Source organism: Neltuma alba, unplaced genomic scaffold (assembly GCF_004799145.2).
Source record: "Neltuma alba isolate B1F8T4 unplaced genomic scaffold, ASM479914v2 tig00000874_pilon, whole genome shotgun sequence".
Taxonomy (NCBI): Eukaryota; Viridiplantae; Streptophyta; class Magnoliopsida; order Fabales; family Fabaceae; genus Neltuma; species Neltuma alba.
Genome location: NW_021632234.1, coordinates 47,334 through 119,422, shown reverse-complemented (window position 1 = coordinate 119,422; position 72,089 = coordinate 47,334). Strand labels below are relative to the sequence as shown.

Sequence of the window (72,089 nt, the reverse complement as noted above, 5' to 3'; positions counted from 1 at the left end):
TGCTTTTATTAAGTCACGGTAGATCATGTATTCTGTCATTTAAATTAAACTGGTTTCTTGTAAGTCTACAACTGGACAAGTCCGGTTTTCCTCTTGTCATGGAAATGTTTGAATGGATTAGGTGATGATGGTTGTTGCAAGATAACAAATATGTCAGCTGATAAACAAGGTCCATCTAAACCTGTGAGGAGGGGGTTGCTTTTGTTTAGAACCGAGTTCATCAAGAAGTGTAAGAAGAAATTCAAGAATGTGACCCAATGTACTAAAGCGGTGACGAAGGCAAGGAAAGAACTACCTAAATTAGAGAGACAGAGATATAATGATGAGGTGAAGAAAACAAGGTCACCGAAGGCAACAATGAGCAACTAGCAGCTTACTTTTCATTACTGTAGTGCACAAGGACAGTTCATTTCCTTGGCAAAGTATGTTAAGGAGACCAGGGATTTGAAGAATGAGGTTCAAGCAATAGGGTTGTCAAGGTTGCTAGAGTTGAAACTTCATAGACTCCCCCGAGACATTTGTGCTGCTATGATACATTCATATGATCCACCAACGCAGCAATTTCTCATTAGGGGGATCTCTAGAAAACTGGAAGTAGTAGACATGCAAATGCTCCTGGACATACCCCATGCTGGGAGAAGAGAGGTAACATCTGAAGTTAGTGAGCACGATCCTGCATTTATAAGCCTTAGGCTTAATTATTACCAGAAGTCTTATACGGATATTTTGAAGGTGATAACATCTAGACAGAAGAAGTGCGATAAATTTAAAATGTTGTTTATACTCCACACACTAGGAACTCTGTTATGTCCCACTTCTGGTGGAAGAGTAAGTGAGCGACTGATAAAGGTGGTAGCTGCAACAAAGGATTCATTTGTGGAATATGAATAGGCTACGTTCATGATGCAAGAGTTGTCAAAGGAGATGGAAGATTATTTGAGGGTTGTGAGGAAGAAGGATGGCAGCTGCAATGTTGGTGGATGCATATACCTGTTACTGGTATGCATTTTTTTTATTGGTTATTGTTTTGCCATTGTAATAGTTTTAATGTCATTTAATTGGTGATACAGCTATACTTGCTTGAATATTTTTCCTATAACTGAAAGTGCAAAGCATGACCACACTGAGGCCATATTATTATGGACGTATAAGAGGGTCAATGAAATGAGTAATAAAGAAAGAAAGAGCCTCATCAGACTTCTCTATTTAGAAAGGCATACTAGAATGCCTGATAGTAAGGGAGGAAGCAAATCTGTACCTTATCTAGACCCGGTAAAGGCAACCTTGTTAAATAATGATTTTGTTTACATTATTTAGTAATATGTCATGTTTACAAATTTCTGTAACCTTCTCAAATATTTTTCCAATCACAATAAGTACTGAATATTTTTGTGGTTTCCTATAGGAGTTAAAGGATTTGCATGAGAGGTCAGTGGGGATGATTAGAGAAAATAGCAACAAACTTGTGGCTATTGTTGATAATGAGCTGATAAAGGTACAGTTGAGAAGGGGGTACAGGTCTAAATCTGATAATATAAGCCATGTATTGCCCCAAGAGGAAGAACAACTTGAAATGAAGCTAATGGAGAAGATGATGGTGAGAAGGAGAAGGATGGTGATGGAGAAGATGATGGCAAGAAGGACAAGGATGGTGATAAACAAGATGATGGTGAGAAGGATAAGGATGGTGATGGAGAAAATGAAGATTCTGAACATGATAGTGACGAGGAAGAAGGTGAAGAGAAAGGTATTGAACAACTATCATTGTAATTATCTCCCATCACCATGATTGACCCAAATGTTGAAGGAGGAGCATTAGATCAAGAGGAACTATTGGACAAGGCAGAACAAGTAAGGAGATCGAAAAAGCCTATGAAACCCGCCCCAAAACTACAATCTCCTCGGGTTGTGCCTAAGGTTATGAAGAGAACAAATTGGAAAATGGATGATAAGGAAAAAATTTTCATGATTGTCTCGAAAATGTGTAGTTCAGCTAATGGTGACAAGTAAGCCTTTTATTGCTATTAAATAAATATGAATGAAATTTTTTCTGGCCTGTCTAATCAAAATGAGTACTTGATCTGCAAGAGGTTGGTTGAGTTGTATGACTTCCATATAACTCATGATGATTTAAGGTCATTAGGTGGAATGCATAGAGTTAGTAACCATGTAATAAAATCTCCACCTAATTACCTATTGTTTACAACAGGTGCTGTGCAAGCTGAAACTTACTAATTTTTCATGTGTTAAACAGGTCATGTCAATGGTGTGCCGCATGCTGATAAGAGAAATAAAAGAGGGGGGTGGATAAGTTAGACGACACATATTTGATGCCTACTTTATGGTAAGGTTGCTATAACATTACTTTATTTTAGTGATAGTTTATGTCAATATGCTTATAGTGTCATATATTGTAGGGGTCTGGTTTTGGTGCTCATCAGTTGATGAGCAATCTAGACCGTCTAAAGTGCTGGGTGCTCATCAATCAAAATTGATGAGCACCCAAACTCATTCCTATTTTGTAGTCCAAACTTTGTAGTCCAAGGTGGAGTGTTGCAGTGAACAAGAAGGAACTACAGGAGCAAGATGTTAGTTACAACATTGGGGATTGTGACTTCATTTTGGGACCAGCACTTGTAGACCAACACTGGTTCTGCTTTGTGCTAAGGTTATGAACTTCTACGTGCTGGATTCACTGAACCTATATGTTAGCGAGCAGCCAAAGAAAAAGAACAAGTAGAAGGGAATGATTGCTAATAATATGGAAAAGTTCCACAACATTTATGTATGTACCAATTATTGTTTATAATTAATCTGGGAAATTTTTATTTCATTGCTTGCTATTGTTTTATCCAGCAAGACCAGTTTCATGATATTATAGAATTGGTTCAGCCAAAGTTGATTGGAAAGAAGCCAAAGGCTGATATCATTTATCCTGATGTTGCAAAACAAAACAACATGTGATTATGATTAACTTTTTTCTTCTTTAAATGAATTGGCTGGCTGGATGTTCTTGAGGAAAATTGTTAACACTTTATGACATACTGTGTGCAACAAAGACTGTGGAGTCTATGTTATGCTATGGTTAAAATCGTGGCATCTACAGGCAATGCTTAATTATACTCTTATACATTTTATGTAATTAATGATTGTTCATTGTGATTGATTATTGCCCTATGTGACGAGGAATTCAATGTTTGCACAGGATCAAGTGGCTCAATTTAGACATGATCTAATGTGATAGATGGTTAATCATCCTAACAATGCATGTCGTCATCCTACCTTAATGCTATTGGAGGAACAAGAGGATATTAGAAAAAGCAAACGACGGTGATCAACTCAGTATGAGTGTCAAGAATTAGTATTTACATGTGCATAGGACAAGTTGGAAAGGTTTCATGAATAGTAACCATGTAATTTCATGGGGGATGATTGTATCGGTAATGTACATGTTCAAATTCCAGGTGATTACCAATTTATGACTTGTTATTAAGTTGAATATCTGTATCTATTTAAAGGATTACTATAACATTTTAAGAATTACCTACATTCGTTTAGGCAAATAACTAGTCACTGATTCGTAGTTAGTGGTAGGCAATGAATAATCATATTCATTCACTACATCGATTTAAGGAATCACTATAATGGTTTAGGTGTTACTTAGATTCATATAGAAAATAACTACTCACTATATCTACGTAGTCAAGAATGCCCCATGAGAAGTTTTATTGTGAATCAGGACAATTAATCATATTATTAACTACAACTAATCAACAATTCACGAGAACTGTCTAAGCGTTACCTAGATTCTTTTAGAGATTAATTACCCACTATTTCACACGGCAGGAATATCCCATGAGAAGTTTCATTGTGAATCAGTACAAGTAATCATGTTATTAACTACAACTAATCACCAGGTCACTAGAACTATGTAAGCGTTACCTAGATTCGTTTAGAGAATAACTATCCACTTATTGTTAGGCAGGCATGAGAAGCTGCCTTGTCATTCACTACAACTATTGTAATCACTAAAACAGTTTTGGTGTTACCCAGATTCGTGTATAGAATAACTATTCTTGACAGTAACAGAAATGCAGCAAATATATTTACTACAACTGTTGAAGGAATCACAATAAGCATTTAAGTGTTACCCATGCACGTTTGTCATGCACCAATAACTAGTCACAATATCATAATTGCATATAGGAAAAATAACATGACATCAAATGCATCACAACTGCAACAATTGAATAGAGAATAACAACATCACTTTAGTCATTAATCAATAATCAGCAAGTGGACAAGTGGATAATAAGATGATGCTTTCACTTGATGTTTCATTATCAATGACATCACACACCTAACCGTCTATAGTATTTACAATGATATAACAATAACAGTTTAGGTATTGACCAAGAAAAAACATGTCTAACAACATAACGCTAACATGGCCACTAACCAAAAACCGACATGGCCAATACACTAAACTATTTACATATCTTCAATCAAAAGTGCATATAATCCAATATCTATTATCAATCACCATACAGTGCTAACAAAAAATGATGCATCACATGGTGTACATCCCAAATCAACTTGGATTTGGATTTTTACACGTCCTTCTTGTGTGTCCAACTTGATGACATTGAGTATAGCGGTATATCTTTTTGTCTTGGTATTGTGACTCATGCCTTGTAATCTTAGGCCTTCCAGGAGCCCGAGTTGTGATTGGGGGTTGCAGTAAAATTTGTTTAGATATATTCTCCATCCTATAGTCATTTACATTTGGCATGTCAATTGTGACCACCGGAATCATGCACCTGCCATAAATCTTCTGCTAACATGAAAATTTGTACCATCCCTTAATATAATCATAAATATCACCATAGACAGCTTTCACCGCTGCATAAGCATGCCTATATGGAATCCCTGTCATTTGCCACTTTGCATAACTACAATGGTACAAGCTAAGACTCACTCAGTAGTGTCCACTTGAGGTTTGGACATTGACATTTCCCATACCATAATCTGTTGTAATGAACTGCTTACTAACCTTCACATTTTCCTTTAGTTTGGTCTCTATCTTTGGCCTTGTGCAACTCTTCCATTTTATCATTACCACACTTGATGCTTGCATCTTTTTCGCAACTTTCTCACAATGATCACGAATCATTTGGGCTACATTGTGCTTTTTCTCCTTGACCATCCAAGCATTGAATGATTCAGCAATATTGGTGGTTATATTGTCCCATTGTTTATATGGAAACTTGCTCACAATCCACTTATCTACATCCCCATGATTGTTAAGCCAGTCAAATAATTCTAGAGAGAACTCCCTTATTTCTGCTATTGCCTTGTTAAAGTCATCGTTAACCTTAGCCCATGCAATTTTATTAAGAAGCATTAGTGCATCCTCTTTTGAGCGTGTTCTGCTCCTTTTACCTTTGTTCAATTTGATTCACTCTATACTAAAATTCTCCTTAACATGCCTATAACAATATGCATGCCTGCTAGAATCGAACACTGACTGCATAGCTCCTATTATGGCATTTTAATGGTCTGACACAATAGTTAATTGCTTTAAGCCAACTATCTTTTTAATCATAGACATAAACCAAGTCTAGTCATCAATTGTCTCTCCTTTTACAATAGCTATTGCAAAAGACAACAACTCATTATTGCATCGTATGCTGAAGCTGCGAGGAGTGTTCCCTTATATGGTCCAGATAAATGAGTTCCGTCAACATACAGAATGGGTCTTGCACCAGCCAATAAACCATCTATACAACACCTATATGCGATGAACACACGCTCAAATCTGTATTTAGGACCAGCTACCCATTCAGCTACTGTTTTGTCATCAGTTTCCTTCAGCCTTTAGCATATCCATGGTATTATATATGATTGTTCAGGTCTACCATGTATGTCTTCCTTTGCCTTCTCCTTCACCCTATATGCCTATTTATATGTAATATTCAGATCATATTCTATTTGCAATTTTGTCCTTATTTCACTTGGCCACTTTTTAGCATGGTTCCTTACCTCATCGATTATCATACATGATGTCATATTAGATCTTGTACACTATCTAACTTGCAAATTATCTTGGGCACTATGCACATGCTCATTAATGAATATGGTGACATGAAGATATGGACCATTCTTCCCCAATGCACTTGCACGTATTTTCCACAGATAACCTTCCACTCTGCAAATAACGGACATCCTCTCTTTGCTGTTCCTAAAAAATTTAAGCTTAAAGTTATGTGCGATGCTAAACTTGTACAAATACTCCCTAAATAAACCAGCATGTAGAATTTTCTGCCCTATGCCTGTAAAAAGTTCCAACCATTTACTATAGTTCATCTCAGTAATTTGTGGTTCCCTCCATTAGAGCTTGGGCCTTCATGTAGGCCATCACTGCCTACATATGAGCCACTTGGGACTTGATAAGGAATGTATTCAGTAGTATTTTCATGACCCACGTGCTCATAATCATTTCCAAAACTAATAAAAGATACAACCATTTCCTATTGTGACAATCCCAATAATCTTTCATTTTCAGATATGCATGCACGATAACTACAATTGTTAGCATATTGACAACATCTGTTCCTACATTAACTACATTAGCACAGCAAATAGCAACTTCCACCAGAAAATTTTTTTTTACTTATATTTGTGCATCAGTCATCTCATGCGATTCTGTCTCAATTCTGCATGCACGATCACTACATTTGTTAGCATATTAACAACATCTATTCCTACATTAACTACATTAGCATAGCAAATATCAACTTCCACGAGGAAATTTTTTTTTTTAACTTAACTTTCTGTATCATTCATCTCAAGTGGTTTTGTCTCAATTTTGCATGCACAATAATTACAATTGCTAGCATATTAACAACATCTGTTCCTATATTAACTTCATTAGCACAACAAATAGCAACTTCCACTAGGAAAATTTTTTTTACTTACATTTGTGCATCAGTCATCTCATGTGGTTCAGTCTCAATTCTATATGCACGATAACTACAATTGTTAGCATATTAACAACATCTGTTCCTACGTTAACTATATTAGCACAACAAATAGCAACTTCCACCAGGAAAATTTTTTTACTTACATTTGTGCATCAGTCATCTCATGTGGTTCAGTCTCAATTCTGCATGCACGATAACTACAATTGTTAGCATATTAACAATATCCGTTCCTACATTAACTACATTAGCATAGCAAATAACAACTTCTACTAGGAAAATTTTTTTTTTACTTACATTTGTGCATCATTCATCTCATGTGCTTCAGTCTCAATTCTGCATGCACGATAACTACAATTGATAGCATATTAACAATATACGTTCCCATATTAACTTCATTAGAACTACAAATAACAATTGTTAGAAATTTATAACTTACATTTCTTGATCATTGATTTTATGTCGTTCAATCACATTGCCTTTCAATGATACATACACATGCGCAATGATGTCATTATGGCCAAAAATATTTCTAACTCAGCCATCATCAACAAGATCAATTAATGTCCTCTCATCATACTTGACAGTATACTTCATGTCCCAACTACTACCATCATAACCACTATTTCTGATGTAGTTGCCCTTAAATCTTCAAGTGTCATTCCATCTTTTATCATTTCTACATGTACTCTACCTCCATGATATCTAACTTGACCTTCAAGACTAATAACAAATTCTCCATCTATATGAAAATAACAAAATAATTCCTTCCTAAAAGTAGAGCCAATATTACAATTCATTGTGCATGCTAAGCTAAAATAAATGAATAATCATTATGTTAGTTCACCAATAATGATATTTTGTCACTTCTTTAAATAAAGATAAATAACAAAACCTCTTCATCCATTAACAACTTTAGTTTAGGGTTTCATACTTTAACATTAGCTATTAACTATAATATCCACCCTATCATTACTGTCATGCATCAAGCTTCAATGTCATACAATAAGCCAATGTCTTATTCAACTTTCATTGTAAACCCCACCAAAAAGCAACAAACCCCTATGGATAAATGTTTCAGTTCATGCAAATAAAAGTAAGAACTTACTAACGAAATGCCGCAAGTATGCATGCTTCAACCTTCCTACGTAACCCATTTTACTATATAAGCTTCGTCAGAAAAAAATGTTGATAAATCCATATTGATAAATGATCATGGTAGGGGATGAAAAGAGGAAGATTGTGGTGTACAAAATTACTTCACTTGATTTCTTCAACCTCATTCCAATTTCAAGACCAAGGACGTGTACCCAACCATATCCACAATCACAATCTATCAAAATAAAGAACAAAACCATCGTGATCAAACCCTAGGATGAAGAGACAAAGATTGTGGTGTGAGAAATTACTAACCTTGCTTCAACCACCTTCCAAGGTCCCACTACTCAACGTTCTCTCTACCTTTCTTCAATATGATTCTACAGAGCCATAAGTAAGTCATCTGATTTTCATTGCTTTCTTTTTGCTTTTACATTTCAGAAGGTCAAATTTGTCCATTCCTCTTCATTTTGCAAATGACAGATTGGGTCATTGACCCTCTCTATCATTTACATAATTCTAGGACCCAATCTAAAATTGTGTATATTCGAAGGGCTTTATCTGGAATTTTCCCAAAACAAAATGCCATCTTTTTTCTTTCTTTCATCTAAACTAATATCGTTTGCTGTCATTCTCTTCTGCCTCTCCCTCTTTAAGTCTTTTTCTTTCCTCCTTCTCCTCTTCCTTCTTTTTCTCCCCCAATCCACATGATTTTGTAAGCTTAGAAACAAGAGACAAACACTCAAGCTTCTTGAGTCCATCTTCCTTGGTAGCAATATGAGGATGTTGTCTTGTGTATCCTAAATTTCCAGAAGATTCGATAAGAAGTAAATGGAAGAAGAAAGAGGCTTATAGCCACAACATCAGCATCAAGTTGGCGAAGTAATGATGACAGGTGGCAGTAAACAGGTCATCTGTCAAGCATAGTAGATCATGGCTTCAAATCAGATTGAATGGATGTCTCTCAAATCATGCATGGTGTGTTTTGGCTGGCTTGGTTAAAAATGCTTTAGAGATTATTCAAGGTGCCTTGTTGAATGGGTGTAAACTTTAGAAAAACTTAGAAATTTCTCATATTGCAGTACAAAATCTAACAAAATTGGAGCCAAATAACAATGGGTAGTACATTCTCCTTGTTAACATGTATGCTGAAGCTATTTAGTGGAGTAAGGTTGCAAAAATTCAAAGTAACATGAAGGAGCTAGGTATTTAAAAGAGATGTCTAGGGGCTAGCTGGGTTGCAATCAAAAGGAAAATTCATGACTGAATAGCTTTTGTTATTTCATCAAATGACAAGAATCAAGAATGACAAACATCACCGAATATTGGAAAAAATGGTTGCTGTCAAACATATACTGGTTTTTTGTTATTTGTGATAACATTGTTGTTATTTCCCATGCAAGTGTTATAACTACATACTATATGCATATGATGTCAATTTCTGCAATAAATAAACTTAATGTTAATGGTTTTTGAAGAATTGTTACTTCACCATCATCAATTATTATTTTCAAACATAAACTTGTTATTTCCAATAACGAACTTATTATTTCCTATACAAAACTTATAAATTAGTCATACTCGTTATTCCTAACAAGTTACCAAACTTATTATTTATAATTATAAACTTATCAATTCATCTTATTCAACTTGTTATTCCCAACTATTTTTAACAAACTTGTTATATCAATTTGTCATACTCAACTTGTTAATCCCCACAACTTACCAAGCTTGTTATTTTTAATTATAAACTTGTTATTTCCTATACAAAACTTGTCAATTTGTCATACTAAATTTGTTATTCTCAACTACTTAACAAAATTGTTATACTAATTATAAACTTGTTATTTTCTATACAAACCTTGTCAATTCATTATATTCAACTTGTTAATCCCAACAATTTACCAAACTTGTTATTTTTAATTATAAATTTTTTATTTGACTTACCACTCTTGTCATTTCGTAGTGAAATGTGGGAATAATAACAATTTTTCATAAACTTAATTTTATGAGAAATCCAATCATAGAATTATTATTTCGCTACCATTATTGTCATTTGGCTTACCATTCTTGTTACGTGAAAGTGAAATGTGGGAATAATTGCAACTTTTTATAAAATTTAATTTCATGAAAAACCCAATCACAAAATTGTTATTTCGATTACTACTATTATCATTTGGCTTATCACTCTTGTCATTTGACGGTGAAATATAGGAATAATTGCAACTTTTCATAAAACTTAATTTCATAAGAAACCTAATCACAAAATTATTATTTTGCTTACCACTCTTGTCATTTGGCTTACCACCGTTATCATTTGAAAATGAAATATAAAAATAATGATAACTTTTTGTGAAACTTAATTTTATTAGAAGCCCAACCACATGCTTGTTATTTCATTTACCAAACTTATTATTTAGCTTACTACTCTTGTCGTTTGGCTTACCACTCTTGTCATTTGGTAATGAAATATGACAATAATGATAACTTTTCATGAAAATTTCAACACTTGTCATTTCCCATACTAGATTTATCATTTTATTAACCAACTTAAAAAGAAACCCTTAAAACTATAATCACAAGAAAATAAATTAAATATCATAATCTTCTCTTTTGTACAGTTTTTGAGACAAACTACACTTATGCAACTTGGACTCCGGCTTGTTTTGCTGAATTATGGAGATATTGTAACTTGTTTTTATCCAAATGTACAGTATTGTCCCAATTTTATGAGGCATCCACTCTTGTAAAGTTGCTATAGGTCGTCACCCCGTTTACGCATTTTCATAGCTTCAATACTTTCAGCCACACTATCAATTTGATTCACCTGATCAAGGAATGGAAATAAAGTCTTCAAAATTCATATAGAATCTCAAAACAAGTGCAAAATTAGCAAGGAAACACTACAATAAACTGTAACATTAATTACAAGGTGACCCAAATTCTCCAGCAAAACGTCAAAAACACAAGGCAAAAAGCTAATTTAACCTGAATAAAAAGCTGACATGCAATGTATATATACCCCACCAATTTACCATTAATTATCATAAATTTGTTTTTCTTTATTATAATCTTGTCAAATCTTTATACTCAACTTGTTATTTCCAATTATATACATGTTATTTCTTATTTTAAATTTGTCAAATCCTCCAACTCAACTTGTTATTCCCAACTACTTCACAAATTTGTTATTTTCAATTATATACTTGTTATTTTTTAATTATAAACTTGTTAAATCCTCAAACTCAACTTATTATTTCCAATTACTTCACAAACTTATTATTCCTAATTTTATACTTGTTATTTTCTATTATAAACTTGTTAAATCGTCAAACTTAACTTGTTATTCCCAACTACTTCACAAACTTTCAATTTCAAATTATATTATTTCCTATTAGAAGCTTGTCAATTTTCTATACTCAGCTTATTATTCTCAACTTTTAATTTCCTTTTAGCCATAGAATTGTAGAGCACCAATTCTTTCCCATATTATAATCCAATGATACCAAAACTACCCAAAATTCTATAATAAATAAATCTCAACATCACGCAACCGAGACATCAAGCATAATCAGTTCTTCCTCCAGCTTTGTAACATACTCTTATTATCAAACCTCTGATTTATTTCACTATTATTAACAATCATCAACTTATCATGAGTATGTGTCAAAATAATTACTTCTTGAGCAGGAACCACATATTTTGAGTATTTTGAATAAAGAGTACATAAAATTATAGCTCCAGAATTCAAATTTCAAGACTAAAGAATCCAAGTAAATTATTAAAAAAAAAAAGCAGAAAATAAAATAGCATTCTGCACCCACCTTATCTTTGAACCCCAAGTCATCCATATTACCAGATTTCATGTCTAGTTCGTTTAACATTGATAATGGACCAGGGACATCATCATCATCAACATCAATTCGACATCTCAATCTTCTATCAACGGGGAGATGCTGTTCTGTGGGAACCAGCCGTTGGCGGACCTTCAACATCTACTTTGAAATCTAAATTATAATCTGATATAATTTTCATTGGATCTGCTTCGGCACATGAAAATTTGAGGTCAGGCTTCAATGCTTCATCGGTAGGGGAGGGGAAGAGAACTTCTGGATTAGATCGCAGTGAGAGACAGAAAGAGATAGGGTGATGGAAGAAAGAGAAAAAAGTCATTTTGGTGTTTTTCCCAACATTTTATAATTACAATTTAGGACTTGGTCTCTTCAAATAATTTTGTTTATTTAAATACTCATTTTGTTATTTTATATTTTCAAGGATCTTTTTTAGTGATTTTTTGAATTCCATAAGATATGAAAGATCACATCATAAAATGAAAATCAACTCTTTTCTATCCTCCCTTCTTTTCTCTTTAATGTTCCTATGGAGATGTGATAGGAGACACAGCATCATATATGCAATGTATACAATATTTGTCTTACAAATACACCTGATGAAAAAGAAATACTCATCGAAAGGGCAAAAACTAATAATAATAAATCAAAAATCAAAATCTACCATATATTTTTTAAAATCATTTTTAGTGTTTTTGACGTTTTGCTCTAAAAGTTAGTTGGGCTAAAAGCCCATCCAAGCAACCTATACGTTTTAACTAGCAAAAGCTCTTTTTCTTTTTTTTTGGTTAGTGATGTTTGGCACACTATTTTTGCAATCTGGCTTTTGAGATGAAGCTAATAGATGTTGCTTTTCACAGTGGGAAGAATACCAGTGTTGTGAGGAAAGTTACAGTATTTTGAGTTTTTCCAATGTTATGTATTCATTTTAGAGCAGCAACTTTATTTAAATACGTTGATATGAAATTTTTATTCATTTTTTAGATGTTTATATGAACTAATTTAGAGGATATATTTATCCACATAATATATATAATTAATTATTTTGGTATTTTTTCAATTTCTTCCTAATAATAATATTTAGAGGATATGTTTAATTTTAATATTTTAATACTTTTATTTTTAATATATAAAAATCAGATAATGTGATGTGATTTGTATTTGGATTAGCTTTTGTAATAAAAAAAAAAGTTTGACAAAATGAAAATTGTTTGGATGGTTAATTAAAAAAAAAATAAGTTTAGATGTGAGCACCTCAGATAAATAATTCGTAAGTTACATCATTATATGCATGAGAGTTCATTGAGCAATCCCAAGAAAACTTCCATTGTTTTGTACGAAGATCTAGAAGAGATACAGGAAATGTGTTCCATATAATTTTTTCAATCATATATTATCACCACCTAATAACATAACAATCTACAAATGTTCCATTAAAATTTCAGTTGATAGCTAAAATTGCCTTATCATAGAAGATTTTGAAGTGGCAAAACAATCGGGACAAATTCAACACACTCGACAATTCTGAGAGAAATATTTGACTTTCACCAAAAATCAAATTATACCGGGTAGAATGTCTAGTAGCTCATTGGCTCATTACTTAACATGGTTAAATGAGACATAATTGTTGAAAAAGTAAGTAGATCTTGTTTACTTGGAAGATTGTTTACATGCTAATTTATATGCTTTCAACCGTTAAAAACTAACCTAAAAGATACAACGGCAAAATAAAAACATTAATCACTATCATTAATACCATATGGAAGTAACGACTAATGAACATTCATACACAACCACACAAGATTCAGTTTAACTCAGTGATGCCCCTTTACTCATTTAGTGAGTCAACCAACTTACTAGAAGAATATGCCAGTCACAAAGATTGAGTTATAAAGCAAATAATGACTTCCCCGTCATCATCTCTAACCCTTGTCACAACTAGGCCTGAAAAGATATCAACTCACCATCGCTACATGTCATGGTACTCCCCCTAAATCCGCGTACAACCTAAATCTGAGCATTACAAATTATCTCCTTTTGTTTTTGGGCAACTGTTACATCACATGATATCACCAGTATCAAAGAATTAACAAAATGTAATGAAGATGTCGCTGATTTTGCATCTGGCCAGAAGCAAGCTACATTTAAATATGGTACATAAAAAAGAAAAAAGCAATTATGCAATATGCTGCCTAAATTCCCAAAATGATTGGCCAGTACATGACGAAGGCATCCCAAACTCCAATAGGCCCTTTATCCATTTAACTCTATTTACAAGCTCCTCCAAGTCCAGTATTGCACCTTCTATGCTATGTAAAAACATTGAATCTAGACAAATACTTTTATCCTTTCTTAACTTTTTTGGGGGTTGTTCATTAAACAACCCGTCATTAATTTCTTTCTTGGGCATATTTTCAGCTGACTCAGCCCTAATATAAGTACTTGGAGCATTATCTGAATAATTCGTTTCTCTAGTGCTAGGATCACCTGCTTCTATGTCCATGCCGGTTCTAGCAGCATTATTCACTGTGATGCGTCCCTCCGGAGCGTCTAAGAAAGGCACAGTAATTGGAGAAGAATGTGAAGAGCTACATTGTGAGGATGTACTTACGGAAGTTTGAACAGCTGCTTTTCCATCTGCAGCATAAGAAAACGTGCTCGTAAACAATATGAAACTGAGATAGTATTTCTAGGATGATCATACGAATATACCAACGAAAAGCAAGAAACAAGATATGGTTCCAAAGGAAATATCAGACATTCTTCAACGTAGTTTCCAGAAAGAAAAAGCAATAATATAATAATAATAATGACAAAAACACTGTTGGGCCTGCCAAGTCTCGGGTGGAATACATAAGAAGAGGGCTAAGAAAGGAGAAATAAGCCAAACAAGTTCAGGTCCACGTGATGGGAATATACATGAAGGTAGAGGACAGAATGGGGAAACAGGCTGCCTCTAGCAGTAGGGTAATGGACGTGCAAATAGAGGGAAAAAAGGCAACGGGAGGGGAGGAGAGTAGTACCTTGAGAATAGAGGACCTGATCTCTTTGAAAACCAGGCTGTGAGCCATTGTTTATGTTTTCCTTGCTGTTTCATTAATGTTTCTGTTAAATATCTAGAACCTTAAGAGCTATGATTGTAATTCACTCCACTTATTCATCGCAATAAAGTGAATCGTACAACATCCATCCTACGGATTTCATTATTGTAATTCACTCCACTTTTTCACCGTAATTTTGGTTTTAAAGCAAGTGAAGTTGAGTTTTTGGAAGTAAACCAGCCATCTGCTATCCTATGGATACCACAAATGCCTTTTTAAATGGAGAGCCAAAATAAAAAAGGGTCTATACGACTCTCTCTAGGGTTTGAAAAGGCCACAAATAAGGATTATTAGATTATATGATGATTGCGAAAGCTGAGAGTAAGAAATGCATCCTTATTGCGTATGTTGATGACATAATTCTCACAGATCATATTGAGAAGTAGAAAGATTAAAGATTACTCTTGGAAAAGAATTTGAAGTCAATTATCTCAAGAACCTGAAAAACTTTATCGGAATGGAAGTTGCTAGTTCAAAATGAGGAATCTATGCATCCTAGAGGAAGTATATACTTGATCATCTAAGGAAAACGAGCATGCTGGTTTGTAGACTTGAGGAAACTCCAATTGTGGTCCCAAAACAAAAACAAAAACAAAAAAGCAAAACAAAAAGGAACTTGAAACTCTATGATGCGGCTGAAGAATAAGAAAAAGAAGACAATGAGAAAGAAGCTACTCATAAAGAAAGATATAAAGGCTTGGTGGGAAGCTGATTTGTTTCTCACATACAAGATAGGTGCTCTAAAATAATAGAGAAAATACAGCAAGGGAAAAAGAGAATCTAATAAAGAAAAGGGAGAAAGGATCACACTCACTCTTCCTTACTAGCCAAATACCTAAGGACGATTGATTGGACAAAATTTGCTTAGTGTTTTGCCTTGCATTTTGAGTGCATTAACTACTTTCTTGAACATTATTTCACATCTTATAGCTGTTGATTGACTTAGAGCAATTGTATGATTTCAAAGCTAAGTTTGTTTTGCATGTTTTTGTGATTGCTCTTAGGTAATTTGGATTGCTTAAACCTTTTGATGCTGCACAGCATTGTTTTTACTTTGTAGTTATCTTGGAATATGAAGAAAAGACGTGCAAGGACTCAAACAAGGAGTAAGAAGACTTGAAGATTCAAGTTGGCCTTCTCTGCAATCTTCATCGTGGCAAACGTGCTTAAATGAAGAAGTCTTCTCTATGATCTTCGCAGCAGCAAAAGTACATGTTCACGTTGCAAACCTATCATATCAACAACTTATCAATCCGAATCTGGAGCAGCTTTAATGGATCACCCACTCAACAGCCCAACTCGTTTAGGACCTAGGTAGACATTTTAATCAAACCCTAGCCTCTTATTTTGCTAATTCCTTCACTGTATCTCCATTTTTTATCTCCTATTCGGCTTCCATCTCTCATCTTTGTCCCTTACCTTCACGCTTCCACTTCTTCCACCTCATCTACCATAGTTGTGGACATGAGCTACTATGTGGAGCCTCTTCTATGGCTGAGTGGCTGAGTTCATCTCTTGAGGATGGATGGTGGCTAAGCTATGGATTTTTCATTAGGGGAGTATTTAGTTCCATTTTATGTTTGTTCTCTGTTGTGTATTTGGATTTACCTAGATATATATGTGTCTATTTATGTAATGTTGAAATTGAGCTATGGACTCCATTTGTCTTGGGCTAAATTTTCTGTGTAATTGGATTGAGATTATTGTAGTTAAGTACTTTGATATATTAATGCATATTTTAGTTGGGTTAATTTGTGCTAAGTTAGTTAGCATGATAATGTGGATTATGGATTGATTCCATGAATTGTGCTTGTTTGAGATGTGTGTTGATGATTGTTTTATTAATTAAGGTGGTTAAAAGATGACATAGCACAATAGTGTTAGGTGCATTCCCTTAATCAAGCCTTAATTAAAAGAAAAGTGCATACTCAACCCCTAATGAAAGGAATCAAAATTTGCCACCTAACCAAACCTCAAGAGATCCATTTTTTCGCATTTCATTCACTATCATCCATCCATTCGATTTTTATACCACAAAGACCAAAACACACCTTCATTTTACCCTTGTCAATTTGCATTTCCATTGCTTAGTTAACTTAGTGATGGAATACAAAAATGACACATTTTTTGAAGAAACCTATATGAAGAAATTACTTTGCTTTTTGTGTTTAATTATTTTGTAAGTTTCTTTCTAGTTTAGGAGGAAAATAAATTTGATTTTGCTTCTATTGATGCTACTTGGGCCTTGGGTCTTCCTCATTTAGCAATATTTAATCAAATTTAATTTCCTATCAATCTCCTAGAATCATAGTAGATCTAATTTTGTTTTTGAATTTTGAATTTGCTGATTTTCTTGATTCTCCTATGATTATGTAATTATGGACTGATCCTAAAATCTTCTAATAACCTAGGACTATTCCTATAAGTATTGTACTCTGTCATTCGAATAATGCAATTGATTCACAAGAACCACGAATAGGGTTAGGGGTAATTTGGGAATACGAATAGTAATCCTATAAATGGGAGCTTTGATGGGTGAAATTGGTGTTAAGTGAATTTCATATTTCACTATTTAGCCTATACCCTCTATTCTCTCTCTGTTAACAAAGGTATCAGAGCCTCTATCTGGTCAATAGCAATATCACCAAACATTCGATCTAAAGATGCACCGCCTTGATCATGATCATATCCTTCTTGATTTGGTGACTGATCACCTAGATCAGAAATCTAAAGGATCTTTTAGAGCTCAAGCTTACGGCATCTCAGCTTGAAGATTATTTACGAGAGATGATTTCTAAGCTTTCTGATATGAATCCTTTAGTACCTACTTCTTGAGAAGGGGAATTTACATCTATGCTACTCATCAAACCGAAAGAGAAAAATAACGATGAAGTTGGAGACGAGCTGGCTTTGCAATAAATTGATTCAAATGAAAACATACTAGATGAAGACGTAGATGTCGCTCTTGATAAGCAAGACCAATAGGACACTGACGCAAAATTGATGGATGGTGACAAAGATGAAGACAAGAAATGGGACAAAATTAGAGGGAAATCTAAGACCTAGGGACTGGATGACTCACCAAGTAAGGGATATGATCTTATCGAAAATGTTGCTAGGGTCATCAACACTGAGTTTGCATCAAAAAAATCAAGATCTCTAAGCCATAAAGGTAACCACCACTATGGCTTCCTCTATATTCATCATCGACGATCCTTATCAGCACACCTACTGCTACATCTTCGACTAAATCATGCTCTGCACAAGAATGCGCGTCCATCATTCTCTGCTCACAATGCATCACACACGTCTTCTCCATTTACTATTCAGATTGTTGATTTTAGGGCATCTCAGTCTTCCTTTATTTTGGGCCCTAAGTCTAACTTACTTCCACAATCACTTGGGGACAAACCCAAGTTGCAAGCCAATGGCCCTCCTATGTTCATTGCGAACGCGTATCTGTTTGTATGGTCAACTATTGTCTACAAGCTAACTCAACTTAGCTTCACTAATCTTGTTCTATGCTTCAGGAGCAAGCTTGAGCCCACTTGCCAGTACGAACTTGAAGTTTTCTTGGCCATAAAGCAGCCTCAATTGCCTATTGTTATTGAAGCTAAAGTTGGCAGCATTCATGTCAACAGCTCTTTCTTGCTAATTTCATCACCATCAATCTTCAAATCCAAACAAATGTGATTAATTCTTCTTCTCCCAAGGGTGTGCAAAAGCTATTGTTTCTCGGGTCGTCTTGCATTTATGCCAAATTCCACACACCGCACATCCACCAACGAAGCATTAATTTCAATGAAGAAGAAGACACAGGAAACGCACAAGGGCCTAGACCCAATGTATGCTTCCACATTGGTTTGTGCCCCTCTAGTTTCTTCAAAGGGTGTTCTTCCTTCTCTCCTTGGTCATCATTTTCACTGAAGCAAGGATGGAGATGCTGCAAAGGACAGAGATGCGTGGTTCCTTTATCACCACAAGGATATTTTATCCTACCCATGCAAATTCCACTACCGCATTTATTGGAGCTGCTTGTACTGTTTAAAAAATGGGAAAATTCTGACAATGATATTGGCCAAGGGTGACCCCCAAACAAATCGAGTTGGGGAAACTCTGTTTTTAGGTTAGGTGAAGCTCTTAGAAAAGACGAGTCAGGTGAAGCTTTACAAGTGTTCATGGGTTTTAGAATTTTGCTGCTATGAGTACTGACTGTCACAGCCGCAATAGAGGAACAACACTATTGGAACTGTGGCATCATGTGAGGAGGGAGAGAATTCATAGAAAAGGTTCTAAAGACATGGAAGAGTGTGGTTCGAATTCCATGCGGTGTGAACTTTGAAGTTTCCGTTTATGTCCTATACATTGACGGAAATGTTTCTATATTTGGTCAGTGTGTGTCTCACGTGGCAACAAGGAGGATCCTATTAAGAAAGGGCTTGACAATAGTGGGGTTGGGCCTCTGTAGCATATATAGGTCTCTTAAGCATATATGGGTCCAAAAGTTCTTGGATGGATGTGAGGCATAAAGTTTATGAAGTTTCAATGTTGGAAGTTACTTGGGCTTACATGCAGAGTGACAATGGACTTTTGGACCAAGGGCACACTAGTGGGCTTAGGTTTTGATGCCCATTCATTTGCATTTCGATTTTTTTTTTCTTTTATAAGTCTGCAAAGCTAGAGGGGAAAAAAACAGCTTTATTTTGAGTATTTCTTTTTTTCACTGCTTTTGTACTAATCCTTGACAACAAGGATCTTTTTCTAGGGGGAGTATATTGATACATGGGAATTAGGAATAAGGTGAAGGGTAATTTGGGAATATGGGTAGTAATACTATAAATGGGGGCTTTGATGAGTGTAATTGGTATTAAGTGAATTTCATATTTTACTGTTTAGCCTATTTCCTCTATTCTCTCTCTATTACCCATAATAGCAATCTTTTCTGGTATCAAATTATTCAGCTTCTATATTTTATTAGGAAGTTATCTTCAAGCTGTCTCCTAGTGGAGGAAAACCAAATTTGATTTTGTTAGTAAATTGTCACCAAACCTCCTTCCAGTGGAGGAAACCAAATTCGACTTTAATTTTAATAGCAAGTTGTCATTAAGATTACTAAATAAAGAAGGAAATGCTAATCTATAATAGGGGTAGGAAGCTTATGTATGGAAGGACTTTTGGATGAATGAAAATTTAAGCGTATGAAATCTCTCTCTTCCCCTCTTTAGATTCTCTCACTCCCTCTCTAAGTTCTGTTCATTTTCCCATTCCTCTTTCTCTATTTCTCCTTCTACCCTAAATCACTCTGTTTGCATTAAATGTTACATCACTTAGAATTCAAATAAAAGTTCCTTAAGCGAAACAACCCAAGATTATACTATTATAGTGCAAACCTTAGTAAATTTGTCATCTTAACTCCCAAAACATGCTACAACAAGGTTGAATCAATGATCTCTCAAAGTCCATAACATCAAAGTGAAATATTATACCCTGAATGACTATCTTTAGGAAGGCTAGCCCACGTATGACAAAGAGCTTACAACAATAATAACAACAGAACCTTGTTCCACTAGGTGAAATAATAAAAGCTAAAGATAATAATCTAATGATAACCCTAATATCTCTAACCAAATATTGAAATATTTGATTCAAGATAAACTAGATCCTATCAACAGCCTATATAATATTTTTCAATAGAAAATATCAAAATAATATCTATTCATATCTTCCATTATGCCTCAGTAATTGGTATTCTATCACACAAAATAGCTTTTGCATTAAATGTAGCCAGCCAATACATGTGAGACAAAGAAGCAGATGGGATTAGCCTATAGAATTTTGGTATTTAAAAGGTTCTTCATGTGGAGGACTTTTCTTCTAAAAACATGAACAAAGGATTGTAGAGGTGAACATCAATGTAGAATGGGGACTAACCTATCCTGATCGAAGACTAGCCTCAAGTTCCTACTCCTTCATACGAAGGAACCTAGTTACTAGGAAAAGTTAAAAACAAAAAGTTGTCTCAGAGCAATGCTAAATCCAAGTCAAGGGCATTGGAAGAGGTGTAGCTGAAATGAGTCCTTGGATTTACCATGAGCACTCTATTGTGACAAGGACACTATTAGCATGGCTTGAAATCCCATTCAAATGAATGATCTAAACATAAGGAGGTGGATCAACATTTCATAGGAGAAAAGGTTGTAGAAGGAATCATATGTTTAATTTATCTACCTATCAAATTTCAAGTCATAGATGTATTAACAAAAGGACCTCTAAGACATGCTTTTGAAAGCTGTATTAAGTTCAACATGATTACCATGTATGATCCAACTTGAGAGGGAACTGGGAATATTGTATAATTATTATAAATATTTGAATATTGCCTTATTAGTATTTGTTAGGATTTATTAGACTTTATTAACATTTACTCTATGCATCTCCCTTGTGTAAATAATAAGGTGTAGTTTATGCTTCAGATGTACGAGAAACAACATTGCCCTCAAAAGTCACACAATACTAGTAGTCTTCCCTAACTCAACCTTTTATCTAACTTTAACAACCATATAACAATACACCTGCCCCCTAAGTAACTAACTATTTATACTAATAGTTTTTCCCAACCAACTAACCATCAGCCACCATGAGCCTGACTCCAATTTGCTGTTAAACCTTGAGCCTCTCAATCACATATGCATCGAGCTACTGAAATAATCATTTGTTGGTTCTTAGTATGCCACAACCATATCCAAGTAGCATTTTGGTAAATTTTTACTTTTTGTGTAGTATTACAAGAACCCAATAGAAAGTCTAGTAGTCTACCATTGGGTATTACATATAGCCATGCTTGGAGAATAAAAAGCAATCTCTCTTGAGTGATCAGATTAGTGTTAAATCTTAGTACAAGGATTTGCCTATGGGCATTTGTGGAAAATCTTGAAACTATCTCGCTGGAATCAGGATGAGAAAAGTATTTTTATTATTCATTAATAGGATTATAGGCTTTAATGTTTTTCCACTTATATCGCTGAAATAGTTGTTTAAAGCCCTGTAAAATAATCAAATTCAATACAATATATATGAATTCATTCAATCAGTCTTCCTACTCACAACATCTATTAGGGATTATGGTTGGAAAGGCTCCTATGAAGGTTCATTTGGGGGTGGGGGGGGGGTGTTCAATGAAGGTTCCACAACATGTCTACATTGTCCATAATTTCATTCATTATGACATCGCAAAACATGTACACCTTGACAAAAAACTTCATAAAGTGAAAAATGGATCTAGAAATCATCAATCTTGATAATATTATTCCTCAAAGTCAAGTAACTAACATGTTGACCAAAGCTTTGGTTAAAGTCACATTTGAATTTTTGCAAAGCATGCTAGGAATGGTAAGTATCCATCTACTAGCATGGGGCCGGTGCTAATGATGGGTGCCTAAACAGGATGAGAAATCTACCCCAAAAGCTAGTTGTTGAGACAGCAAAGCACACCCACTTAAATACTTCATTATGCATTCCATACTATTCAATGTGGGAATTAGCATCCCATGATACCAAGTTTCCATTAATTGAACTCTTATGGAAAGCCGAAGTCTTAGTAGCTACACTCCATAGCACTTTACTTGGCCACCTGCCAGTCAAAACCCCCCATAGGCAATCCTCTCTAAAACTACCAACAACTTGACTTTGCTATCAATTGATGGACACTAAAGTGGGATTGAAAACCCCAACTCATAAGCTAGCTGTTGATGTGAAAAACTTAACCCACTTAAATATCCCATTAAACATCTCATTCAACTCAATCTCATTTAGGTATCCCATAATACCAAGTCTCCATTAGTTTCTTAAGTTCTCATGTATGTAACATGTATAGCATCATTTTAACCTTTTCAATTTTTAATCTCCTTTACCTTGTCAATAGTATATCTTCTTTTGTGCTTTAAAAGTGTAGATGTTGCCCAGAAAACTTGAATTTTATTCAATAGTTAGAAGAAATATTTAAAGGCACTCATCCTAGGTTATAGCCTCTCACTAGGAACAGCTAGGTGACACAGTTAGAGGGAAATAATTCAAAACATAATCAAATCAGAATGAAAATCGCACCATCTAAGGAAATAATAATAGCTGATAATATCAAATAATATTTAAAACTAAGGAAACTTAATCACGGGCCCAAGCCACAATGTCTTGAACAAAAAGTTTTGTTCCAAGATTTTAGGATCTAAGATATCACATAGGCTCCTATATAATATCAAACACCTAATTCTTTAAGACTCACTTTATTAGTCAGCAAGTCATAGGTTTCCCCTCAAACAGTAAGCAATTGACATTTTAAGGGGGAAAAAAAATTTGAAATCAGTTGCACACAAATGACTACAAGGTTGACAAATATCTCCTACAAAATCAAGAGTGAAAAATAGCACATTGTGAAACTAATTTACCTGAATGTTCAGGCTTAATTAACTGAGCACAAAGCCGTTGTTTTCCACCATTTAGCACCTGATCACAAACTCCATCAGCAGACATAAATAACCTTTGATAGTCAAATTTCTTGCTAAACAAAATGAATATATCAGCACAATAATACTTATAATAATGTAACAGAACTAATGGAAGACAACTGGAAAATATTAACTTTGCTGTCTTGTAGAATAATATTTAAGGCCACTGTAACACCAACTTGCATTTTCACTATAGTATTCATGACAAGTGTGATACCAATGAAGCAAATAAATTGAAATGCATCATTAAAGAATGGACATCAAAACACCGTTTGCCCTTTGTGACAGTTAGGTCAACCCTAACACACTTCCATTGACTAATATAAAAGAGGTTCTTAGTTGAAGAGAATTGAAAAAACAAGGTTAAGCTATTTTGCAGAAAAACAGAGTAGAAGCAGCCTAACTGTGATGCCTATTTTCCACGATAAAGCACGATGACATGTGAAGGAGGTTGACCAGCAAAAATCAACCAAACTTGTCCCAATAAAGAAAAGGTAAAAATAAATTAAAACTCAACCAATCCTTTCAGCCAAAAATAAAATGCACAACACAAAGATTTGACAAATATTCAATCTTTGGCAAGTTATGCACTTGTTGCTTGGTGTTCTGTGAGAACACTCATGGCTTATCAAAGGTTGACCCTTTTGTGACATCACCCCTATCATTTGCGAGTGCTTCTTGTGAGTTTCCTGGTGTGATGTCCAAATGATTTTCTAGCAAGGTACTGACAAACAAATTGGATACTAAACCAGTTAAAGCAATGGTTTAAGAGTCAGTAGATTAGACTATAGTCAAACTGAGGTCAAACCGTTGAGAGATAAAAAATTAAAAAATAATTTAAATTTTCATCATACCATCCAAGAACTAAATATCAATTTAGCATCTTGAGTCATTAATAAAATAATAATACTATTACAATTTCTTTCCAACCTTCTTTACAATTCCTCTGACAAATTGAAATCAAAATATCATACTTCAAAATCGCTAAATACTCACCCTAACAAAATATCAAAATAGATATATGATAACAAAATATTCCTCCCTACAATCATTCAATGACTAAGTAATAATTATCAACTTAAAAAAAAAGAGAGAGAATTTTTTTTCCATCAAAATAGCTTTTAAAAAAAGAGGCAATCAATTAACCCACCAAACCAGTCAAGATAACTGGGTTACTCCTAGGTTGGTCCGAGTTACTCTGGGGTCACCCTTGGTCAGATTTTTCCGATTCACAATGGTTGACTGGACAAGCCAGGTCACTGGTTTCCAATCCAACCCAGCTGATCTGATTTTAATACAGTGGTTTCTAGGGTCCTAGAGTAGATCACCTATGGGGTTCACACCATTTTGCTTTATAGCATGGGTTCCTCTAAACAGGTTGTCTTGTGTCTTTTTCCTTCCTTCACTTTTCATCTTCTTCATTCTCAACTTCACCATTATCTTTCCTATCCAGAGTCAATTCATCTTCCAAATTTTATCGTTCATCAAATCTAATTCCATGATGGAAAAAAAATATTGATCTTGCTACTAATTTTTCTCCTTTTCTTTGAAATTTGCATATCTAAAAAGAGAGGCAAAAGGCACTTTGCTCAAAGGGGAAAGCAACAAAGGAAATAGCCAAGACAAATTGTCTGAAAAAAGATCAGTAATAGGGAAAAAAAGGAGCAAAAGTATACATATGAAGAAAAAGTTATAGGAGGGGGGAAAAAAAAAGGAGATTACAATAGGATAAAAGGCTTGGATTTGGAATTGGTAAATCTTTGATCTAAAAATCCCATTATTTCCAAATCTGATTTGATTGAATCTTCATTCCTCAAATCTGGTTTGACTCTATCTCATTCATCAAATTTTATTTTATTTCTTTATACAAATCTCAAATTCTTTAATTTATTTATGTATTTTGCATATTTCCTTTGGAAAAAAAAAAATTTCTCTATATTTTCCAAATCTGATTTTCCTCCATTCTAACATTTGTTTCATGCCACCTTGTCTCATATTTTGAGTCCCTGAGTTTGATGTTGTCCCTAAAGTCACTAGCTCTTGCCTCTGAATTTGCAGCTTATATTCGATCAAGAAAACTTGTAGTTAAGAAGTTCCAGCCGAAAAGGAAAGAGAGCAAATTAGGCAAAAAGCCAAATTTCAGTGAAAGAGGAATGAATTTCTATTGTGACTAGATTATGTATAATCAAATCTCAAGTAGTTGATCTTCTCACCAAGCCACTTTCTAGGAAGAAATTTGATGCATTAAGTAGCAAGCTGCGAATGCTTGATACAGATTCACCTGTTGGATGGGGAGCGTTGGAGGAGGTGTTGGGCAGCATTCTAAGGCCGAATACACAATTCCATCTAAGATGCTTACATTATCCATTCTAATATTGTAACCCAATTATACAGGACAACAAGTCAGATTTGATTTATTAGATTTATTTCCATTGTCTCTTATGTATAGAGGCAATTAAAGAAGTTAGTTCATGGAAGCAAGATCAGGTTTGGCACTTGGAACATTAGAACCCTGTATGGTAAATCAAGGGAGGTGGTGGAAGTAATGGACAAGCGGAAGATTAATATTTTGTGCTTCAAGAAACTAAATACGCTGCTGAGAAGGCTTTCAAATATACTAATGGTTTCAAACTTTGGTACACAGGAAAGGTAGGCACAAGGAATGGAGCTAGTATTATTGTCGATAATGAATAGAAAAAGAATGTGGTGGAAGTCAAAAAGATAGAAAATAAAATCATTTCTTTAAGAATAATCATGAGGAGAGACACTATCAATGTGGTTAGTGCATATACACCTCAAGAGCAATAGACCATCTTAAGGAGAAATTTTAGACGGATATAGAGGGTTTGATTCAAAGCATACCACTCGTGGAAAAGATTTTTATTGGCGGTGATCTTAATGGATATGTTGGTAAAAAAGCGGGGCAATATATAGGGGCTCATAGTGGTATGGGTTTTGGAGTACGTAATAATAACGGGCAAACTATTATTGATTTCTCCCTCATGTACAACCTCAAATTGTTAACACGTGCTTTGAGAAAAAAGAGGAGCATTTAATCACTTATAAGAATGGAACCTCTAGGTCGCAGATTGATTTCTTTCTAGTAAGGAACCCTAATAGAAAACTCTGCACAAATTGTAAACTAATTCCTAGAGATGGTGTGACAGCACAACATAAGGTACTAGTCCTTGATGTATGTATTAAGCATATAAAACAAAAACGACAACAAATATCAACCCCAAGGGTCAAATAGTGGCAATTAAAGGGAGAGAAGGAAGAGACTTTTAAAAGGACTCTTTTAAAAGAAGGGGGTTGGGAGCTACAAGGAAATGCTAATCTTATGTGGACGAAAATGACTAAGAAGGTCCAAAAGGTGGCTAAAACAATTTTGAGTAAATTAAAAGGTCATGGTTGAAGAGATAAAGAGACATGATGGTAAAACGAGAATGTGCAAGAGCAAATCAGGCATAAGCGAGATTGATTTAAAGCGATACATTTGTTTAATAATACTGAAAATTAGGAAATGTACTGTGTAGCTAAAAAAGAGATTAGGAGAGCAGTGGTTGAAGCTCGTTCTAAAGTTTTTGAGGAGTTCTATAAGGATTTAGGGACTAAGATTGGGAAATGCAAGATTTACAAGATTGTAGAGAATAAAGAAAGAAAAACAAGAGATTTGGACCAAGTGAGATGTATAAAGACGAAGAAGATAGAGTTTTGGTTATTGATGGTGATATTAGGGATCGATGAGAAGCCTACTTTTATAAGCTATTCAATGATGGGGGCGAAGGATTGACTTATGAGCTTGAAGATTTGATAATTGGAGAAGAGAAACATAATTTAGCTTTTTATCGAAGAATTCGAATTGGTAAAGCTATGGAAGCTCTTAAGAAAATGGAAAACAATAAAGCAGTTGAACCTGATAGTATTCCTATTGAAATTTGAAAATGTTTGAGTAAAGGTGGTGTGCTATGGTTTATTAAGTTATTCAATGAGATATTGCTCCAAAAAAATGCCTAATAATTGAAGAAAAAGTACTTCACTGTCTATTTATAAGAATAAAAAAGATATCCAAAACTATGCTAGCTACAAGGAGATTAAACTCATGAGCCATACCATGAAATTGCGATAGAACATAGGTTGAGATTGGATACATGTATTCTGAAAACCAATTCATGTTCATGCTAGGAAGATCAACAACAGAAGCGATTTATTTACTGGGGGGTTAATGAAAAAGTATCGAAGCCACAAAAGAGACTTGCATATGATTTTTATTGATTTGAAAAACCTTATGACCGTGTGCCTAGAAAAGTGCTTTAGAGAGCTTTAAAAGAGAAAGGTGTGCGTGTCGCTTATATCAAAATCATACAAGACATGTATGAGGGGGTCACAACTAGGGTTAGAACGCCGAGCGGTGAGATAAAGGGCTTTCTATAAGAATTGGCCTACATCAGAGATCATCTTTGAGTCGTTATCTATTTAACTTAGTTCTCGATATTCTAACTGAGCATATCAAAGAAGATATCTCTAAGTGCATGTTTTTGTTGATGATATTCTTCTCTTGGCTGAGTCAAATGAAGAGATCACCGCTAAACTTGAGATATGGAGAAAAACCTTGAAATCGAAAGGTTTCTATTTGAGTAGAAGCAAGACAGAATATATGCATTGTGTTTTTTGTGAGAGACAAGTTAGAATAGATTTGAAGGTCAAATTGGAAGATCAATTCATTCCATAAGTGGAAAAGTTTATATATTTGGGATCAATTATGCAAAAAGATGATGAAATTGATGGAGATGTTAGTTATAGAATTCAAGCTAGGTGGTTTGGATGGAGAATAGCGACAGGAGTTATCTGTGATCGGAAGGTATCTAATAAAATCAAAGGAAAGTTTTACCGCATTGCTATAAGACCAGCAATGCTATATGGCAGTGAGTATTGAGCTTTAAAGGAACAACATGAACATAAAATGGCAGTTGCCGAAATGAGAATGCTGAGATAGATGTGTGGTCATACAAGAAAAGACAAGATCCGTAATGAACATTTATGAGGAAAAGTTGGAGTGGTTGCTATTGATCAGAAAATGGTAGAAAACCGATTGAGATGGTTTGGTCACGTGTAAAGAAAGCCTTGAGACACGCCAGTGAGAAGAGTTGATCAAATATTATAGAGTCCTCTAAAAAGGAGTAGAGAAAGACCGAAGACAACACTTAATGAAGCCATTGAACAAGATCTTTTCATTAACAATATATCCAAAGATTTGGCTTTGAATAGGACTCAATGGCATCGTGCAATCTATATAGCCGACCTCACCTAGTGGAATAAAACTTTGTTGTTGTTGTTTTGCATCTTGTATAGATATTACTAGATTTTATTACGGTTTCCAGAACATTATATATTGTTCTGGTTTGTACAGTCTTTACATATCAATAAGAATTGAGAAACTTCAGTAGATAACTACAAACCTTAGCTTTAGGGACTGTCCAACCTTTCTTAGGACTCCAATCCAAAGATGGGCGGATGTCTTTGTAGAAAGCTTCATAGCTTGATCCTTCACCCACTGGAGGGGGGAACAAATCGATCTTGAAAATAGGACAAGCAAAATATATAAAGAATTAGCAAAAACTTCCATGGAAACTATTTTCATAAGCATCATGTTCTAGGGGGAAAGTAGAAAGATGCAAAAAAAAAAAAAGTCATGCTAAATTCATTTGATTATATTGTTAGTTATAATATAATTTGGGTAGACAATTAGCAACAAAAAAAAAAACCATGTCTTGTACAAAGCATAAATCACTAATTGTTAAAAAGAGGAAAGAAATATTTTTGTTCCATTTAATATTTTTAATGCTGTCTCTAATAGAGTACCAAATGTGCAGTTAATTTGTGAACGTGATTTTATTTCATTAATATTTATTTTAGTGGATTTGGTAGTAGTTCTAGTGGTCAATTTAAGTGAAGCATAAGTTTAGGAGCTAGTAGAGTCTGTTAAGATTAGGATTATTTACTGAGTCAAATATTTTATTGTAAGTATTTTTCACTAAGTCTGTTATTTTCTTAAGTGTATTTTATTAGGATTATTTACTCGTTCTTCATGCTCTTTCATATTCTTCATTGTATCATAGTGTCTATTGATTGTGCGTCATTCAAATAACTAGTCCATCACTTCTTTTTTGTGCTTTCTTGATTGTTACACCATTTTTTAATCCTAAAACCGTACCCAGCAAGTGTTGATTGTTCCACCCACTATGCCTTGTGATTGAAACATCATACCAACAGTCAAGGATGTCAATCAAATATTCAATGACCAATACACACATCTACACACACCTATCCCAATAATCTTCCCCACACACTGCCACATGATAGTGTGTGAAGCTCTCTTTCTGACCATTATTCATCCAATTATGTGTGTCAACTGCCAATTTGTCGAGTCCAATCTGTCATTTTTCATGATTGGCCACTGTTTGTGTTGTTTCAGTTCGTCTCGATTCTACACCATTTCAGTGTTGTTTGGTCTTTGTTCATGTTCTTTTTGGCTCTATCCAATCCACTTAAGCCTTGTCCAGCCTTTGTTTGCTATCCATAAGCTTTCTCCTTCCCTAAGGTCTTTCTACATTATATGTCATCATTTCTGGCCTTGTTTCAGCATCTTCAAGTTTAGAGATGGCATCTTTTGCTCCTAAACTATTTACTTTTCCCACCTCGTTTTCAAAAACTCCCTCTGTTGCTCCCAAAACATTGGATGGGTTGAATCAAGCTACATGGACTGCTTTTATGGAGCTTTGGTTCCTTGGACAGAGTTGCAAAGATCAACTCAAAGGTGAAGGATGTTTGAAGAAACTAAAGGAGAAGTTTGGAAGAAAATCAATCATTAGTTAATAGCCTATAATAATAGTTAGTTGACCATGAGTTACCACAAATACTGCATAAATGTAACAGCCTCATCCCACTTGTTGCAATAGGTGAAATCATGCTCGTGACAAGTGCTACTCCTAACATGACAGCCTCAAGTAAGAATGCTAGTCAAGTTGCTTAACACATAGCTTCCAGTTATGTATTTCATCAACACACAAAACATATCAAGATTGATTGTCACTTTGTCATGATAAGATTCAAGAGAACTTTGTTTCTACAGGACATATGAAGACTGTAGGTCAGTTAGTGATTTGTTTACAAAAGCTCATAATAGGGCTTGGGTTAAATATCTTTGTAACAAGTCAGACATGATTAACATTTATACTCTGTCTTAAGGGAGAGTGCAAAGATATCAAAAGATGGAACGTAGATAGTGTAATAGTGTAATTTATATCATTATGATAGGATAAGATGTTTTCCTGTCATTATGAGCCACTAATGCCTATCCTCGTCCCTCCTCTATTTATAGGCCATCCCTTGCTTTGAAATATAAAAGAGATTCATATCCTCCAATATTTTCCTCTCCAATGCATCTTAGAAACTTGTCCATCTACCTCCTAGTAAATCTACTGCTCAGTGTCAATTGGTATTTAAGTGTCAAAATCCAATCACTAATTCCTAGCACCAGCCGTTTGGATCAGATCCCTTAAATATGTGTATTTCCTTTTCTAAATCACCTAGAATCACGGTCTCCAATCGTGAGGATTCCCTATCATAAATTCTATTCAATACAATGAGATTTCCAAATATATTGTAAGGAAATCTGATCCTATTTATATACTATCTCTATAATGAAACTATGGAAAAACACTTCTGAATCATTCTTCCAATAATAAGGTTGGCATTAATACTACTATTAGGTACTATTAGATGCTTGAACTTGTTGCCAAGGACTATATAGGACCTTGTCTTGGATTATGGTGATACTTTCTCTCCTATGGCTAAAATTGCATCCATCTAAATGTTACAATCTATTTCTTCTAATACTAGTCAAATTGAAATACTTAAAGGTACCAAAATACATTATTATAGTGGCAATCTCTTAAGAAACATTCACTGGATGTCCTAAAGGAAAACATTCATTGCATAATCTTAAAGGAAAAAAACAATACTTACATCAAGTTTCTTATATCCACTATCTCAAGTTCTCCAATCACACATGGCCATATGCCCTATTTTTGAAATATTAGCATTTAATTATAAATCTCCATGAAACAAAAAGGGACACATGGCCATGTGTGATTGGAAATCTTGATATAATGAATATAAATAACTTGACCTAAGTTTTTTCCAAACAAAAATATTAGAATGTCAACCAATTGACACTCAAGTGGATCCTAACATCAAGCTTCTTTGAAGATAACGGATGCCTCAGATGGATCTGGGTAGTGAGTCAATTCCAACAACCACTAAACACTAGTCATTGGGATGTAGTGATAGTATTCTGACCTAGAAGGACTTGTATAAGAATCACAACTACCCCCAAATAGAGAGATATGATGATGCTGATTAGACAGGATTGCCTTCTCATCATTGATCTAATACTAGGCATTACAAATTTCTTGGAGGAAATCTTATCGCTCAGAAAGCTAAGAAAACAGACATCATAAGATCAAGTACCTGAACCAAATACCATGCCATGACACTACCAATGTGTCAACTTATATGGACAAGACAATTACTCCAAGATCTTCAATTTGAGGATCTTCACTTCATAACATAGAAGTGTAAAAATTAAGCTCCACCACACAATGTCCCTAATTCTGTGTTTCATGAGAGGACCAAACACCTTGGAGTTGATTGTTATTTCATTAGAGATTTTCTTGTCAAGAACCACTCCCACTAACCACATCAACTCCAATGATTAACTAGCTAATGCTCTTATAAAAAGTATTAATGCTTTATTAGGTACCTATGAAAGTTTTTTACACAAATAGAAGTAAAATTAGAGGTAGAAAAGGAAATGAAAGTAGATTTTAAAACATGTTTGGGGATAGTGCAAGTAAGATATAATTTTTAATTAAAATAGCATTAATATTTTTAATATGAAAATTGAAAAATGTCTTTCATTTGACCTCCACCATTACCAAAAATGCAACGCCGTTTAACAAGAAACATTACATGGATGTAAATGAAAAGAACCAAGAACAAAACCCAAAAGAACATAGCTAGAAACAAGAACAATAACCAAATTGGAGAAATCGAAATCACAAAAAAAATTAGCAAGCTTAAAGAGTGAAAAAATCTTCATAAACAGAAATCAAAATAAAAAATAAATAAATAAAGAAATCCAAATGCTAGAGGGAAATCAAAATGGCAAACCCAGACGATAGAGGAACAAAATTCATTGGATTTTCTTCTTCAAGCTCTTCAATAAAGACTGAGAAGCAGAGGTAGAACATTAAGATTTGCGGTGAACATGGAGCAGGATGAAGCATAAACTATCAGATATGACATTGAAGAGTGGGATTTTCTTCTCCGAGGTCTTCAATGGAGCTTCACTAATGGCCTCAACACTGCGGGCAGTGCAAATGATAAGAACATTAGCTCAAAGTGAGGTTGAGATTTGTACAAGTGTCGCTGCCATTTTGATCTTGTCCCCATAATCTACCACTATCTGCTGCTATCCTCTATCATCCTCGTACGGTTCTTAGTTGTTTCAGGCAGGGGGCAAAATGGTTAGAAATCAATTTCATAAGAAGTGGAACTCAATTCTCATGGGGCTGAGTAGGAACTAGGTTCCACCCATTTTTATGCAATTGGGCTCCATAGGGAAGTGAGTTCAAGCCTAACAAACATACATATATCTTAATTCAAGTTCCAATTCCACTTCCCTACCTTCAATTTCTTGCTACCAAACAGGGCATAACAGAGCCATACATTCCTATATTTGCAACAAACTTGACAAATCACCTACATGCTCCAACTTAAAAAGGGAATTCCGAGGATTATGCTTAACTCATCATTTACTGTAAATAAATATAATATAAATTTATTACAGCTGATTAGATAGTAATTAGGCAAATTTAATTTTTCACTACAGGCTATCAATTCTTGTATATCCACTATAAATAAGATGAACATGCAGATCAGTACTCATTGACGAAATTAATTACTAATAAGTTTTAAATCGCTAAAGAATAATTTACATTATTCCTCTCTACCATAATTATGCGGAGAAAATAATTTAAACCCAACATCTTGGGAACCATGAGCGTTAAAAAGGTAAAATAAAAAAAAAAGAGACTTGAGTAAGTATTACCTGGAACTTCCCATCTTCCAACGTCTTAGCCACTCTTCCGGACCAATAACAGCCATCAGCGCAAAAATCTACCAAATCTCCGACCATCCATGTGTTATCAACAATAACTATTTCTTCGGAGATAGTCCTCATATCAGGTTTTTCTCTTTCAAGATACATAGTTGGATAACAAGGTCGTACCATCAATTTCAAACATTTTTTGGTACGGGGCTTTTGATATACCTTTACCCATTCCAACCCTGCAAACAATATTGTGTTGTCAAAAATTATTATTATTATTAGTTTATCCTAAAAGCTTTAAGCTACAAACAAAAATTACGATTCATTTTCAACAAAATAAGAAATATTTCAAAGATTAATGCTTTAATAACAACAATTCCAAACTTTTAAGCCCTCCAAACTTAGATGGCCATATCCTGTCCAAATAACATGACTAAAAACAAATTCAAAAACCAAAGTATAATACTCTATCATAATTTTAAGCTAAAATAATTAAAAACAAGTACAGTAATGTCAACAAAGACAACATTGTTGGAAGTCCAATCCATCGCTTATCTTATTTGGCCTATCTTGATTACTTATCCCATCCATCTCATTATGGTATGTGACTCTAAAGCAAGCCCCATACGCAATGAACTGCACGCTTATTGTTTCTCATTTCATGTTGATTAGATTTAACCTTGTTTACCCTAGATTCTTCTCTCTTGGCTATACTTGTTTCATGTTGATAAGATTGTAGTGATTGTCAAATACCTCAGGAGGTTTTTAGGGACTGGACCTAGGTCAAACCAGAATAAGTTGGTTGTGCACTTCATCTTCTCTCGAACCCTACACTTCATTAGTGATATTTACCCTATCCATGTCTTACATATTGTTTGGCCATTTAATTTTAAGTTTAATTAAATTCTTATCATCATCCAATCCACATCCTCCCCTCTTGGGTGATTCTTGCATTAATAGTATTCACTATTAGTATAAATGAGTTTCCATGATTCACCTACATACTAGACTCAATCTAAGAAGCAAAACACTCATTACACCACATTATCTATAACTGATGTAAGATATAATCAAGAACAACATTTATAAATTCTTCACTAAATAAATTAATACTTCACATGACTTGAAAACTCAATAATTCTAACTAAGAGCTTAAAACATACCCTGGTCAGGATAATCAACATATTCCATGCGATAGGACAATTCACCATTCTTCTCACGAATCTTTTGAATCTGGGTTGAAGAAAAAAATGCAAGTTGGTTTAGTCACCTACTATAAAGGAAGCTTTAGATTAACATAAAGATAGAGAATGGTTTGAGAGGAAAAGCATGATACAATCTCATGCATCAAAAATAAGATAGTGAATGAAAGCAATCCTACCATGTATTAAGCCAAGAAATGACACAAAGCAGCAAAAGGCATGGTCATCAAAGCTAAAGGTGGAAGATGTTAAGGGGCCTTATTAAAATAAAATTCCATAAGGATTGAACGTTCACCATTAAATAGACTGTGATTATAATTATGTGGACAAATTGAGATGAAAAATATGTTTCTCTTATGTCTTATGACACTAAGATACAAAGGCCAATATGTATACATTATATGACATCATTATATGATAAAATCTAATAAATCCCTATCAAAACTATAGAGGCTAGACAATAATAACTAATATTTATAATCAATGCACAATATTCCCATATTTCTTCTTAAGTTGGATCACAAATGCTAATTACATCCACCTTGCTCATACAACTCTCAAAAGCAAGTTTGAGCTATCTTTTTGTTAATACATCTAGAACTTTAAAACTAGTAGGCAGATAAGTCAAAGATATGATTCCATCTTTCAATTTTTTTTCCCTCTCTCTAAAGAAATGTGTATCACCCTCCACATGTTTAGACCTTTTATGTTGAGCAAGACTTAAGGCCATACTTTTAGCAATCTTGTCACACTGGAGTTTTGATCCCAAATCCACATACTATCTCATTCAAGACTCATTTCAACCGCAACTGTTCCATTATTCCATGCACTGATGCCCTTAACTCGATTCAACATTGCTTGTAGACACACATTTTTGGCTTTTCCAGGTAAGCAAATTTCCCCATATAAAGGCACAAAAACTACAAGTTGATATACATTCGAGATGGGTTCCTCTCCAACTTGCATCTGTGTACACCTCTACAATTCTTCGTTCTTGTTTCCAAAAGAATAAAGCTCTACTAGGAGTACCTATTAAATACCTCGACATTCTAAAGGCTCCTCCCATATGCTTTTTCTTTGTCTCATCTATGTATTAGCTAGTTACACTTACATTAAACACTATATTGAGTAGTGTGAGAGAAGTCAATTAGCTTCCTAGCAAGTCTCTAATATCTTTCTTTATCAACATCCTCCTTTCACATTGTCCTTTTCAATCTCACCAGGCTATTTTCTTCTTCTTATGACTCTTCCTTACTATCCTTCTTGGGCTTCTTTTTCTTCTTGTTTAAGGCCACAATAGGAGTTTCCTCAGGTCTACAATCCAACATGCATGTTTCCTTCAAAAGATCAAATTTGTATTTCTTTCAAAGATACATCGATATCTCATTTTGATCCTGCAACCTCCATCCCAAGAAAGAATTTCAAGTTGCAAATGTTTCATCAGCATGATGCCCTACAAGAATTATGTTGTCAACGTACACGATACAAATGCACTTCTTACTTCGCTAAGCTTAAACATTGCATGATCTGACAATTCCTTTTTGCAACCTTTTTGACCTTGGAACTTCTAGGAATCCATCAAATCATGCACTGGGAGACTACTTCAAACCATATAGAGATTTTTTAAACCTACATACTTGATTACTTATGCTTCTACCAAAGCCTAATGGTAGACTTTTTCTTTTAGTTCTTTGTTTAGGAACGCATTCTTCATACCTAATTGATAAAGTAGCCATACGAGTTTAGTAGCTGCAAACCATATGTCTGGGTGAATCGTCTTGCCACTCGACAAGCTTTTAACTTATCAAGTGTACTCTCAACCTCATATTCAGGGGTATTTCAACAATTTTCCATGTTTCATCTCCCCCCTGGGGGGAGCTCTCATTTACTTCATAATTGCTTTTCTCAAATATGGTATTTCCTCTACCTCCTAAATGTTGTTGGGAATATTCAATTCATCTAAATTAGTGACAAAGGCTCAATAACTCTAGGAGAGAGAACTTTATAGGACAAATGCCTTTGAATTGGATACCATATCAAGATTGAGGCTTCTTCCTTAGACTGATAGGCAAATCAAGATCAGATTGTTTACTAACCTATTTAAGGATTTGATGAAAGGGCTTAGGATCAAGTTCTTCAGGAGTTACCACTAGTTTTGACTCCTTTAGAACTTCAAGTACAAGGCATTCTTCTTTTGTTGATTTCTACCCGTGTGTAATCCAATGTATCCTTATCTTTCTATTTCTCTAAGCCTCCCCTTATTTTTGAGCTTTCCTCTATGAGCAACGCTGGAGATGGCAACAATGATGATAGAGGTAATGGTTCTGTTGCCATAGCCTAAGGTTCAAGTAACACCCATTCTATATTATGTTCTGATTCCCAAGTCTGAGATTCTCTAATGCTCTCCCCCTCAATTGAAGAAAGGAAAAAGAATTTTATACCACTGATAGGTACATTTAGAAAAATTCTATGGGGTTGCAAGTGCTACTAATAGGTATGTTTCTTATATGAAAGCCTATCCTCATATAAAAACCTTTGTTACAAATGCTAAAAGTGTGAGGATACCAAAATGCTTCAATGAGGCAATTTTTGATAATAGATGGAAACAAGCTGTAGAAGAATAACTAAGAGCTATGCATAAGAACCAAGCCTAAAAAATTATTGACTTAACCAAAGGCAAGTTGATTATGGGAAGTTAATGGGTCTAGGTTGTGCAATATAAGACGAATGGCAATATAAATAAGTTTCAACCTAGGTTAGTGGCTCAAGGATTTACACAGATCAAAGGTATTAATTACTTAAAAAACTTTTGCTTTATTGCTTAACTTCAATAGTATAAAGGTATTATTGTCTATGCTCCTATATTTAGGGTAATCTAGTAACATAGAGACGTACGAAACGACTGGTTTCTCGAATTTTAGTTAAATCTAAATATAGAGCATTGGCTCTTGGTGTACATAAAGGGATATGGCTTATTAGACTCTTTGAAAGAACTCAGGGTTGGAGTTGCCACTAGTGCTACAATTAGGATTGCTAATAATCCTATTTATCATGATCAAACGAAACATGCAGAAATTGACAAGGACTTCACCTAAAAAAAATGCCAAAGTAATCAATCTACCACATATCTAACCAAAAAGTAAATTGCATATGCAATGGCCAAGTCAGTAAGCCAATAGAAGTTTAAAGATTTCAAGAGCAAACTGGAAATGATCAAACATCTATTCATTAGCTTGGTGTAAGTATTGGAAGTAGGCCTACTACCACTAATGGGCCCATTAGGGGTTTTAGCCCGTTTCTATTTGATCATATCTTAATGTTCATTTTTTTTATATGTTATTTTCATTAGTAGCATCTTAGTTTTCATGTTTTCCAAGATTATAGGAGGGATATTAGTTATGTAATTAGATTATTTTCCTTATATCTCACCTATATATGTATTCATTCCTATCTGAAATTTACCGAGTATAAGCCCTTTTTTTCCATTGATCTGATAGTTCAACTTATATAGGAGAGTCTAGGGTCATATTTTAGCAATCAAACCTATTCTTCTAACCTAACTAATCTCAATAATAAACAAGATCCAATTCTTATCTCCTAAAATGGATATAGTCAAACAAAATGAACATACAACTAGAAATTGATTAAATGAAATAAGACATAATAAACTTTTTATTTCATGAGCTGTGATGACACCTTCCAACACCATCAATGAAAATCATGCAGCATTTTTCTCTCAAATTATTTCAACGTGCCTTAAAGGCAACGAAAAGCAACCAGATCATGAGTAGGTCCTTTGGATCAATCACTCCTACTCTAGTTGCAATAAATAGGGCCCTTCCTCTCATGACAAGGCACAGTTTGAATGGAATGGAATGCAATCTTGATCATCGTGAATATGTTTGCAATCTTTATTTGCGATAAGAAGGTACCTGAGAAACTTAAAGGAAAATTTTATCGGACTACTATAAGACCGACTATGTTGTATGGTAGTGAATGTTGGGCAATAAAGGGAAAACAAGAGCACAAAGTTGGAGTAGCATAAATGAGGATGTTGAGATGGATGTGTGATCATACAAGAAAAAATAGGATTCGAAATAAAAATATCAGAGCAAAAGTCGGTGTGGCACCTATCTAAGAGAAAATGGTTGAAAATCACTTAAGATAGTTTGAACATGTGCAGAGAAGGCTATTGGAGACCCCGGTGAAGAGGGTGGATCAGACAAGATGGAGTCCCATAAAAAGGAACAGAAGAAGACCAAGAAGAACGCTTAATGAGGTCATTGAACGAGACCTCCTAGTCAACAACATATCTAAGGACTGGGTTGTTGATAGAGCACAATGACGTCGTGTGATTCATGTAGCCGACCCCACCTAGTGGGATAAGCCTTGTTGTTGTTGTTGTTGTTGTTGTTGTTGTATTCTAATTTGTGTTGGTTCATTATTTTGCACAACCCTTAGATTTATATAATATTGGTAGTAGGCCCAACATACTTTTGTTAACCCACAAATTATAAGTAGTCTTTAGTAAGATACTATAACAATCCAAATTATGAGAATCAATGATTTGATACTTACCTAGGAAAGCATCTAGTAACAAAATCATCAATGACAATTCATGCATCTTTCAAAGCTGTGAATATCTTGCAACAAAACCACGCACCATATAAAAGAAACTGCTTAGGAGAACAACAAAGAATACCTTGCAACGAAACCAAGCACCACGATAACCCGGTTGTAAAGACCTTGTCTCCGCCAATTGACCAACTTGAAATGGTAACTCATGCATCTTTCAAGAAAAAGCCTCCAAGCTTTTCTATCTTGTAAGGCATAGAGTAATAACCTTATACAACAAAATCATCAGAACTTCTCAAGCTTGTTGAAGATTAGCATTAAGACGCTCAATACCAAGGAGAGGTGTGAAGCAACAAATTTTAAATGCTACATGAAAGAAAGATGAGCATTTGATCAAATTTAAAGACATAAATTTGAGGGTACAAAAAACTAAACCGAGCACTGAACCAGTTGATATACTAGTTTAAGAGCTACTGGGTCAAACTAAGTACTCAAGATCAAACTGATCATATTAAAATAATCTAATTTAGTTTATATTGATTAAAAATTTATTTTTACTGAAACAATATTAAAAAAAATATTTTTTTTTTTTTAGACAGCAAAAGTATTACATGTATACAGATAACATGCGTTACCACAAAGGAACTCCATCCACTTATCTACGTTTCTTTTAACAGCACTTCCTATTTCTTTAATGTTATAATATGTATTAATGGGAGAATGGGGGAAAAAATATGTGAGGTTGTACGGCCATGAAAATACGAAAAAGAAAAGAAAAATGCTAGGGCTGCCGCCTTGGTCTAGCAATGCAATGGGCCCATTAATGCTTAGTCTCAATCCTTCTTTTCATTTTCATTTTCGGACAAAGCATTCTTCCTCTTTTCTCTCCTCATCTTTTACATCTTCTCTTTCATCTATCTCAATCTGACCTCATTTTTGTCCCTTCCCTTCTTCATCTTCTTGTTCAACCTTTACCAACAATGCTTTATCCATCTTCTCATTCAACCTTTGCCAACGATACTCTCTCCATTGTTCAGGTACTCTCCATTGTCCCTCTCTCACTCGTGACGATCGGAAAAACATATCAAACTGGATAACCCACCCCATTCAGTGGGTTGTCCAACTATTATCGATTTACTCTAGTTCAATCCGGGCAATTCTGGTTCCCCATTTTTCCAATTCAAATATTAAATCAAACCAGACCTCCAGCCGGTTGATCGGTTTCCGATCTGAATCAGCCGATCTAGTCCCCTTTTTTGTTTCTTGATAAATTTAACTAACACTTTTATGACAACAAAGACAAGTTTATCATGCCAAAATAAGGCAAAATCAAAACATCTCTCAACAAGGAAAAAAAAAATTTTCCCCAAAGCCAAATAAAAGCACCTTTTAGCTTGGCTTACTAATCAAGTCTTTGCACACACAAGGATACAAAACAAAAACAAAAAAAATTCATATATTAAGTCAAAGCCCAAACATTAGTTACGGTGAAGATGAGTTTTCAAGCAAAAACAACACTAAATAGTCATGCCTTTGAATTTCAACAAATTATAATCGTCACTATTATGACATATTTATACTTCTGTAGTACCTTGGTATACACCCGCCACAAAAAACCATTAACACCCCCAAGAATGCAACCATTCGAGAAAGGAATTACAAAAAGAGCTCTAGTAAAAACATAAATCATTAAATTTACAAATTGCATGACAACATACAAAAACAATTGTAGCAAGCTTCCCAGTGGACTGAAATTTCACATAATACCACAAAATGTAACAATTGTAGAGTATGACATGTTTCTTTTTATGAGACATCTAGAGGTTGTCTCAGATTTTGTTTGTTGATTTCCCGTTTTACCCGCATTAATTATTGATATTATTGATATAATTGTATTTACTTCACACAAATTCTCTCTTCACCACATATTATTGCTTCCACATAAATGAGAGTATTTTTTGCAAAAAGGTTACATTGGTTTGCATACTTATTGTCTTCAACTAATTTTAACATTTCAACCAACATAATTTAGTTAATTGTCTATTATAAAAAGCAACGCAAGGAGTATTCTAAAAGAGCAACATCAACAATTTACGAACAACATGATCATGTTGCAACATCATTTATGACGAGGTCTATTTATTATCAAGCAATAGACATTAAGAGAAAGAATGACTAACCAATATTCAACATTCTATAGCTAATTTGGCTTGCCAAATAAACTCTATAAAATATGAAAAATTATTACACCAAATTAAACAAAACAACAATAACATTGAAGAAAATTTCTAGTTCAAAATCACCAAATATAAATACAAAAAAATCCATAAAATTGTATAAAGCAGATCAAATGTGACACTGACATATATAGATTTTTTAAGGGTTGATGATCTAATACAAAATCATTAACACAATACACAAATCAATAAATACTTGATGCTAAGATCCTCAATCAACCACCCATGAGTATGACTTGAATAATTTTCAATCTCAATAACAAAAATTCACCAAGAAAAGTTTTGAATTTCAATATTATTCATGATCCTTGGTAATAGACAAACTCTAAAACAGAAAGTCAAATGTCAAGTATTCAATTGTGAAAATAACAAGAGATATACATTAGTCCAGTAGGTTGTGAAGTTAGTATGTTAGAAGAATCAGAGAGTAATAATTACTTTATAATTATATATGTGTACATATACATGTAAAGCACAAAGACTAAACCTATATTGTTATTATTGATTCTAAATTTGTCCAGAACCCTATTCATATTTCTAATTTCCTTCTTCTGTTTCCTTATGGTTCCTAATTTTCTCCTCACTCTCTCTTCTTTTCTTCTTCCCCCTCTCCTTCTCACATCAACTAGGTTTTGATCATAGGACTTGTGGATTATAGACTCATCACATTTTCACAAGAGACTTACGAGTCATGAGTACTAAGACTTGTGACACTGTTTGGGTTAGAAATGGCCCAAGGGCCATCACTATGCATTTTACAATTATGATTCTTGCACTATGTATTATTTGAATGAAGGCAGAATGTGTGTTTTGCAAGCATAGCCTAAATTGGTGTAGCAAATAGTGGATCCAAATATGGAGAAAGAGAATAGGAAGGGGTGTCAATTTTTCTTGCTCCAGCTTGCTAAAGATAGCCTACACTAGCACCAACACATGATTGTGCAAAGAAAAGAAACCATTCCAACTACTATCAATAAACTTTTGCAAGAAATAAAGACCCTTCTAGTGAGCTTAAAGGCTTCCCACCACCTAAGGAAGGCCATAACCATCCTATCATACTGCAAGAGGGCACAAATCCTATTAATCTCAAGCTTTATTGTTACTCGTTAGCACAAAAAGATGTTATTCAAATTGTTGGAAGACATGTTGGGCCATCTACTTAAGCCCAATAGGTCTAAGTTAACCCAGCTTAGACCTAATTAGAATAAGTCAGATTTAGTAATTATTCTCTTGTTATTATTTGCATTATTTTTTCCTGATTTCTTGGGATTACAGATTGCATTTCTTGGGATTACAGATTGCACTATCTTTCCTGATTGCTTGGGATTACTGTTTGTACTCAAGTCCTTATATATGTGCGCTAGTCGCACTAGTGAATAATAGAATGATTCTCTCATATTGATTCTGAATCAACATGGTATCAGAGCAATGACTCAGAATCAAATTCAATTCGGCCGATATCGGGCACTCCACAGTGATGGAGGCAGCGACAACCCTAATTCTGAGTCGCAAAATATAGAACAGCAACACAGTGTGTGACCCAACCCTGCGAGTGAGACCTTTCCTCTCTCCGTTGTCGGACACAAGTTGAATGGGGACAACTATCTACAATGGTCCCAAAGCATTCTGATATTCATAAGGGGAAAAGGGAAGGAAAAGTATCTTACTGGAGATGCTGCTCAACCAACACAAAGTGATGCCAAGTTCGAGACTTGGTATGCTGAAAATTCCATGGTAATGTCATGGCTAATAAATTCCATGAACCTGGACATCAGCGAAGAGTATTTGTTGGCAAAAACAGCAAAGGAAATATGGGATTCAGCAAGGGAAACATACTCATCCTTAGAGAATACTGCAGCTATTCTACAACTGAAAGGTATGATCAAAGACTTAAAGCAACAAGGAGAACAATGAGTGGTTGTGTATTATTCAACGCTGCAGAAAATCTGGCAGCAAATAGACCTCTACGACACACAAGACTGGCAGTGCTCAACAGATCGTGCGTTGTATAGGAAGCTGCTGGACAAAGAAAGAACCTATGAGTTCTTACTTGGTCTGCACTCTAAATTTAAGGAAGTCCGTGGCAGAATTATGAGTACCAGACCTCTGCCTTCCTTACGTGAGGCTCTAAATATGGTCAAATTTGAAGAAAGTCGAAAGAATCTAACCCAGGGAGTGTATTCTAATTCTAATCCTGAATCATCAGCTTTAGTGAGTAAAACTGCTAATAGTTCAGGCGGACGTGGAAAACAAGGAAAGGGTTGGTGTGACCATTGCAATAGGAGTGGCCACACTCGAGAAAACTGCTGGAAGCTACATGGAAAACCCCCAAGAGGCAGAGGACAGTCACGGTCAGATGCAAAAGGATATTCAGTATCTCCACAAGAGAATGAAACAAGAGAACCTGGAGCCTTAAGTGTTGATGAAATTGAGAACCTACGCAAACTGATTGAGAAATGCAGCAGAGGTGATATCTTACCTGAAAGAACAATTTCTATGGGTAATTTAGCCCAAATAGGTAAATATGTTCAAGCAATGAAGGTTAAAATAGAAAAACCTGATGCTTGGATTGTAGATTCAGGTGCCACGGATCATATGACAGATGATTTGTCTTTGTTTAGTGAAATTAAACCATGCAGTGGAATAAACATTAAAATAGCAGATGGAAATAGAAGTAGAGCTCTTGGGATTGGTACTGTACATGTTACCCCTGAAATAAGCTTGTATGATGTTTTGTATGCTCCCTGTATTAAGTGTAACCTGCTATCTGTTACCAAGACTACAAAAGACAGCAATTGCAATGTTAAAATGTTTTCCTCTCACTGTGTTTTCCAGGAACTGGACTCAAGGAAGATGATTGGCAAAGCTATGGAGTGTGAAGGGTTATATTACCTTGATGGCAAGATCAGCAAGGAGAAGAAGATGGCTCTTTCTGCAAGTATTTCTATTTCCAATAAAGAAATGATGCTTTGGCATTACAGATTAGGGCATCCAAGTTTCAGTTATATGTTGAAGTTGTTTCCAAATATTATGAATAAAAGGGATATTTCTCTTCATTGTGATTCTTGTCAAATTGCCAAGCATACCAGAAAAACTTATCCACCTCAAATTTATAAACCCTCCTCCCCATTCTCCCTAATACACAATGACATATGGGGTCCTGCCAAAATCCTAACTTTGACCCAAAATAGATGGTTTGTCACATTTATTGATGATCACACACGAACAACTTGGGTATACTTAATGAAAGAAAAATCTGATCTGTTTCACATCTTCAAACAGTTTCACCAAATGATCAAGACTCAGTTTCAAACCTCCATCCAAATCCTTAGGAGTGATAATGGCCGAGAGTACCTAAGTTCTCAGTTTACAACTTACCTAAATGAACAAGGAATTGTACACCAAACGAGCTGTGTCTATACACCACAACAGAACGGAACTGCTGAAAGGAAAAACAGACAACTTCTTGAGATTGCTAGAACATTGATGCTAACCTACAATGTACCACCTATTTTTTGGGGTGATGCAATTCTCACAGCCACCTACCTTGCCAATAGATTACCATCTAGAACCCTTAACTATCATTCACCAATCCATACACTTGCTCACACTTATCTAGATACCCATTTGATTTCCTCAATCCCACAAAAAGTTTTCGGTTGTGTTGCCTATGTTCACAATTATCATGGGGATAAATTTGCACCCAGATCTTTCAAATGCCTTTTTCTTGTATACTCACCTACGCAAAAGGGTTATAGATGTTATTCACCCAACCTAAAGAAAACATTTGTGTCTATGGATGTTACCTTTGTTGAGGACCAACCCTATTATCCCAAAAGTCCACGTCAAGGGGAGAGTTATGGGAAAGAACTGGCCTTTTTGGAAACATATGTGTCACCCTCACCAACGCTCATAGAAAACAGACCAAACACACTTGAACCAGACCTTAGAACTACCCCTGAACCTGAACCTGAACCTGAATCACCTAGACATGAACCTGAATCACCCTGTGGTCAAGAATCTGGTCAAGGATCACAGCAACAATCAGAAATCAACAATGCAACTGAAGATAGTATGGCAGAAAATTCTGAACAGCAGCAAACACCGGAAGGAGAAGGTAATATAACCCTTGACACTCTACAGCAACGCCAAGAATCAGATTTGAATCCAGTTTCTGATGATCTGGGCTGGCCTATTGCACTTCGAAAGGGAAAACGAACATGCACACAATATCCCATTCAGAGGTTTGTGTCTTATGGAAATTTATCTTCTACCTATAAATCATTTATTGCTCATATCAACAGTGAGGTATTGCTAACCACTTACCAAGAGGCTGCAGCTGACCCAAGATGGAAAGAGGCAATTGAAGCAGAACTTAAGGCACTGGATAAAAACCAGACCTGGAAATTTATGAGGCTACCTGAAGGGAAATCTGTTGTGACATCTAAGTGGGTATTCACTATAAAATACAACCCAAATGGCAGTATAAACAAGTACAAGGCCAGATTAGTAGCTCGAGGCTTCACTCAAACCCAAGGGATAGACTATGAGGAAACTTTTGCACCAGTGGCAAAACTCAACACTATTAAGGTATTGCTGTCCATTGCCACAAATTTAGATTGGCCACTACATCAACTTGATGTTAAAAATGCGTTCCTTAATGGTGACTTGAAAGAGGAGGTATACATGGCTATTCCAGAAGGAGTGAAGAGACCAAGTGAACCTAGTGTTGTATGCAGGCTCTATAAGTCACTATATGGCTTGAAACAATCTCCACGTGCATGGTTTGAAAGATTTACAAGCTTTGTAATCAGACTTGGGTTCATGCAATGTCAAACTGATCATACCTTATTTGTTAAAAATGATAGAGGTAAAATGACAGTTTTGATTGTATATGTAGATGACATAATTGTGACAGGGGATGATCATGAAGGCATATCAAACTTAAAGCATTCACTTGCACGAGAATTTGAGGTAAAGGATTTGGGTAGCTTGAGATACTTCTTGGGAATGGAGGTAGCAAGATCTAAGAGAGGTATTGTAGTTTCACAAAGGAAGTACACGTTGGATCTCCTAAAAGAGACTGGTATGTTAGGGGCAAGTCCCTCAGGTACCCCGATGCTCACAGAAACTAATTTGGAAGTTAAGAAGAATGGTGTTTCGGTGAACAAAGAACGGTATCAATGCTTGGTTGGGAAGCTAATTTATCTTACTAATACTAGACCTGACATTGCATATCCAGTTGGTGTAGTAAGTCAATTCTCAAGCAATCCACAAGAGGAGCATATGGAAGCTGTTTATGAAATTCTGAGATACTTGAAGATGACTCCTGGCAAAGGAATCTACTTTACAAAAAGTGACTCAAGAGGCCTGGAACTTTATACAGATGCTGATTGGGGAAGATCAATTAATAAAAGGAGATCAACTACAGGATATTTTACCTTCCTATGGGGTAATCTAGTGACATGGAAAAGTAAAAAACAACCAATAGTTTCAAGGAGTAGTGCTGAATCAGAGTACAGGGCATTAGCCCTTGGTATATGCGAAGGAATCTGGTTGACTTTACTTCTCAAGGAACTAAGACTGAAGCTGAATATTCCAATTCAGACCTGGTGTGACAGCCAAGCAGCAATGGAAATTGCTAATAATCCTGTCCAACATGATAGGACTAAACACATTGAGATAGATAGACATTTTATAAGGGAGAAGATACAGGCAGGCATAGTCAACATGACATATATTAGTTCTCATCAACAAGTTGCTGATCTTCTCACTAAACCACTGGATAAGAAGAGGTTTGATGAACTAGTAGGCAAGCTGGGAATGCTTGATATATATTCGCCAGCTTGAGGGGGAGTGTTGGAAGACACGTTGGGCCATCTACTTAAGCCCAATAGGTCTAAGTTAACTCAGCTTAGACCTAATTAGAATAAGTCAAATTTAGTAATTATTCTCTTGTTATTATTTGCATTATTTTTTCCTGATTTCTTGGGATTACAGATTGCACTATCTTTCCTGATTTCTTGGGATTACTGTTTGTACTCAAGTCCTTGTATATGTGCGCTAGTCGCACTAGTGAATAATAGAATGATTCTCTCATATTGATTCTGAATCAACACAAATAGGTGAACTTTATTCAAAAGTTATTCAAGAAAGTCGTTCCCCATTTACAACACCAATTGCCTTGGTGAAGAAGGAGGATTGATCTAGAGAATATGCATCAATTATAGGGTACTCAACAAGAAAACTGAGAAGAACAGGCATCCAATTCCTACTGCAAAAAAGCTTTGAGATGAATAAAGAGACACCAGATAGTTCACCAAGCTAGATTTGAGAGTACTCACTTGAAATTAAGTATCTATTTACCTTGTTTTCTTACTACGATTGGAAATCTTATATTTCATTCAAGTCATTGAATTATGCCAAAAAAAAGTTATCAACAAGACTAGAATTTGCAGCAAGAGAGGGAGTCCCTATTTCATTTCTAAGCATGGAAGCAATATCAAAGGGCTATCATCAAATCAAAATAGAGCCCCAAGATACATACAAGACATCATTTAGGGTACGTTTGGCATGAAAAATTTAGAGTAGAGGGGAGGGCAAGGATTTTGATTATTTTCCCTTGTTTGGCAAGATAAAAATTTTAGGATGAGAGGGAAAAAGAATTTTACATTTTCCCTCCCTTCCCCTCATAAGCCTTCCCTCTAAAATTGGAGGGATTTGGAAGGAAAGAGTAATATTTTACCTTATATTGACTAATATACCCATATTAATTTTTTAATATTCTCATCTTACCCTTTTGCCTTTACCACAATAAAATCATAAACCCTGTGTTTGTTTTCAGCCGCAGCCTCCATCTCTGCTCTCTGGAACTAAGCCCATCTGAACTGAAGAGCTTGTTTCAAGAGAAAGCAAGTGCACAATTTCTGAAGCTGCCATTTTGTGAGAGCTATTTCTTTAGCTTCCCTCCACATCCATCCAAGTTTATTTCTTCTCTTTTACTCACTTTCTCCCACAGATCCATTGCTCCTTCTACTGTTTTCTTTGCACTTTTCCCCAGAATTTTCAAAGAAAAATTCTGCATAAGATTTTCTATTTTCTTCTCCTAGTGCTGGCTGTTTATCTCATATATTAAATGCTATTTATAATTATATTTTATTAATTATTCTATAAAGTTTGTAAAAATCAACTTAAATAATATAAGGGCAAAGTACAAAAATATTTTTCCTCCCCTCTCTTTCTAAACCAAACAAGATAACATTAAAATTCCTCCCCTCCCCTCCCCTCACCTCAAATTAATCCAAACAAGGTAATATTAAAATCCCTCCCCTTCCTTTCATCTCCATTCCCTCCATTAAAATCCCTCCCCTTCCTTCCCTTCTCTTTATTGAGCCAAACAAACCTTTAGATTGCATTCAAGTCACTATGACTGGTTAGTCATGCAATTTGGCCTAACCAATTATCTAGCAACATTTCAAGGGGCTGTAAATAGCATTTGTAGACAATAGTTAGGACATTTTACACTTGCCTTCTTCAATGATATATTGGTTTACAACCCAAATTTAGAAGCACATATAAAGCACTTGAGAGTAGTGTTAATGCTATTAAGCGATAATCACTATTTTATCAAGGCAAACAAGTTACTTTTGCCGGAGCATTTTGGCCATATCATTTCTAAAGAGAAGTGACTACAAATCCTCAAAAGATTAGTGCAGTAATAGATTGACCAAAACCTTCAACCACCAAGCAATTAAAGTCTTTCCCAGGACTTGGAAGATAAAATAGAAGGTATGTAGGAGGTTAGAGACAAATAACGATGCCTTTGCTAGATCTTTTGAAGAAAAATGCCTTCCAATAGACTAAAGAGGCTACTGTAACTTTCAAAAGCTAGAGGAAACACTAGTTACAGCACCTGTATTAGCACTTCTAGGCTTTAACAAAGTGTTTTATTTCGGAAATGGATGCATGTTGAACAAGGACAGGGGTTGTTTTTGTACAAGAAAAACAACCCATTGCTTTTGTCAGCAAGTCCTTGGGGCCAACAAAAGCAACTTTTGGTTTTTGAGAAAAAGTTACTTCTTGTGATACTTGTGGCTAGAAAGGAAGAAGTTTATTACCAGAACAAATCAATGAAGTCCACAGTTTCTACTAGGATAGAAATTAAAGACCTCCTTACAAATGTATTATGTCGCTAAATTAATGGGATACGAGTATGAGATACAACATAAGAGGAAAAATGATTATACAACAGATGATGCTCTTTCTTACCGTCCAGAGTCCTAAACATTGCAAATCACCTTAGATACAACATCTGTCATGTTGTTACAAAAATCAAAGATAGCTAAAAAAGTGACACAGATTTAAGATGCCAAATTTATTAGTTACAAAGGCAAAATGGTAGCATCGAAGCTTACACTAGGCATGACCCAATATGCACCTTTGAGCCCAAGCCTTTAAGGGCAAATCTTATGCTCAATTTATGAATCAATAAGACTTTCCAGCATCTATTCGTACATTATCATAGTCAAGTTTGAAAGGTTTACAAAAGTTGTGATAAGCTTGGGATATATTCAACGTCAAGCAAACTACATATTTTTTATAAAGCATTCAAGAGGGGAAGTAGCAATTCTTACTGTTTTTACCTATGATATTGTCTTAACCAGTAATGACTTAGTTGACATAATCAAACTTAAGAAATCATTATTCACTACCAAATGTATTAAAAACGAAGACTTAGGTAGTCTAGAATATTTCCTTGGAATAGAGATAGCTAGATCTAGAGAAGGGATTGTTATCTAACAGAGATGATATACACTTGATTTGGTAAAAGAAACAAGGATTTTGAGGCCATACTTGTAGAAAGTTAGAAACACCAATAGAACATGCCTATAAGCTTGATGACTAAAACAAGCCATCAACCCAAAAAAGACGAGAAGGGGAAATCAAAGACAGCCTAAGAAAGAGCAATCCTGGTAGGCATCGAGAGGTATAAAAGGTTGGTGGGAAAGCTGCTCTATCTTTGCCACACATGGTCTAATATAAGCTATGGTATAGGTGTGGTGAGTCATTTTGCAAATCAACCACCAAAAGAACACATGAATGCAACCTATAAAATCCCACACTACTTAAATATGAAACTAGGAAGGGGGCTTCATTTTGCTAAAGAAAGCTCAGGGGAAGTCAAAGTCTTGATTATGGGTAGTCTATACCTAACACAACATTTGTTATAGGCTATTATCTCTAGTTTGGGGAAGTCTTGTAACTGGAGAAGTAAGAAATGGTCTATTGTATCCAAGACTAGCATTGAATATGAATTTTAAGCTCTAGCACATGGTGTATGTAAAGGATTGTGGTTACTTAAAGTGCTGAGAGTTAAAACTTAAGCCTAACATGCCTATTTCAATATGACAATATGAATACTATTAGAATGGTTAGAAATCCAATTCACCATGAGTGGACCAAGCATATAGATATAGACAAACATTTAAGAGGTGTCTGGAAACCATCAAAAGCACTTGAAAAAATATTTTCACGCTAGCTCAGAGAAAGCTTCTCTCATATACTTAACTCAGAGAATAAAATCACTTTCAAAAAAACCAATCCAAACACCCCCTTAATCAAAGAAAATACGGATTTAGGAATCACTGATCATTTGATCTAGTCTGTGTTCACTCATAAAGTCAAGTAGAAGAATTCTATACTAAGCCATTCGCCAAACCTCAATTTTAAGAACTTTGAAATAAGTTGGAAATGATAGACATCTATTCACTAACTTGAGAATATTGACATCAATTTGGACCTTTGAGCCCAAGCCTTTTAAGGCTTATCTTATGCCCAATTTAGGCTATTTGTTAACTTGCCTCTTATCCTCTTCAAGTTTGACAGCAAATCAAGATTTAAGTTCTGAGATTTATTTAGATTTACTAAGATTCTATTCTTGGTTCTCCTTACGTAATTTGGCTAAATCCTAAAATTAACTAAAACCTTGGGTTTGTGCACCTATAAGTGTACTACTTCTTCTATGGATCAATAAGACTTTATGGCATCTATTCCTATGTATCAAAGCTAAAATGATCCAATTCAACTTAACGACCAGAGGTGCTTGCACACATCAACGTTAAATACATCATTATCGCTAGTGACTCCAATTACAAACCATCAAGTGCCACACAAGGGCAATACCATTACAAACTATCATCTAAATGGCCATAACTATCTCCAATACGTTGCTGGATTTATGTCACAAGAAAAGGAAAGTTTGGGTACTTGGCAGGTGTTGTAAAGAAACCCTTTTCCATTGATTTAAAAATGGTGAATGGGAGGTTGAAGACTCAATGATTCAATCATAGCTGGAATTAGCACCAATTTCTCCCTATTTTAGACTAAAAGCATGGGAGATCACAAAAGAAATGCCTACTACTCAGAAAAATTGAACAGCTGTTGTAGAAATCAAAGCAAGCTTGAACAATCTCAAACAAGATAATTTAAATGTCAGAAAATAAGAACTAACCTTGTTATCTTGTGGCAACAACTAGATTATACAACACTCATGAATAGTCATGTACCATTAATGCACACCTCTAACCAAAAATAAAAAAGGAGAAAAAAATCTACAAACTCATGCTTGGCATAAATCCCTCGTATTTCAAGACGCATCATGAACTAGGATAAGCTCCCTAATTTCCTAGACATATTCTTCACTGTCAAGCATAAGAAAAGTAAAAAGAAACTCACCCCAACCAAACATCCACATCTTGGTGAATTGAATCTAAAGCTATGTTCTCTTAAGGATCTCAAAATAATAGTAGAGAAAAGAAGTGGCAAATGGTGTGATTAATGTTAAAGATCAAGCCATGCAAAAGACATAAGCTAGAAGCTTCATGAAAAGCCATCCAACCACAAAGGAAGAGGCAGGCATGATACAAAAGCACTTGCAACCACTCCAGAGCGCAAGCTAGAGTTTGATGATGACTTTCTTAGAAAATTACTTGACAAGCATGATAGTAAAGATCAATTGGTAGCCATTGGTAATATTGCATACATAGGCAATGTGGTCCTTACTCTTAAAACTATTGTTCATCATGAGAGAATATGGACAGTTGATTTAAGGGATATTCGTCATATGATAGGTAATTTGAACCAGTTATCCTTTTATAATATTTAAAACGACATAGAGAAAGGAAAGAGGGAAAGAGGGGAAAGAGAGAGAGAAGAATGAGATAAAGAGAGAAATTGTAAGGAAAAGAGAGACGAAGAGGCAAGACCAATTGAATACTTCTGTTGTTTATTTATAAAAGTCATAAACATACATTTGATTAATAACCATAAGGGTTATTTATATAGGCAAGGTGGAGATGTTCCTAATGACTAGTTGTCAAATGTATCCTATGAATCCTAACTAACTAATGGTTAATGAGTTCTACCTACTCCATGCCAATATTACAAATACATAAAAATACCCCCTTCCAAAATGACACATGACATCAATGGTCATTTATAACAAAATCGAGAAATTTTTGTCATAGCTGAAAAGAGGCATTCATAAGGCTTCTTCATCTAGCATAACTCTCCATTGCACCAAGAATTCTAATTACCCTCTAGTGTTTTCTACCAACCCCTTATTAATTAAATTCTTTGATGCAATGAGATTAGAGTGTTTTGGAAAATCAATTAATAGGCGTCTTTGTTCAACAAAAAGGACTTGACATAGTTTAAGCATAGAAACATGGAATGCAAGTGAACCAAGATTCTCCTAGAAGACCCTATAAGCAACCTTGCCAACCTTCCTGATCTCCTTGTAGCTACTGAAATCTACCTATAATGCTGTAAGTTTAGGAAAATCTATTGGCCCATTGAAAATTCTCCATCAACCATGTGTGAATCAGCCTTCTACTCCATTATATTAGTTGCGCTATGGAGATGATCTTTTAAGACAACCATTATCTATTCTCTGGCAATAAACTGTATTTGTGTCCATATAACAACTCATGCGGAATTGCTATAAGCCTATAATGGCTATATGAAAAGTAGTAATGCACCACTACTTAGCTTTTTTGAAAGGGGGTCTTGTTATATATTTGCAATACTAACACAAGGGTATGTAGGATTCATTAACTGTTAGTTAGGATTCATAAGACATATTTACCTATAGCCATTAGGAAAACCTCTACTCTTATATGATATTATAATAAATAAATAACAGAATTATGTGAGTTAGTTAGAATAATAGTTAGTTATTAGCAGTTGGAATTTGCCTATATAAACAAGCTTATCTCTCATTTGTAAGTGTGTTGTATTGTGATCAACCTAATGGAATTCTCTTTCTCTTCCGTTTATTGCCTTCTAATCTCTCCCCCTTCTCTCTAATTTCCCCTATTCTCTGTTTCTCTTCGCTTTCCCTTCTCTCTCTCTCTCTCTCTCTCTTTCTTTTCCAATAACACAACAGTGGTATCCAGAGCCAGTCTTTCCTCAGCCCTACCCACTACTTGGTTCTTTCTCCCTCATTCCCAATCAGTTTCAAGTTCCATGGAACAACGTCTCCTCAACATCGAACAAAAATTGAATTCAGTCGATGGAATACAAGGCTCTGTCAATAAATTAAAAGAGGCCCTTCTTGGCTTGTAAACGCAGCTGCAAGAACTCATACGACAAAAAGACTTGCTTCATCTTCAACATCGAGGATCCTTGGCAGAATTTAATTCTGAATTTGACGCAATTTCCTCCAAACTCTCATTGCTTGAAGAATGGTTGGTCGACGCTTACATCTTGGCGCTGCAAGAAGACTATGTTGAACTAGTCCATCTGTTTAGGCCTCAAACTATGCACGAAGCCAAAAGCCTCACAAGAATGCAGCTCACTTTGCAATGGAAGGGCAAGAAGAACGAGGCCCAAGAGGTATTCGTTGGAATGCAAGAATCGTTCGGCGTCAGTGGGCAACCACAGAAGAGTCCTCAAGATGTTTGTGAAGACAAGTGCAAGAAACCCATAAAGATGTCAACGAAAGAAAGAATGCTTGAACCTCCTATTCCTCAACAAGAAACCGAGAGCAATGGTGCAGCCAAAACCATTCTAGTAGACTCCATGGAGCGAGCACAGACGTGTTCACATGTAACACAGAAGACCAAAGATGCCAAGGTAAGCCCGAAGATGATGACAAATAGAGTTATGGTTGCCACGCATGGAGTTGTTAATGCTCTTCCCAAACCAAAAATGTGGGGTAGCGTGAAAATCACTTCTGCTGTTAACGAGTCTCTAAGTGTTGACTTTGTTAAAGGATCACAAGACCTTTCGCACGCAACGCACAGGTGGAGCAACGAAGAAATCACATTTGCGTGTGGTGGATGCCAGCCATTAAGGTCGAGTTTTACAAAAATGTGTTCGGGATTGTCTATGTCTTCAAACTTGATGCATAATCGAATGACTTGGAGAAGTGAAGACCATGTGCGACTTTCAAGACAAATTGAACAGGTTATGGATTGTAAGTGGCAAGCAAAAGCTCATTTTGAAAAGTCAAATGCCCAGTTGTCTCCCCTCTTCTGTAAGTGGCAAAAGTATTGTGAAGATCCACTAAGTTTGATTAATGGTTATACAAGCCTTATCTTTCAAGAAAAAGGCCCAAGTTCGTTGCTGCAGTGGATCAATTCAATCAAGCCCACAAATCTATCACTTAGTTGGGTCCCCTTTATTCAAGTTTTACCTACAAGAATTCTAATTAAGCATAGGGGTTATTTATAAGTAAGGGTAAAGGTGTTCCTAATGGCTAGTGGTTAAATGCATGCTATAAATTCTAACTAATTAACAATTAAAGAATCTTATCTACCCCTATGTCAGCAACACAAATTTATAACAAAATCTTATTCAAAATATCACTCCTTGCAACTTTCTTATGTTTATCAAGGTTGTTCATAGAAAGTTTATTAAGGCACATGGAATTGGTGAAGCATGTCTATTTAGGAATTTGATTCTTAAGAATGTGTTGTATGCCCTTGATGTGAAATGTAATCTCCTATTTGTTAGCAAAGAAACAATCTTGAGACTACAATGTTGATTTTTCTACAAGTCAAATGTTCCATATGCCTTTTTCTTGTTTCTTGCCATAAACTCCAAAATTTGCGGTTTGGGCCATAAGCGTGGTAGATAAGGAATTCCCCAAGTGTCATATAAGTCTATTTGCTACCAAATCTTTTGCATTGTAAATCGCGTGTTGATCAATCTGCTAAGTCTTTAATCATACCTAAGTAAGCCTCCTTGGCTAAATCCCTAATCTTCTTTGCTGTGATTGCCAACAAATGCTCCACATTGATGTGTAGGTCCATGGAGTTTATGAGCCATGACATAACCATGGAATTTTCAGCAGCTCAAGTTTCAAACTTGGAGTTAGTTGAGTTGCACCTCCAATGATGTACTTTTCATTTCCTTTACCTCTAATAAATAGTTGTCCTCATTCAATTTGCACCCGATGATTGAATGCGGGGTTGGGACTTCGATGTTGCTTTGCCTCAACTTAGTTGAACAGATCTACCTACCTCATGCAAGTCAAAGCTAAGGCTGTTGTTGCTACCTTTGCTAAGGAAAGCACCACACAAACCAAACTAAACTTTGCTCTAAGTCATGATGTTGGTCCAATACCACGTTCACACTCAGAAGAAGAATTCTTACTATTGTCAAATCAATGTTTACACAAGATATATAGAATAGTGTAAGCAAAACATCAGGATAAAACAAAGCACTAGACTAATTTATTCTAATTCCACAGCATTTGGGATTTGATGGCAGAGAGATATTAGATCATTCTAAGTTATACTAGGTCAAACCTAAGTACAACAAATAGTTGGTCATAAAGGCCCAATGAGCCAACCAGTAGTTCTATCCTATAGACAAAATTCTATCGTTATTATGAGCTCACAAAAGCTTAGGCATTTTGGATCTTATAGAGTGACAGAAAAGAATGGGCCACTAGCCTACAAGCTTGGGCTTCCTCAGGAGTCTAGAATACATCATGTTCACCATGTATAATCGCTCAAACTTCGTCCAAATCCTGCAATCAAACAAAGGCATCCTCCTATTGAATGGTCTACTCCTCCTACACATTCAAACTTGAAACCATTTTAAATAGGAAAGTCAAATGTCTTGGAGGAAGTATTATAATAGAAGTCTTGCTCTAGTGGAGAGGGTTACAAGATGAAGAAGATACTTGGGTTCCTTTATATCAGTTTTAGCAGCAATTTCCTGTTTTAAAGTTTCAAACCTTTTTTTCCCCAATGAAAAGCTAAATACTACAATACCGACAACAGCACCCAAAAAAAAAAAAAGAGGTTAGAACCTAGCTTTCCTCATCTCCTAGCCAGGGCCTTTGGGGAGGGGAGAATTGCTATGTAAATAATAAAAGGAATAAGAGTTAGAAAGTTAATCTAGTACAGGGGGTTAGGTAACAAAAATTAAGAAATGGGAGTTTATAATTGTATATAAATAAGGAAGAGGGACTAAACCTATGTTATTATTGTTGATTATGAACCTATCCATAGCACTATTCAAATTTCTTATTTCCCTCTTCTCCCTCTCTCCCCTAATATTCTCCTCTCTCTCTTCTCTTCTTCCTTCACCTCTCCTAACATCATATTCTTTTTAGATGACAGGGCATATGATAAAGAAAAATACAAAAATTCTAACATGTTTTACACCCCAACAACTTTTTATGGTTAAATATCAACATTAGGTCTTTAAAACTTAAGCTTCTAAAGGTTTAGGGATGATACACAACTAACTCATATTTTATTATTTTAGCTCAATTTTAATTATAGCTCTCTTTGTCTTGAAAACATTTTTGCAAACAGTTGAGATGCATCCATTAAAGGTACCCATATTATGTGCTCCATAGCATATGATCCTTTACCCAAACAGCATTCAAACATCAATCAGACTTTACAAGGCTTTCCAGTTATCAAACTTTCACGAATAAAACTAAAATCCCCAATGTCTCATAGTGTAACGACGGCATGAAGGAAGGGAAAAGAAACAAAAGCAGTAACGTCACTATAATAAAAATGCTACCAAAAAAAAAACCATGGAAGTGCCTTAGAGCAAGAGTCCCAAACCTGCCCTACAAGAACACCGACTAAAACCAAACCACCAGTAGATAAAAGGAGGAAAATGAAGCTCTGCACAAAACTCAACCCACCACGGCGCCTTGAAAAGAGAAAGACGAAGATGCGTTTGACAATGCAAATCAGAATTCAAGCATCAGTCCTCTGGAAATCCACTCGTGCAATCGCCCGTGACAGAGACGAAGAGGAACGAAATTGAACCCCAGCGGAGGAAGAATTCATCGTCAGAAGGAGCTGAGTTTTTCAGAAATTTCCCCGCCACCCTCCTTTAAACACAAAAATGGGAAATTTGATTGGGAAAATCGCAAAAATAAAATATGAGAAGTAAAAAAATTGCAAACAAGTACCCACCAGAATATTAATATTGATTTTGACAACAATTAAAAAATAAATAATAACAATTTTTATGAACAAATGTCTCTATATAATTTTTTAATTTTTAAAGCTTTTTTATAACTTTCCCAATTTGATTTATGGCTATGGGAATAATTTTTTTTCCCCCTCAAATATGGAATAAGTTGAAGTAAGGAAAGTGCTGACAAAAAGTATATCAAAAGAAAAGTTCAAGCAAACAAAAAATAAGGTGCATTTTGTATTTGATGCATCTTTGTTGGCCCAAAAAAATTTGATTTGTCTTTAAAATTATCTATTTTATAATTGAAATAAAAGTAGAATTGATATTCTTATTTGTCTGTTTATTTATTTATTTATAATTAAATTTCACTTTTATATTATTAATATATTATTACATTTACTTTTAGGGTAATTATACAATTTTAGGATTTTTCCTCCATTCAAATTCGAATAATTGAGAAATTAATAAATCTTGTTTGAAACTTACGTATTGTTTGGTTAGAAGGTTTTTGGGGGGAGGGGAGAAGAAATTGTGTTTGGTTCAGAAAAATAGAGGAGAGGGGAGGGAGAAAAATTTGTCTTTTAGTACTCCCCTCCCATCCTTCTGCTCCCCTCTAAATTTGAGATTTTTTTGGAGAGGAGAGAAATATTATATCTCATTTTGACTAAATTACCCATATTAGTTTTTAAATATTCCAAATTTCTCCTTTTTAGTAGAAACTTTTTTTTTCCTCTTTGCCTTTTTTTTATTTTTTTCAGCCCTATTATTCTTCTACGGATTTTTTTTTTACTCCTCATAGATTCTTTTTTTTGGGCATATTTTCTTTCTCTGAGTTCATCATTTCTCACGCTCTTTGCCATTAATCTTCCCCATCTTTTCCTCTTGCCTAATCCCCCACCTCATTCATCTTATCATTATTATCAATATTTTTTATTCATTTATTCTGTATAAAACTATTTTTTATTGGTTTATATGAGTTGAAGTCGTTAAGATCTATTAAAATGATATTATCAATCACCAAATTCGTTGATACATGTGTCTATATATATCTATTTTAATTCAATTTCATTTTTTACATAAAACTCTGTGTATTATGTAATTAAGCATGTGAGGTTGCACACGTTATATAATTAAGGATGAAATAGTTTAAAATTTGTAGCATAAATTTATTTATAATTTATATAATATGCTAAAGATTATAACATATTTTTATTGACATTTATTTTGATATATAATTATTTATAATCTATTTATTATGTCTCAAGGTATCTGGTTTTTCTATATTCACAAATTAGAAAATAATAATTATGATATAAATATTGTAATAAAATAATAAAGAAGTTTAAATAAAGAAATAATGATATATTTGTTAACTTCTAATTAGCTCCCTTCCTTTCTCCTCCTAAACCATCTTTGGAGGAATAATTTTTATAAGTGACAAAAGGTAAGTGCATGTTAAGGGGTGTTTAGTTAACTCAATAAGCACTTTTAAAAAAATACTTTCATACAAGTCAAAACAAAATTCTTTTCACATACAACTCAATTTGATCCCTTAACTCTAAAAAATGTATTTTTAATCTTTTAATCCAAAATCCGTTAACAAAGAATGATGATATTAAAATCTTAAATGTTGATGAAGCATTTTTTTTTTCAAATGCTAACTATAACATCCCAGTTTTTAATCAAGAATTTAGGGATAAACTAACCTTGATTGTAATATGATCTTGAGGTATATTAAAAGTTGTTTACGGTTGGTAAGGTGAAAAGGGGTAAGGTAAAGGTTGTTTTGAGGCAGTTTGTGGTTCTCTATGTATTTCACTGCAGCAAGAGGAATGGTTCACCGCAGTGAATGACACAGAAGAGAGGAGGATGCTCTTTGTGTTTGTCATCGCGACATACATAGCAGACAGTCGAACATCATTGAGGAAACTTGATCGTTTCTGTGTAGTTCGTCATGGTAAATATGCCCCATTTTCAAAATTTTGGCGCCTTTATGTAGTTTATTGCAGCGAACATGCAAAAGCATTGATAAATACCAACATTAATAACTTGAAAAACAAAAGGAAAAAGAGGAGAAAATGTGAGAACTCTATTAGGGTTTGCATTTTCAGTCCTTGAAGAGTGTTTTTCAGCTTCCAAACCCCAAGTAAGTGATTCTAACTTGTTTCCCACCTTTTTCTCTTAGATTTCTCATATTTGAAAGTTAGGATTTTTAGGGTTCTTGAGGATTTTTGAATTTTCTGAGTGTTTGACCGAATCTTTTGGGTTTCTTAGAGTTATTTGAATTAGATAAGAGATTTAATCAATTTAGTTTTGTTAGATTTTGATTTATATAGGATTTGGAGATTGGGATTTGTTATTGGAAGTGAGATTTGTTGAGATTTAGTAATGCGGCAATTGAAATGATGTTTTATTATTTAGATTTTGTTTATTATTGTATGGGGTGTACTATCATAGAAGTTTCTTGGTGTAATTATCTGTGGTGAATGTTCTGAATTGTGCCATATGTTATAGACTGTTAATCTTGATTGGTTTTCAATATTGGATATATTGGAGGTTGAAAATTCTAAGTGTGTGACTTGAGGATTGATTAAATAATTGTTGTTAAGGTTGATTAAGGAGTCTAATGACTTAGTTGGGCAGAGAAATTAATGACTACAACTTTGGACAAAGAATTTTGGTTATAGGTTTGAAAGCTTGATTGTTGTTGTGAGATGTGAGACTAAAGGTTTTTTAGTTTTATATTTAATTGTTTCTTGTGTTTGACTATAATTTACATGGTGATGTAGATTAGTGTGTATCCTGACTTATGGATCAGTATCTTGTGTTCAAGCCAAATGCTAAGCTTGGAGTTGAGATAACTAGGATTACTTTACTTTATATGCTTACTGTTGATCGTAAGGCTTTCTAAATCCTTTCAAACTCTGTTGAATTACAAATAATGTGTTCATAAAGGAAAAGTATGTGTTTTGCTTATATATCAACTCTTAGTGAGGTGAGAAGTATTTTGATATTATTGTATGGGTGGTATTGCCATAGAAGTTTCTTTAGGTGATTGTCTGCAATGAATGTTCTGCATTGTGCCCTATGTCACATTGTCGGTTGTATTCTTAAGTCTATTATATCTATGCATAAGGTTTATATGTAGAGATTAGGATTGTATGTAAAGGATAACGGTTCTTGAAGCCCATGCAATATGCCAACACTATGATCAGCTATTTGGCCTCTTGTTAGGCTCCTATAGTTCTTTCTTTTCCTTGGCCCAGAATTGAGATAGGACCCTTGGGTAGACACCTCTTGCATTATAGTCTATCTTTGGACAGTATAGGTATAGGAAGGAGCCATTGACTTGAAGTAAGTAGAGTAACCTTTGGTCAAGTTACCCAACATAAAAGGTTCGAGTCCCTGTCAAAGGGTTATAAGGAGGAGTACAGTGGATACGAGGGCATATACTATTGTGTTGATTGTTACATATGGGGTTGTATGATTATAAATTAAAATAATATTATAGCATTACTTCACCTACTTACTATCTTATTTCTATATGCTGTAAAGTGATCTTTGGTTACTGGGATTTTATGTCTTACCCTATTAATCTTGTTGTTTTAAGAAAAGCCTTCCAATTTAATCCGTCGTGAAGGGAAGTAGCCAAAGACTTAGGCATGCATAGTCTAGTAACTCTCTTGTGATTTGGGCTTGTGATGGCTAAGTATTTTTCCTTCTAGGGCCCACCTTTTGTATTTGCATATCTAAATGTCTCCTTCATATGTTTAGATTATTGTATTTTGATGGATATTGATGTAATAGCCAAAAGCCATAGGATTTTTTGTGTATGACCCTTGTGGATCCACATTTATCACCTTTTGGGGCAAAAAAACTCTTTTTCATTGATGGTTGTTATGGGGATAAAGCTATTTAAACCTAAGCAGGTGTATGACAATGTGAGGGTTTGGCTCTTATTTTTCTTGTGCCCTAAGTCCTTATCTGATTAATTTTAGTTTGGGCTTATGAGTAGTTATTGTGCTTGGGGCCTTTCTTCTTGTTATTGTTGGTTTGTAAGGCTTTTGGATTAAGTCAAATTCTTTATAACCATAGTAGCATTTTAATATGCTAGTTCAATTTTTTTCTACTATATTTAACCGCCTAAACTATTTCATAATTTTGGCATCAAGGAAAAATCTTTTCATTAATTTATTAAATTTATTTTTGAAAATAACCATGATTGTTATAAAAGATATCATTTAAGACTAATGATTTTAGGATTAAATGACTAAAAATACACTTTTTAAAGTTAAAAGACTAAATTGAAATGTTATATAAAAATTAAAAAACCAAAAGTATACTTGAGCCTAAATATAAAGATAAGGCAATAAATATCGGACGAGAAAAGAAAACTAAGATTAATTTGTTATGGATATAATAATATTTGTGTGGATCTTCATATCTCACATATTATTTCTAATATCTTACATTATCTCTATCGTCCCATATTTACCTCCTACTATGATGTAATTTGTAGGTTCTGTCAAAGTTGTAAAGTTGTGCTTATAAAACAAAGGCACATATGATGTATTCAATACCTTAAAAGAAATACAAAATATTCTCTTTTTTCTCCTATCTTATTCTCTATTTTTCTTCTTTATTCTTTTTTTTCCCTAACATGTTATTAACACGATGCTCTAACTAAGGTAGGATATGCCTTTGATCCTTGACATAACTTTAGAGCATCATCTTTATGACTTTTCTATAGTATTCTTTGTTCTATTCAAATGAAAATGTCTCAAACACCTTATATATGTTGTCTAGAAGTATTTATATTTGTATTCAATCTATTTAGAATAATTTGAGCCATTATATGTAATTAAAAGGGTTACTTATCATTGTTTTACACATCGAGTTTCATGACTAAGACTGGAGTTTTTTCCCTAACAAGATTATTATTACTTTACATTTTTGCACTATAATTTAATTTTGATATGAATATTATACTTTTTGGATTAATTGTGATGGGAGAATTCCTCAGTGACTTAACGTCACTATCTTTGATGAAACCTAAAGTGTCAATCGATACTTACAGTGTCAAAGGATTACTATTGTTGATAGATTTGTCCATATAAATTTAATATTCTAACTCTTTGAAATTAAATAGCTAGAAACTATATAACTTTGATTTTCTGTCTTCTTAAGATTTAAGCGCTAGAAGTTATATAGCTTTGATTTTCTATGCTATGGTCAAAAGTCATACAACTTTGATATTCTATGTTATGGATAGAAACCGTACGGTTTTGAATTTATATCTTATGACCATAAGCCACATATATTTGATTTTTTATTGTGAGATTAAATGGCTAGAAGTTATATATCTTTAACTTTCTATCTCATTAAATGGTTAAAAGCTATATAGTTCTCATTTTAAGAAGAATCATTATGGGGTTTGTTTGTAGAGAAAAATTATGATAATTCGACTTTTTTAAGACTATAAATAATATAGCCTAGAAGGCTAACAGTTCAAATATCTTATACATCACAACTTATAACCACATATGGAGTTAAAATATCTCAAATGGAATCAAATTACATAGCATTAGGCTTGGAAAATCAAATTTTGAAAAATCACTTTCTTAGGTTACTATTCATTTAGTAACCCCAGAATTTTAACTGATTTTGAAAATTCATAACTAATTCTAAAAAAATCAAAATGAGGTGGTTCCAAGTTCTATTTGAAGCTATTTCATTTCTTTACATAAAAAAAAATACTCACTGGTCTATTTCCTTTACCATTAGGACTCCATATTTTGTGCAAAAGTACTATTCATATTGGTAAAGTTTTTTTTTCGGACCAGATATTGATAAAGTTTTTAATTTTCAACTTTTTACCGTAACTTCAAAAGCTCATAACTTTCTGTATATGGCTCCAAATGAAGTGATCTACCATTCTATTTAAAGCTTGAAATGCAAACTTTGAGCTTACCAAATCTCACGGCCAAATTCTATCATTTAACTAGAAATGTTGCAGCCACAAGTTTCTAGCATTAAGGTATTTAGGCCATAATCATGCAGCATTAACAATTTCTACCTATGCAATCACATGTTCATGCCAAATTGAACTTTTTAGAATTAGGATGATCATATCTTCTAACCATTCACCAAAATTACATAAATTATATAACCTTACTAAAAAATTCATAATTACATAAAATATTCATAAACACGTAGTTGCATAACATCGTCTCAAGCTTTTTTATCACCTAAAGAGCCAGCCCCTAATGTATCTTTTTTATATAAAGAATGGTGAGACTTCAAAGAAATCTTAGTAGCGAAGAACAATAATTGTAATGCTAACAATGCAAGGTTATATCATGCTCCATGTCATTCACATTTTCATGCATTTTTCAATATTATTATGCCATGGTAAAGGAGCACATTATCATATCATCAAACAACTCAATCATGTAAATTGCCAAGACATAAAATGCAAGGAGTTAAACACATTACGTTATAGCTAGCTCAACCTGACATAAAAACACTTAGTAAAGTAATATTAAAATTGTAAGTTCTTGCTATTTTGTATCAAGACTTGATTCTTGCTTCCTTTCCCTTGTTCTTGAGGCTCTTTTTGCTAATGATGAATGTCTATCAATCATACAATAGAGGCATTCTAAATATCAATTCAAACAATCAACAATAACTTGACATAAACCCTAACTCTTGTCTTTGATTTTAGGTTTTTTGTATCATCTTTCTTAGCATAATTTCCACATATTTTTCCTATATAGTTTTTCATGTAGAATCCATATTTAAACTTAGATTCATCAAAATCCAACTCCTTTTTATAATTTTCTTTTGTCCTAGAGGTATATTTCCTAGGTTTAAGGATTTCATTTTTAATTTCAATGCTTTCAAACACTTTTTCCTTAGCATTTTCCTACACAATTTCATCATCTAAACTCATTAGAAACATGAAATCAACTTCAATCAAACCCTAGCCTCTTAATCCCTCTTGGTTGAGGCATATGCGCATGTGTCACAAGTTGGAATTCTTTCACAATTCATGCATAACTACAAGTTTCCCATCCATACTAACCTTTAATCTCTAATTCAACTTTTATCCATTCATGCCATGGCTTGTACCTTTTTGGCTAGCAAAATACCTTAGGGTTTTAGCCATTATTCTTTATTGTGCTAGTGTATATGATTAGTCCCTTACTAAGTTGTCCGAGCAACTTATAAGTGTAAATACTAAGCGCATGAAATGACAATTTGAGTTAATCAGGAATTAGCTCAACAAGAATTAGATATGCCATGGGTGATATATATGGTGAATCTAAGGAATTTGAGGCAATATGTAAACTTATTGGTAGATCCAGGATGTCCTTGTGTGCTGCTCTTGTATAAAGAACTTTTAATACACAAGTATTCAAAATTGAAGATGTTGTGTCCACATAGTCATGACAACACCAATTATGAAGCAAGAGAGACATGATAGTCGCACAATGACCAACCCATCAAGTATAAGTAAGAGATATTAGAGTTTTGGACTTAGATTCACCCTTGAGGGGCCAAACTATTTGATTAGATATTAAGAAGTATTCCAATCAAATATCCAAGCAAGTCTTGATTTAAGAAAGATGTGAATTTGACCCTCTATTAGTACGTGAGTTTCTCTTATTGGGTGAGAGATAAAAATATAAGGCTTCTAAAGAGGTATATCATGGTTTATTATCCTTATTGATAATTAGAAGTTTATCAACTATTAAGAATAATGTTACAATAAACCTAAATTTTATATATGTACTATTTGGGATTATCTCAAATCATAATGATACAAAATATTATATGAAGAATGTGCATTGACATTTATTAAAGTACTGAAAGATTATTTATAAATGGTACATAATTAATAAATTTTTATTTATTGCTCATTCTCAAAAGAATTAAATCAAAGAACATTATTGGCTATGCTTAAAGTATATTCATATAGATTTACAACATATGGAATTTAAATATATGGGCCCATTTAGACACCATGTGAACTAAATTAATATCATATGAATGATAGATGCATCTATAAAATGGTCACATGAGTGCTTATAATCAACTTGCAACTTAAAGTTTGTAAATATATTCAAATAATTACATTGAGAATACAACTCCCAAATAATGAAACTAATATGACTCCCGTTGAAATTGCTCGTCATTGTTCCTCAAGTTGTCAATGATTATATGTTTAGTAAAAACCTCCTTAAATAGCTAGATCAAAAATTATAAAAACAAATCCCATTTCAATGTGGGATAATTGATTTTTGCACATTTTTGCACATAAATGCACCAAGCCAAACAATATATTGTGAATTCTCTCATTATGATTCATTTTTGGTTAAGAGCTTAACATTTTCCATCTTAGAATATGTAATATCCGTTATTCCACCACAATAATGTACATAGATAGATATTAAAAGAAATTTAGGATAAATATTGAGTAAGAACATCTTTCTTCTTGTTTGTCTCTAAATGAAACAAATGGATGTTTCTAAAAGAAACAAATGATTTGGGAGACTTATACTACATAATTAGTTGATTGTCATTTGATAAAGTTTTCCCAAACTAAGGAGGTGAAAATTAGTAACTGGAAAAGAGAACACATAAATACATTTTTACTATCAAATGTGGATCCTCAAATATGACAGTATGAACCAAAAGATCATAAAATATTGCATTCATACAATGCTTCTAAATATCTTTCAGATGCAATTACTAACCTAAATAAGAATTTTTAATTCTCATCTTCTAGCCAAAAGGGCTCTTATTAGTAGAAATGAAAAAAAGACATGCCATAAGCGTAAGAGAATAATCAGTTTTAAAAAAGAAGAAAACAAAGCAAGTAATCATGATGATCATACAAATAAGGCAAGTACCTAGAAGCAATAAAGAGATTTTGATATGTTAATGTCATAAAAGAAAATGGGACCAAAAAAGAATAAATTCTCAACAATATTTTTGGTGAGAACATCGCGTGATCAAATGAGGATCTAATATACAAACTTGAGATAACATTAAATGTTGTATAGAGATAACGCTAAATGTTGTATCTCTATCAAATGAGGGGTTTCTTAGGGAGAATATTCCTTCTTATACTTAATTCTAGCGCTCTAATTTCACTTCCACTTCTTTTAGCCAGGTTCCAATCTTGGGTTTTATTCTTTTATGTCATGGCTTTACTTGCCTATCAAGCAAGGGCATGGGTACAAATTATGTTCCTGGCATGCTTTTGGTTTCTTAGGCACATTTATCTATAGCTATGCCTTTACAGCTTATTCCTTCTCAATGACATTTCGGGTTTCCTTTTCTGTACCCTTACTAGGTGTAACATCCTAAAAATTTTAGCCCTAAAAATTTAGGAAATTCAAATAGATCAAGGGCCAGTTAGTGTAGAGGGAATATATTTCTCACAAGTTTGAATTGAAAACTGGATAGTTGCCAGATTGATATTTTAAAATATCAGTTAAAGAAAGATTTAATTGTGAAGTCAGGTCAAAAATTCCCAAAAAATAATGCAAAATAGAATTAAAGGTCAAGGATTAGTGTTTGAGGCCTCAGATGGAAGGAAAATAAATAAATATAAAATTTTTTTATATTTACAGGAATTTTTTGTTATACCTAGTAATAGTAAACAAAATTAATTATGAAAAATATTTAAACGCCTCAATAATTCTGAAAAAAATATGAAAAAAAACCTTGGAGGATTATTATAATTTATAAAATTGTTTTTGACTTCAATTAATAAGGAGGTTAGCTTTAATAATATTTAAAGCAGAATTATCATTGGTAAAGCGCCGATTTCAAAAAAATAGAATTTAGGAAATTTCTAAGAGAATTAAATTTTGAAAAAAATCATGGAACTTCTATATGTTGAGAGGAGGCTAACAGTGCACTGAGATGAATTTTTTGAGATAGTAAAATGGACAGGATACAGAAAAACTTTATCCGACACTACATCGGTACTCAATATAATGTAAGGATAACTAGGAAAGTGAAAAATTTTGTGAAATTCTCCAGATTTGGCCCAAAATTCACTCCTAACATGTCTGATTTGGAAGAAAAATATTTAAATAAAAATAAAATAGAGTTTTTAGAATATCATTAAGAAAAATATTCATGGTGATTAAGAAAGTTAATCGAGGTTAAAGTTAAATGATCTTGGCATGACATAAGCAAAGTGACATCACCACCATGACATCACATGGACAAGTGGCAAGATCACATTCTTAAAGCCTAGGATTTGTCCATTTATTTCATTTTATTTTTCATTAATCTTGGAATAAAAATTGAAGGCTAGAATTTTTCCACCTATACCTTGTAATTTCTTTGAACTTCAAAGGCTAAGAGTTAAGCCAAAGCTCTATAAATACCCCTTCCCATGCCTGCATTTTCAGCTAAAGAGGAAGACTAAGGGGAGGCTTTTGTTGCTCTTGAATTAAGACAGAGAAAGGGCAAATCTTAGAGAGAGAAAGTTCATGTAAACTTAAGGATTTATCAAGGTAAGCTTCAAAACCTCTTATGGATTTATTGTGGACTATTTTTATGGCATTTTCACGATGAATGGATGATCATTTCCAAAGGGAAAATGCTGCTAACTTTTTTGGAAAATTGAAAGAAATTAGCCAAGAGTTTGAAACATTGATTAAACACCTAAAAAGGGTAGGAGATTATTGGTTATGATTGAGTTTTAGAAAGAAAAGCTAACCCCTAAATTTTTATGTTGTTTCAGCCAAAGGAAGAAATTGGGGTTAGGATTATATTCAATTTAATTTGATTCTTCCAACATGTTTAAATGATGAAATAGTGTGGGAAAACACTAGGGAAACACCAAGAAAGGAAGCTTGGAATCATTAAAATTGAAAATGGAAATTTTGAATTCTAAGGGTATATGTTTTGGCTAAAGTGAGTTCATTAGGAAGGAATTGGATTGTCATAAATCTAAGTTGATATTAAGATTCTACATAAAAAAATTATGTAAGAATGGCCCAAGGATATACGGAATCAAAGTTAGAAATAATAACCCAAAAATTAAAGAAAAAAGGGAATTAAAGGTTATGTGATGAATATATTGGATGAAATAATAAATTGTGATGTCCTATTGTGCTATCAATAGGTCTAGCATCAAAAGAGAAGAAGAATTGCTTAAGGGGAAGATCTTGAAGGAGAAAGAAAAGCTTGAAAGAGGTAGCTAGCATTTACTATTTAAACGTTACCTTGCATTGTATTTATTGTTATATGCTAGCTATGTTGCTATGCCATAATGTAGATGAGATGATGATGTTATGTGATGTATAACTCCATGCATGTAATGCCTTGGCTTATGCAATGTTGAGTGCTATGAATGAGAAGTATTTTATTCCCTTTCCATAACATGTGCATTAAGTGAAAGTGTGTCATAGCTACTTCATGTAGGATGTAATGATTTGCTTGTGTGACATTGTGAATGTGATGCTATACTACTAAGATTCCTAAGAATCTTACCCCCTGTGTTCAACAAAACCTAAGGCCTTCATCATTAAAAGAAAAGGGCAAGGAGGTGGCTAATGCATGAGGAAGTAATGAATGAAATGAACCATATGGCTTTGAACCTTTCTTGCATTTTGTGGATGAATGTAAATTAATCTTTTGTAGATGACTATATGTGAAAATTTCATGCAATCACATGCTAAAGTATGCTATTAAAATCAATTATGTTATTGAATGATTAGTATGCTAAGCTAGAGGTTAATTATGGAAAGCAAAGATAAGCGGGGGATAAAAGTCAATCTTTTGGGATGAAACTTTGATCAACGTAAATTTAAGCAATCGAGTGAGATAAATCATAAAACATTCTAGATCAATGGATCTCATTTTTCTCTTTAAAATGAGTGATGATATGCTTCAAACAGATATTTGTATAAGAAGTTATGCCCATCCAAAGTTAGGCAAAAATACTAAAAAATTGAAAAATAACCAAATAAACAGTACTTTTTGAAAATAAAAATGGGCTCAAATTTGAAGATAATTCATCTAGAAATTATTTTTTCTCGAAAGTTAATTTAAAGAGCTTCCAATAAAACTTGGAATCACTCTATTTTAATTTTTCTAAAATTAGTTATGATTTTCCAAAGTTTGGACAAAATATAGGTTGTTGTGAATAGTATCCTTAGAACAAAATTTTTCAAAGTCAATTTTTTTAAACTTTTGGCCATCAAATATGGCTCCATTTACCTCTAATTGGTTAGTTATTTTGTATAAGTTAAAGGTGTTACACTAGGTACTTCTTATATCTCACTATCATAAACCCTTCTCATTCTATCTCGGGTGGGTCTATTCCACTTTTTCTCATCCTCAACAGTTTTTACTGGAGGGCTTACTACAACATTTAGTACATATAGCTCTCAACTCCTTTTTACTTGTACAGCTTTTTCTTTCCCTTATTGTCTAGAATATATATGAGCTTGGTCCAATCAACAACAAAGGTATCTGGCAACAGGTCAAGTGTACTCTCTCTATATTAGCTAACCAACTTGAGGAGGTTTCCACATCATAACTCATCTAGGTCATCTCATTGGCTCATTCCTAAAGAGGTACTATTCCCTTATTCAGATGGCTTAACAGTTTTTTCCCAGGCTTGCTTTATCGTGACTTTATGAACTACCTTGCTCCACCGCCAGTCTCATTAGGAGCTACTATGCTCTACTGCAAGCCTCTTAATAACTTTTCTTAAGCTGGGTTTACCCTAATCTTGGGAGCTACTATGCTCTACTATCAGCCTCTTCAGGATCCACTGTGAGCCTGGAATACTGTAACTTATTCGAGCCATGTTTCATTCTTTAAGAGACTTTAGACCTCAAGACTGAGTTATATAGTAAGTTACCTCTAATTAGCTAGTAGCTTGACTGATTATTCCTCAAGACTAATCCTATAGGTAAATATTGTCTTTTTAGGCCTAACTTAGTCTTTTTCTATTAAGTTCGGAATCATTTAGCGCATGGTATCTTCATGACCTTCAACTTTTCAGCTCCCTCAGGCCATTTATTCTTTATTTTCTACCATTCTGCCTTTTCTTACTATTCTCACTATCTCTTACTAATTCTAGATGGCACAAGGAGAGGGCTTATCATTGATACTTTGTTTCTACCCAAAGAATACTTCACCCACACATTACTTTTGGTTCATTCTACTCTATTTAGGGTAAGGTCAATGATGATACCTTTGTCGTTAAAACACTCAGTTAAACTAGGTCCTAATTAATTTGTAGTTTAGGATCGACCTAGGTCATTACTTCTCAAGATCAAGTCATGGGTTTCTTTAGCTAAAAATTTAGGTGATAAAAAAAATACAAAAATTGGACCTAAACTAGAATGCAAAATTCTAATTCTAAATGCAAGATGCAAATGTCCTAAAATCTATATGAAAATTAAATTAACTAAATGAATGCAATGCAATTTTTGGGAGGATTTTTTGAGGAAAGAAAATTAAAAATGATGAATAAAGAAAATTAACTAGAAAACAAAGAAAATTGAGAAGTTTCTCTTTGGTAAGGTAGTGGGGACAACTTAGGATTCACACAGATTTAATCTTCATAACCTTAATCAGTTAATTAGACCAAAAGAAAGTAATAAGAGAGTAGAATTAATAAATTTAATCACCTATTTGAAATAAAAGAAACCCTCAATTTGAAAAACCCTTAAACTATTAGAGAACTCATAACAGTATAATATTAGTTAATTAAGCTTATGAAATAACTCAAATTAATTCTGAAAATTATATTTGAAATTATCCAATTAAACAATTAGACAATTAACCAACTTAATTAAACAATTAAGAGGCAAAAGAACCCAAATTTTACAATCAAACCACATTGATAATTAAATCCATAATGAAAACT

The 72,089-nt window shown here is 34.2% G+C and overlaps 1 protein-coding gene across 6 annotated transcripts; it reads right to left on the bottom strand.

The window, feature by feature from the left end:
- Positions 1 to 13,689: 13,689 nt before the first annotated feature.
- On the bottom strand, positions 13,690 to 58,053 carry LOC114747427 (uncharacterized). 6 transcript variants are annotated; one of them, XM_028935755.1, is made up of 7 exons: positions 57,814 to 58,050; positions 39,610 to 39,848; positions 34,869 to 34,938; positions 33,706 to 33,944; positions 28,991 to 29,107; positions 23,472 to 23,529; positions 13,690 to 14,566 (listed from the first exon to the last, which is right to left on the bottom strand). In XM_028935755.1, the coding sequence occupies exons 2-7, from the start codon at positions 39,694 to 39,696 to the stop codon at positions 14,106 to 14,108; spliced, it is 1,032 nt and encodes a 343-aa protein (XP_028791588.1). In that variant the 5' UTR covers positions 39,697 to 39,848; positions 57,814 to 58,050; the 3' UTR covers positions 13,690 to 14,105. The 6 variants fall into 6 exon arrangements, with proteins under 6 accessions (XP_028791588.1, XP_028791603.1, XP_028791595.1 ...); XM_028935770.1 differs by having other exon boundaries at positions 39,610 to 39,750; XM_028935762.1 differs by having other exon boundaries at positions 57,897 to 58,050.
- Positions 58,054 to 72,089: the final 14,036 nt, after the last annotated feature.

Coding starts and splice junctions, on each gene's coding strand:
- LOC114747427 (XM_028935755.1), bottom strand. CDS start 39,696: ATGCATGAGTTACCATTTCAAGTTGGTCAATTGGCGGAGACAAGGTCT. Junction 33,945..34,868: donor TGTTGATTATCCTGACCAGG/GTATGTTTTAAG, acceptor TATTGTTTGCAG/GGTTGGAATGGGTAAAGGTA. Junction 29,108..33,705: donor TGGAAGATGGGAAGTTCCAG/GTAATACTTACT, acceptor CCTATTTTCAAG/ATCGATTTGTTCCCCCCTCC.